Source organism: Dipodomys merriami, unplaced genomic scaffold (assembly GCF_024711535.1).
Source record: "Dipodomys merriami isolate MVZ:Mamm:240054 unplaced genomic scaffold, mDipMer1.0.p SCAF_266, whole genome shotgun sequence".
Classification (NCBI taxonomy): Eukaryota; Metazoa; Chordata; class Mammalia; order Rodentia; family Heteromyidae; genus Dipodomys; species Dipodomys merriami.
Genome location: NW_027204115.1, coordinates 846,598 through 918,686, shown reverse-complemented (window position 1 = coordinate 918,686; position 72,089 = coordinate 846,598). Strand labels below are relative to the sequence as shown.

Sequence of the window (72,089 nt, the reverse complement as noted above, 5' to 3'; positions counted from 1 at the left end):
CTATGAATGAGAAAAATAATTCTAAATCCTTTTTCTTAACCCGCGTTCCCCGTGTCTTGAAGGCCTCCCTGAGGTCTGACAGAAATAGATCATGTGACGACATTGCTTGTCCCATGGTGGGTCATTCACCTTGCGCCGTCCCCACTCTCCTCCTGGATCTGTCTCTCGGTGGGGTCTGTTGAGGCGATCTCTCGATCTCGGACTGTACTTGGCCAAGTTTTCCCGGAGGACGGCGTTCCTTCCTTAGTCAGAGGCTCAAGCCCCACGTTGGGCGCCAGTTGTCCTGACCCGCAGGACTTCAACCAGGGCAGTGAACCTAAGCGAGAAGGAAAGAAGGGACAAGAGACACGAAGAAGGACAGCAAGACAAGGATTCTGATCAAGCTGCCAAATTTTATTTTTCACACAGGGGTATTTATATGCTTAGAATAAGGAAGCTTTTTCATTGGGCATAGCAGCTGCAGGATGCTTGCTTAGGGCAATGTGAAAAGGTGGTCAATAGCAGCTACCTGGTCTTTGTTTGGGGCAGGATGCAAAGACCAGATTCTGTAAATAGCCTTGAGAGATGTTCCAGCGAGATAGTCAAGCTTATCATGCAGATAGACTCCCTGCAGGGCTCTCGACAGTATCTAAATACCTAAATATATATTTATCTGTATACCACTGTCTGCATAGAAAGGTATTGCTGTTTTGGCCAAACCTATGTCTCCATCCCAGGTCCTGGGACCCACTTGGCAGCTGAATGGTCTGGAGGCTGCTGTGCTGACCCTCACCCATTCATGAATTGAGCCTCGTTGGCCCTCAGTTCAGGTCCCAGCATTGCCAAAAATTTCATTTTGCAGTAAGATTCCAAGTGTGACACCTGTTTTCCTTTTCTGTGCAAATGCTGGGTGTCAGGTATGATGTATATAGTATGTCTGCAAAGCTACGTGCTACAGAATAGATTGGAATAAATGTAATAAATATTATAGGTGTACTCAGGATCAATAAAATAATTGGTAAATACGTAAATAAATACTAAAATATAATTAAACACTTCAACAAACACGATATGGACTGAACATATGGATGTTAGTATAAATCATATACTAAAAATTACTATAAATGTTATGTTCTCCAGGATTGGGGCTAGAATTCAGGCCTAGAGAACTGTCCTGAATTTCTTATCTTCTAGGAGGGTAAACTTCCCCTTTCCCCACAGTGCTCCAGATTAACTCAGACTCTGAGTTCAAATCTCAGGCCTAGCAGAAAAAAAAGGGGGGGGGGCACAAATTCCATGCCAGGGAGCTTCATTAGTCCTTTTACTATTTTTAGGTTTATTTATTTATTTATTCATTCACTCATTTATTTATTTATTTATTTATTTGCCAATCACAGGGCTTGAACTCAGGTCGTGGAAACTCTGCCTCAGCTAACATCACCCTAGGCTGGGATGGTGCAACCTCTGGACCCACAGCCCATCCTGGGATCCTAGGCCTCGGGGCCTGACAGGAAATCAAAATGAAAATGGCATTGAAAAAAAAAACTGTGAACTGCAGATGGTCAGTAGTTTCTCAGGTTTCCCTTCCTTTCATTGTGACCATTCCCGTGTCCAAGTGACACGGCTGCAACCTGTAGTTCACCTGGCATTGCTGAAGGCTGTCAGGCTGTCAGCGAAGCCATAGGCCAACCTGGACACCTAGGCCCTGAGTTTGAATCCCGGTTATGCCACTTACAAAGGGCTGGAGAGCCTACAAAATTATTGCCTGTCCCTAGGAACACCAGAGGAATGTGATCAATGTCATGGTTGGATGAGTAGTTCATGAATCAGTCTAGCATGAAATTAGACCCAATAATCACAGGACACAGATTGATTAAAATTCATAGTTTATTTTGCATTAAAAGACTACTATCGATTAAATAGGGTCCTCACTAAAGACCTGAGAATCCGTAGGAATGTAGTATATATCATTGAATATCAGATAGACATTTCTGACAGTATCTAAATATCTAAATTTATATTTATTTATATACCATCATCTGCATAGAGAGTTATTGCTATTTTGGCCAAACCTGGGGCTTAATCCCAGATACTGGGATCCACTTGGCAGTTGAACTGGCTAGCGGCTGCCATGATGACACTCACCCTTCGTCTAGGTCCCATCATTGCCAAAAGTTTCTTCCTGGTGTAATATTCCATGTGTGACACCTGTTTTCCTTTTCTGTGCAAGTACTGGGTGTCAGGTATGATGTACATAATATATCTGCAAAGCTACATGCTATGGAATAGATTGGAATAAATATAATAAATGTTATAGGTGCACTCACAGTCCATAAAATAAATGCTAAATCGATCTATCAATAATGAAATATAATGAATCACTCCAACAAACATGATATAGACTGAATATATAGATGTAAGTATAAATCATATATTTAAAATGTCTATAAATGTTACGTTTTTCGGGCTGGTGCTTGAATTTAGGTCTAGGGAGGAGATGAGAAGTCAATGCATAATTCTCATAGGAAATGATATGCAAGATCTTTGGCACAATGATTATTTTTAATTAAGACTTCATGAAGTGTGACAATAATACTTACATTCAGGAAATTGAGGCATTGGGAAAGATCCAAGAATTGGTACTCACATGGTAGATAAGATTCCAACACAGTTCGCCACATCTCCTACTCTGTACAAATAGGTATTTATTAGCACAGAAGTTTCAGCATATGAATGGATGAATATCGTGCACCAGCCCCACTCCGGGGCTCAAGCTCAAGTTCTGGAAACGGCCTAGCACCTTAGTGGCTCACAGGCTGATATGCTCACCTTGACCCATTCATCAATTTTGCCTGCTAGGCCCTGAGTTCAAATCCCAGTACTGCCAAAAGATTCATCCTGATGTGAGAAGTTTTCCTGTCCTGTGAAAGTCCTGCACCTAAGTGAGGATGGAGAATGCTATATAGCCATGGGAATAGGTTGTCATCCATGGCAGCACAGATATACCTGTCACAATACTCAATAAAATACACAATATATCCATGAATAGGACTCAAAAAAAAAAAAACTACACTGAATGGAAGATGCATACCACAACTGTATGTAAATAAAGATCTTATGTTTAAAAGAGATGAGCTTGTTATTTTGTCCAGTGCTGGGGCTTCAAATCAGGCCCTGGACAAGGCCTGACATTCTAGTCTTCAAGGATGGTGAGCTTCCCCTTCCCCCACAGTGCAATGGAGTTAACCAGACCTGAGTTCAAATGACAGCACTGACAAAACTTTCATCCTGATGTCAGAAGCCAGTCGTTGCACCTGTTTTCCTCTCATGTGGAAGTCCTGGGTCTCAGCTAGGATGGAGAATGTATGCATAGACAACCCTTTAACCATGGGAACAGGTCATCATCCATGTCAGCACAGTTATATCTGTCACCATACTCAGTAAAATACACAATACCTCCATGAATTAGACACAAAATAAGAAGGAGTGCACTGAATGCAAGATGCTGTCCACACATATATGTCAATACAGATCCTGTGTTTCAAGGATGAATCTATGCCTATCCTGGCCCTCTCTGGGGCTCGATGCCAGGTCCTGGGAATGGCCTACCTCCTCAGTTGCTCACAGGCCCATGTTCTCTCTTTGACCCTTTTGCCAATTGGTCTGCTGGGTTCTGAGTTCAAATCACAACAGTACAGAAACATGAATCATGATATGGGAAGCCCATCGATCCACCTGCTTTCCTGTCCTGTGAAAGTCCTAGGTCTCAGCTAGGATGGAGAAAGCATAAGCAACTCCATGGACATGGGAATCAGTTGCCATCCATGTCAGTATAGTTATATCTGTCATCATACTCAATAAAATACAAAATGCATCCTTGACCAAGACACACACTGAAAGCATGAGGCATTCCACACATGTATGTAAATAGAGATCCCATGTGTGAAATAGGTGGGCATATGATTTTTGCTAGTGTTGGGGCTTCAGTTCAGGCCCTGAGAGCAGGTCTGACCTTGTAGTATTCAAGGATGGTGATCTTCCCCTTCCCCCACAGTGCAACAGAGTTACCCAGACCTGAATTCAAATCCCAGCTCTGGCAGTAAAATGGCATGAATTCTGAGCGACAGTGCTTCATTCATAATTATTTATTTATTTATTTTTATTATTATTAATTTTTTTTGCCAAACCTGGGCCTTGAACTCAAGTCGAGGCAACACTGCCTTTGCTGCAATCATCCTAGGCTGCAGCCTCTGGACCCACAGCCCATCCTCGGATCCTAGGACCCCAGGGCTTGCAGGAAAGAAAAAATGGCCAGAAGGGGAAAAAAGTAGCCAGAATTTCCACCTCATGCTTTTAAATTTATTTTCCTTTGCATAGTGACCATGTTGGTCTGAACCCGGTGGCCTACAGAGTGAAGGTGACCTGGCATGGCTGAAGGCCTGCTGGCTATCGGGGAAGTCACAGCCAACCGTGCAACGGAGGCCACGGGTTGGAATCCCGGTCAAACCCCCTACATTGTGGGAATGGTGGAAGATCCTGAAATACTCGTTTCTGGACCTAGGAAGTGTGAAATGTGATCATCTCATCCTTGAATGAGTAGTTCCTGCAAGATGCGAGTAGGAAATGATAGGAGAGACTCATGAGGTATCCATTTTTTTTTATGAAGAGTAGATGAAGCGTGACCATAATCATCACAGTCATGAAATGGAGGCATTGGGGAAGATCTGAGAATTGGTAGTCACAGGGTAAATTGGATTCCATCACAGGTCGCCATCTCTCTACTCTATACAAATATGTGCTTATTTGCATACTACCTTCAGCTTATAAGTGGACGAAGATTGTGCCCCCCTCACTCCAGGCCTCGATCTCAGGTCCTGGGAATGGCCTAGCTCCTTAGTGGCTCACAGGCTGGTGTGCTCAGGTGGAACCATTTGCCTATTGGGCCTGCAAGGCACCAAGTTCAGATACCAGCAGTGCCAAAAGATTCATCCTGATGTCTGAAGCCAATCATTGCCCTGTTTTCCTTTCCTGTGTGAGTCCTGGGTCTCCTCTAAGATGGAGAATACATGGGCAACCCTGTGGCCATAGGAATAGGTTGTCATCCATGCCAGCCCAGTTATACCTGTCATCATATACTCAAGAACATACTAAATACATCCATGCATAGCACACAAAATAGAGAGGATAACTAACCTCAATGCAGGAGGCAGTCCACACACGGATGTGAATAGACATCCCATGTTTCAATGATGCATTGACGATTATTGTGGCCTCCTTAGGGCTAGATCTCAGTTCCTGGGAAAGGCCCAGCTCCTTAGTTGTTCACAGGCTGGTGTGCTCACATGGACCCATTGGGCAGTTGGGCCTCCTAGACCCCAAGTTCGAATCCCAGCACTGCCAAAAATTCACCCTGATGTGAGAAAACAGTCATTGCACCTGTTCTTCTGTGCTGTGCAAGTTCTGGGTCTCAGCTAGGATGGAGAATGCATAGGCAACTCTATACTCATGGGAATAGGTTGTCATCCAGGTCACCACAGTTGTATCTGTCATCCTATACTCAGTAAAATACAGAATACGTCGTGAATAAGACACCATGTAAAAACAATGACTACACCGAACCCAAGATGCTGCCCACCCATGTATGGAAATAGAGATCCTCTGTTTTAATTATGAATTGATGACTATTAAGGCCCCCACTGGGGCTCAATCTCAGGTCCCAGGAAGGGCATATCAACTTAGTGGCTCACAGGCTGGTGTGCTCATCTTGACCCATCCACCACTTGGGCCTGCTAGGCCTTGAGTTCAAATCCCAACCCTACCAAAAGATTCATCCTGATGTGAGAAGCCCATCGTTGCCTGTTTTCCTGTGCTGTGAAAGTCCTGGGTCTCAGCTAGGATGGAGAATGCTATATAGGCAACTCTCTACTCATGGGAATCAGTTGGCATCCAGGGCAGCACAGATATCCCTGTTACCAGACTCAATAAAATACACAATACATCCATGAATAAGACTCAAAATAAAAAAAAAATCTACAATGAATGCAAGATGCATACCACCCCAGTATGGAAGTAGAGATATGTTTGAAAGAGTTGGGCTTGTTATTTTGTCCAGTTCTGGGGCTTCAAATCAGGCCTTGGACCAGGTCTGACATTCTAGTCTTCAAGGATGGTGAGCTTCCCCTTCCCCCACATTGCAATGGGGTTACCCAGATTTGAGTTCAAATCCCAGCACTGACAAAAGTTTCATCCTGTTGTCAGAAGCCAGTCGTTGCATCTGTTTTCCTCTCGTGTGGAAGTCCTGGGTCTCAGCTAGGATGGAGAATGAATGTATAGGCCACTCTATAACCATGAGAACAGGTTGCCATCCATGTCAGCACATTATATCTGTCACCATACTCAGTAAAATACACAATACCTCCATGAATTTGACACAAGTTAAGGAGAAGTGCACCGAACGCAAGATGCTGTCTACACAAATATGTCAATACAGATCCTGTTTCAATTATGAATTTATGCCTATCCTGGCCCTCCCTAGGGCTCGATGTCAGGTCCTGGGAACGGCCTAGCTCCTCAATTGCTCACAGACCAGTGTCCTTCCCTTAACATTTTCACCAATTGGGCCTGCTAGGCTTTGAGTTCAAATCCCAACTCTGCCAAAACATGAATGCTTCTTTCAGAAGCCCATTGTTGCACCTGTTTTCCTGTGCTGTGAAGTCCTGGGTCTCAGGTAGGACACAGTATGCTATATAGGCAACTCTATACTCATTGGAATAGATTGCCATCCATGTCAGCACAGTTATATCTGTCATCATATGCAATAAAATACAAAATGCATCCCTGATTAAGACACAAAATAGAAAGAATAACTACACTGAATGCATGATGCATTCCACACATGTAAGTAAATAGAGATCATCTGTGTACATTATGAATTTATATCAATAATGGCCCCACCAGGGCTCGATCTCAGGTCCCAGGACAGAACTAACACTCTATTGGCTCACAGGCTGGTGTACTCACCATGACCCATTCACCACTTGGGTTTGTTAAGCCTTGAGTTCAAATCCCAGTACTGTTAAAAGATGAATACTGATGTGAGAAGCCAAGTGATCCTCCTCTTTTCCTGTGCTGTGAAAGTCCTGCTTCTCAGCTAGGAATGGAGCATGCTATATAGGCAACTCTATAACCATGGGAACAGGTTGTCATCCAAGACAGCACAGTTATACCTGTCACCATACTCAGTAAAATACACAATACCTCCATGAATTAGACACAAGTTAAGGAGAAGTGCACCAAATGCAAGATGCTGTCCACACATGTATATCAATAGAGGTCCTATGTTTAAATTATAAATTTATGCCTATACTGGCCCTCCCTGGTGCTCAATGTCAGGTTCTGGGAATAGTCTAGCTCCTCAGTTGCTCACAGGCCAGTGTCCTCACCTTGACCCTTTCGCCAATTGGGCCTGCTAGGTTCTGAGTTCAAATTACAACACTGCCAAAACATGAATCCTGATGTGAGCAGTATAACAGTTCACTTGCTTTCCTGTCCTGTGAAAGTCCTGGGTCTCATCTAGGATGGACAAGGCACAGGCAACTCTATAGACATGGGAATAGGTTGTCATGCATGTCAGCACCTTTATATCTGTCATCATACTCAATAAAATACAAAATGCATCTCTGACTAAGACACACAATAAAATAAATAACTACACTGAAAGCATGACACATTCCACACATGTATGTAAATAGAGATCCTATGTGTAAAATAGGTGGGCATATGATTTTTGCCAGAGTTGGGGCTTCAATTCAGGCACTGGGAGCAGGCCTGAACTTGTAGTCTTCAAGGATGGTGATCTTCCCCTTCCCCCACAGTGCAACAGAGTTACCCAGACTTGAGTTCAAACCCGAGCTCTGGCAGTAAAATGGGGCGAATTCGGAGCTAGGGTGCTTCCTTCATAATATTTTTTAACAGACTCAGAGCTTGAACTCAAGTCGTGGCAACTCTACTTCAGTTCCAATCATCCTAGGCTGCAGCCTCTGGATCTACAACCCATCATCAGATTCTAGGACCCCAGGGCTTGCAGGAAAAAAAAAAAAGCTGCTAGGGGAAAAAAAAAGTGGCAGGAAGTTCCACCTGGCCCTTTTATGTTCATTTTCCTTTGCATGGTGACCATGCTGGGTCCGAACTCAGCGGCCTGCAGAGTGAAGTTGACCTGGAGTGACTGAAGGTCTGCTGGCTCTCGGGGAAGCCTAAGGGCAACGGGGTATCGGAGACCTCAAGGTCGAATCCAGGTCATTCCCCCTCCATTGAGGGAATGGCGGAAGATCCTGATATACTCGTTTCTGGCACTTGGAAGGGTCGTTGAATTCTCATCTTTGAATGAGTACTTTCTGCAGGATGAACTTAGGAAATTGCCACGGACCAGCTCTGTCGGACAACTGAGGACACCAAGTGGAGATAACTGGAATAGGTGGGGAGATGGCAGACAACTCACACACAAGAGGAGTGAGTGCTGAGTGGGATTTATTGCAGAGGATAACAAGCTTTTATAGCAAAAGTCTCCATGAGAAAGGGCAAAAGGTTACACAATCTTGTTGTAAGGCTTCATTCTTGGGTGATCGGTCACCAGCTGGTCACCTGATCTTGTTTTTTGGATGACGAACTATGACGATAGGCACTTGTTTTTGGCTTTACCTCTATTTTTAAGAAATACAATTGGTTTCAATGTTTATCACCTATTAACCATTAACCAGAGCATATGGGCAAGGGCTGAACAGAAAGGCATGAACTCTAGTACTTCATAGTTACTTTTGTTTAGTTTTGTACTTTATATGATTCAAATCTTTTTTAAGCAATTTTGCTTCTTTGCCATTCTTTAGAGGGTCCCCAATTTGTGGCCCAAATCATGATATTTAGTATACTTAGTTAAATCTGGCCATATATCAAATTTAAGCTCACAGTGTCTTTTCTGTAACCCGTTCACATAATCGTTTACTCTTCTCCATAGAGGCCTTAACTGGCTCATAAGATCTTTCTTATTCCTTCTTTGATAGTAAGTACCAAAGAGGCCTAGATCTAGCAAGTCTCTGAGTAAATGGAAGAGAGTAATAGGAAGTTCTTTCTCCTAAGTAGTTCTCCCAATGATTGCCATCCTTATCATACACACCTGTAAAAGGCTATGGATCTGGGGGAAGTCTCTGGGGTCCTCTAGATAATGGAGGATCCCATCATTTTCCTTTGATAAGCCATTGCCACCTTCCATCTACCGACTTTTTAGGAATCTTATTTAGTTTTTGGTCCACATATCCCTCTACATCTTTCTTATCTACAGGATATCTATATGAGTCTATTGTATATGCTTCAGGATTAAAGGGACGTCTCCAATAGCCATACACTCTTTCTGCTCTAGCCGTGCCTACAGCTTCTTGTAAATTTCTTACAATTCCTTCTGCTGAAGTGACATCATGAAACCCCCAATACTTTTATATTTACTTATGACTTGTCTACTAGCCTCCATAAGAGGGGCTTTCAGGGTAGCACTTAACTCTGGTGAGTTAGTCATATCCTCAGGACACTCATCGGATGTTGGAGTCGTCAACAAAAGAGCCTTGAATAAGGGAACGTAGAACATGAGTAAGTAGAGCAAGCAGCAGGAACAGTAAAAGATTAATAGGCGCTCCTATACAGCGAGGAAAAGGAAAACAGGAACACATCTTTCCCAGGGGCTTGGCAGCCTTTCCAGGAGGTAGGCCTCTTTAAAGCCCCATTCTCAGATCTAAAAGCAGGTTTGCCATGCTAAGCAGACTCCACCGGAGTAGGCGTGGCAGGAAATGATAGGCAAGATTCATTGTGTATCGATTATTTTCAATGAAGAGTTGATAAAGCTTGACCATAATCATCACAGTCATGAAATGGAGGCATCTGGAAAGATCCAAGAATCGGTAGTCATGGAGTATATTGGATTCCATCACAGGTCACCATCTCTCCTACTGTATACAAATATGCTGACTACCTTCAGCTTATGAATGGATGAGTATTGTGCTTTCCCTCTCCCACTCCTGGGGCTCGATCTCAGGTCCTGGGAAGAGCTTAGTTCCTTATTAGCTCTCAGCATGGTGTCCTCACCTTGACCCTTTCTCCTATTGGGTTTGCTAAGCTCTAAGTTCCAACCCCAACACTTTCAAAAGAGGAATGCAGATGTGAGAATCCAATATGTCCACTTGTTTTCCTGCCCTGTGAAAATTCTGGGTCTCAGCTAGGATGGAGAAGGCTTAAGCAATGCTATAGACATGGGAATTAGTTCTCATCCCTGCCAGCACAGTTATAACTGTCATAATAATCAATAAAATACAAAATGCATCCCTTACTAAGACATAAATAAAAAGAATAACTACATTGAATGCATGATGCATTACACACATGTATGTAAATAGAGATCCTATGTTTGAATTAGGTGGGCATATGATTTTTGCCAGTGTGGGAGTTTCAATTCAGGCCCTGGAAGCAGACCTGACCTTGTAGTCTTCAAGGAGGGTGAGCTTCCCCTTCACCCACCGTGCTATAGTGTTATCCAGGTCTGAGTTGGAATCCCAGCTGTGGCAGAGAAAATGATGTGAATTCTGAGCTCGGATGTTTATTATTTTTTATTTTATTTTTTTGCCACCCAAGTGATTTGAACTCAGTTCATGGCAACTCTGCCTCAGCTTCGATCACTTTAGGCTGGTGGGCTGCCATGGGCGCATAGCCGACCCTGTGATCCTAGGCCCTGAAGCCTTGCAGGAGAAAATAAAAACACTCACTGAAAAATAGCCGCAGAATGGATTTTTTACATTTTATTCCTTTGCATGGTGACCAATCTGGGCCTGAATGACAAGGCTACAAGTTTACTTCACTTTGCATTGGCCAAGGCTAGTGGGCTATTGCGGAAGCCACAGGCCCATATGTTAGCGAAGGCCCTGATATTGAATCCTGGTCCTGACACCTACCAGTGGGGAGACTTCCCAAGAGACTTGTTCCTATGCACAGGAATAACGATGGAATATTTGGAAACTCATGATTGAATAAGTTTCTGCGGGCATCGTCTAATCTAAAATGGGACGCAATGATCCTAGGATGCTGATTGATCTTAATGAATGGGTAATTAAGCATGAAAACAATACTATTCCTTCAATGGCAGCATAATAAATACCTAAGAGTTGGTAGGAATGTAGTTGATGTCATTGAATCTTAAGTAGATGTCTCTGGAATTCTATACAAATATATATTTGTTGGTATACTGCCACCTGCCTATCCATGTATGGCTATTTTGTCCACCCCTGTGGCTCAATCTCAGGGTCTGGGAACTGCCTGGCAGCTTCCTTGGCTAGAGGATGCTGTGTTGAATTGGGTCTGCTAGGTCCTGAGTTCAGATCCCAGCACTGCAAACAACTGGATTGTGGAATAATAAGCCAAGTGTGACACCTGTTTTCCTTTTCTCTGAGAGTCCTGGGTGTCAGACATGATGGAGAACACATCTACAAATTGAGATACTATGTGATGGGATGTCATCAGTATAATAAATGGAATGCATATCTTCACAGTCAATAAACGGTAAATAGTTGAATAAAACAAAAATACAATCAATAACTACAACAAACAGGATATGGACTGAACATCTATAGGTAAATACAAATTCTATCTTTATAATGAATATAAATAGTATGTTTTCCAGGGCTGGGGCTTGAATTCAGGCCTAGGGACCAGGCCCGACTTTCTTGTCTTCAAGCATGGTGAACTTCCACAGTGCTACAGAGTTACTCAGACCCTGAGTTCAAATCCAAAGCCTGGTAGAAAAAAACAGCGTGAATTGCAAGCCAGGGAGCTATTTTTTATTTATTTATTTATTTTGAGAAACAAGGTCTTACACTCAGGTCATGGCAACTCTGCCTCAGCTTCCATCATCCTACGCTGGGGTGCAGCCACTGGAGCCACAGCAGATACTAGGATCCTAGATTTCCAAACCTTGCAAGTGGGAAAAATATGCACAGAGTAAAAGTGACAGAGGCGGGCGCCGGTGGTTCACAACTGTAATCCAAGCTACACAAGAGGCTGAGATCTGAGGATCGCAGTTCAAAGCCAGCCCTGGCGGGAAAGTCCGTGAGAATCTTATCTCCAGTAAACCACTAGAAACACGGAAGTAGTGCTATGACTCAAGCGGTAGAGTGCTCGCCTTGAGTTGAAGAGCACAGGGACAATACCCATGCCCAGAATTCAAACCCTATGACCGACCAAAAAAAAAAATGTTGCATGATTGCATTTTTACATTTTCTTCCTTTGCACCATGACCATCTGGGTCTGAATGACAGAGATCCAAAGGGTACTACATCTTGCTTTGCTGAAGGCTGGCGGGCTATTGGGGAAGCCATAGTCCTGCAAAGGAACATAGGTCTAGAGTTTGAATCCCAGTCATGCCACTTCCAGATAGTGGAAAATCCTAAGAGACTCATTCCCATCCATCGGAATAAGGATGGAATGTTATGAATGTACAGTTGAATGAGCTAATCGTGAATACTACTCGTATAAAATTAGACATCATAATTTCAGTAGACTGATTTTATTTAATATGAAACATTAAAAGAATACTATTTCTTACAGGGATACAATAATTTCAGGACCTTGATTTACTTAATAGTTTATTAAGGATTAAAACAATAACATTAATTACATGGAGGCATAATAAATACCCAAGAATTGGTAGAAATGTAGTCTATATAACTGAATAATGTATCAACATCTCTGGTACTCTGTAAAGATATATATTTATTAGCATAATACCATCTACATGTCAATCTGTTCTTATTTTGTCAACCCTTGGGGCTCAATCTCAGATGCTGGGAATTGCCTGTAAGCTCAATTTGTCCCGGATGGCGTGCTGACACTCACCCATTCATAAATTTGGCCTTGTAGGCTTTGAGTTCAGACACCAGCACTCCCAAACAATGAATCATGGAGTAAGAAGCTGATGGTGACATGTTTTCTTTTTCTGTGATAGTCCTGGGTGTCAGGTATGAAGTGGAATACATATGTAGACCTATATCCTATGTAATCAATGTAATCAATGTTCTATGTGCCATAATACTCAATAAAATAAATGGCCAATACATGAATAAAACAAAAAATAAAATGAATAACTACACTGAACGCAATAAAGAGTCAACATATGTATGTAAATATAAATAATGTATATAAAATATACATGAAAAAGATGTTTTCTAGTGCTGGGGATTGATTTCAGGCCTAAGGAACAGACTTGAATTTCTTGACTTCTCAGAGGTGAGCTTCTCCTTCCCACACAGTGCAACAGAGTTACCCAGACCATGAATTCCAATCCCAGTCCTGGCAGAAAAAATGGCACCTTCATTCTATGTGACACCCAATTCTTAGATATTTCATTATGCCTCCATTTAATGTATATGATTGTTTAAATGCTTCATGAAGTGTTACTTAAAATCGATCAGAGTCCTAGGATATAATTGTGTATAATTTTATCCTAGAATCGTTCAAGAACTGCCCATTCATTCATGACATATATCACATTCCATTGGTATTCATATGGATAGGAATGAGTTTCTTAGGATCTCCTGTCATTTGGAGGTGGCAGGAACAGGATTCAAACTGTGGGCTCCAGCTTCCACCATTCAATCTGCAGGATAGGGAACTCACAGGTCTGTCCAAGAACATCAGCAATGATTAGGCAGGCACCAATGGCTCTCAGCAGTCCTCCTTAATACTTACAAGTCTGTGATAGGAGGATGATGGTCAAAGTCACCCTAGGCAGGAAAGTCCTTGAGACCCCTGTCCAACATCAGTGCCAACAAAGCCAGAAGTAGAGCCGTGTGGCTCCAGAGGTTGAGGGCTAGCCTTGAGCAAAAGCAGCTCACAGACTGTGCCCAGATCCTGAGTTTAAGGTCCAGGACTGGCAACAAACAGACATACAGAACAATCTGTGCAGCCATCCAGCTAAAGCAGGTCACCTTCTTGTCCCCATCTGGATTAGACAGACTTTCCTGGGAAAGCGGTTGCTCTCATCTTGACTCCACCCATTTTGCCTGCATCACAGTATTCTGGTCACACCCCCATTCTTTTTTTTTTTATTTTTATCTTATTTTATTTTATTTTTTTGTGGACACACTGTACAGAGGGGTTACAATTACATGGGCAGGATAATGCATACATTTCTTATCAAGCATTGCAGCCTCCTCCTTTGTTTACCCTTCACATCCCTTCCCAGCCTCCCCCCAACCCCTCCACCTAATCACCCCGCCTTCCCCCCCATCCCACCCCACCCCCCGCACCAACGTTGTAAAGCTCGTTTTCGACATGACAACTTGTACTTCTCATTGTTGCAACAGGTCCACCTGTATCCTTAAACGACTTGCTTTTCCCCATCTCCTCTACAAGTTATACTGACATCAAATATAGTGAAAGCAGGGGTTATACTGTGGGGGAGGGACATACAAAGCAACAAAGAGATAATCTTATAAATGAGTTAGAAACAAATGCATGAAAGAAAAAAATTAAAATACATATCTAAGGGTTCATTTTCCTAACTTCACTTTATCTGACCTTTTCCGCTTGACTCATACATATACTAGATATTGCAAATATAAGGGAAACCATGGGACCTACGTTTCTTTGGGCCTGGCTTACTTCACTTAATATAATTTTTTCCAAGTCTTTCCATTTCCGAACAAATGGGGCAATGTCATTCTTTCTGATGGAGACATAGAATTCCATTGTGTATATATACCACATTTTCTTGATCCATTCATCTACTGAGGGGCATCTGGGCTGGTTCCATATCTTAGCTTTGGTAAATAATGCTGCAATAAACATAGTTGTGTTGGTAGCTTTAGTGTGTTCTTGTTTGTAAACATTTGACACCCCCATTCTTTCATGGTTCTTTCTGACCAATGGGATACAAGAATGGTGGCCACACCCACATTCCATGCTGCCCAGGATTCCCTCTGTTGGTTGACACCATTACTAGCAGTTGAGGAAGGTAGAGGTGGCTAAGTGGTGAGCAAGAGACTCCAGGCGACCTTGGAGTAGAGTACGAAATTGACATCCTAATCAGTGAGTGGGAGAATAGAGGATTTCCCAGAGCCTGGGAACATGTCCAGCCCATCTTTCCCATCCCAGCGCTCAGATGTCTGAAGCAGTAAAACTCCATGAGAAAGCTGTGGGCCTGAAACTGCCGCCAGAACACCGGTAGAAGAATCCTCCTGACAGACCTGCCACATTCAAGAAAACAAAGAACATGAAAAAGGGAAGGATCCACAAGACAAACACCACCAGGGAGAGTGATTCAATGGAGGGTCCGGCCAAAGGTGATGCCCACCACGGGCCTCCCGTGCATTTGGACACAGTCACAACCACGAGGTTCCAGAGTGTCAATGGTCCTGATACCACCAAGGATCTGTAGAGGTGCTACCGACACGTGGTGCCCACCCTGGACCCCCGCAAAAGAAGAAACCAGGCACTCTATGCCAAGATCCAACCACTGAAGCAGGAAAAGACTGACCTGCAGGATCAAGGGGAGAAAGAGAGGGAGAAGATAGCCTAGGTGCAGGTAGCACCTAAAATGGAGCTAGAGAGCCACAAGGCACCCATACAGAGGTTGGTTTCGGCAGAGAGCAATTTACAATGTGCACTCGCTTGCATGCAGCAGGCGGCTGATGACACAGAAAGGGAGCGTGAAGCTCTCACCAGCTGCCTGCAGGCCACAGAGCAGTGCGTGGCAGAGCTGGAGATGTCGGCTTCTGTGGTCACTGATCACAGAATGAGACTGAAATGTTCTTTGAACAGCTGCATGATGTGACCCTTCTGCTCAAGTAAAATGCCAGAAGCTTCGATGACCTGGAGCAAGTGAACTCAAAGTTACAGGAGAAGCTGGAAGTGCTCTGGACAACAGGAAGAAAGGAATCTGCAAGGTCCAACAAGCACTGGTGGGGCATGAGTTACTGAAGAGACTACTGGACAACGTGAGCTGACTGGTGAGCACATCCAATCTCGAGAAAGACACCTTCACAGAAGACCTGAGCATTGAGAGGTCCACGTGGAAGGAGGAGGCCCAGCAGCTGACCCAGCGGGTGAACCAACTGACTAAGGAGAGGGAGCGAGGGGCAAGGCAGGTGTTTGGCCTAGAGAACAGGCTGGAGGAACCATGGCCCAGCTCAGGCCGAGTGGCAATTGCAGGCCCAGGCCTACTGCACGCAGATGGAGTTGAAAAACCTGGAGGAATAACTTCACATCCCGGACCAGGAAAACCAGAGTCTCCATCTCCAGAATGTGGAGCAGCAGGAGCAATGGTGGAGACTGGAGGAGAAGGCCAAGGATTGGCAGAAGATCCCTGAGACACCATGATGTGCATATGTGTGTGATGGACAGCTGGAGGAACAGCTGGTCCTGCTGTGGGACACTCTCCAGAGGGTGAGCGGTGAGAAGGAGGAGCTCACCAGCATCCTGGACACAGAGCAGCAGGTGAAGAAACACTAGTGGGAACATCTGGTCCACACAGAGGAGAAGATAGAGGAATGGAAAGAAGTGGCTGAGAAAGAAAGAAAGCCAAGAATCTCAGGACCAGCAGGTGCAGTCCCTGGCCCAGCTGCAGGAGCTCAGAGCCACCTGTGAGTGTCACATCACCTCCAATTAGCGGCTGAGCACCGAGAAGGAGGCCCTGCAGCAGCACCTAGAGAGGCAGACCCAACTCTTGGAGCAGCTGAAGCAAGTGCATGGCCTGACCAACTGGGGAGACCAGGTGGTGTCCCCAAAGTGGCAGGACACTCTCAAGTGACTGAAAGCAATCAGACCACAGGAGGAGCGGCTGCAGGTCCAGCTGAGTTTCCTGGCTTTCCCTGGGGAAGGTGAAGTTGAAAATCCTGGAGAAGCACAAGGTGAGGAGTCAACTCCCCCACCCCCCACATGACCATTGCAGAGGATGGAGACATTCCCCAAACTGAGAGGGATGTGGATTTGTGAGCACTCTTAGTGGCTGAAATCCACAGGGGGAAACTCCTGCAGCAGGAGTGGCAGGCCCACTGTGGGCAACTGGTTCACCTGGCAGCTCAGTGCCAGAGAAAGCTTGAGCCACAGGCCTTTCATCCCGTGAGCTGGCACCACAGCCTGTGTGGGGATGGGAAGTGGGACACATGGGTGTCCGAGAAGAAAATCTACTTTGTCCATGACCTGCCTGATAAGATGGACTTCCATAGTCCAGCGGGTGATCTTCAACATAGATGCAGCCAGCTGTTGGCACACATCACACTGTTGAGGAGTCCCTCATGGCATGTAAAGAGCAGATGTTCATTCTGGCTGAACTGTGACAGAAGAAACGTGAGCGTGTGTACCAGCTGTCCTAGGAAAAGATGGAGAAGAGGAGAGAGCTGCGGGAGCCACTGTCACTCCTCACAGGGGAAGACATGGACAACGGGCTCCAGATGCCAGCACAGGCTGCGCCTTCTGTCACTGCCACCTCTTTGAATGCCTCCAGGCTCCAGGGTGGGCGAAATGAGAGAGGAGCAGAAAGGTTTTGAAGAATTGCCACTTCAACACAGTGTGGAAACTGCCAGAGGAGAGATCGAGGTTCACAACCCCATAGAGGACTCCCCCACAAAGCACATCCTGCTGCAGCTACCCCACATCCAGATCCACCCACAGCTCATGGGCTCAGGTGAGGAGTGCTCCCTCCCTTTCTTCTTTAGACTGATGCAAATGATGACTATGTGACATAATGACTCTCCAAAGCCTCAGCAGCAACCATAAGTAGGTGGCCAGTGGCCTTTCTCTCAGGCCTCCATCTTCTGGGTCTTGGGAAGGGTTAACTGTGGGTTGGGTAGGGCAAAGTCTGCTGAGAGGTGGTCCATATTCAAGGGACATCTAATGGCCTATTGGTGGCCAGGGAAGAGGCCCATGTTATGCTTATCACAAAGAAAAAATCGTTTTCAAAGGGAAAACAAGCCTCCAATAAAGATTTGTTCTTCCAGTTCTGGGGCTTCAACTCTTTTCCTGGTCACTGTCCCGGAGCTCTTTCTCTCACGGCTAGCACTCTACTACTTGAGCCACAGGGCCCCTTCTTGTTTTCTGATGGTTCATCGATGATAAGAGTCTCACACACTTTCCTGCCCAGGCTGGCTTTGAACCGTGATCCTCCAGATCTCAGCTTCCAGAGTAGCTAGGATGACAGGCATGAGCCATCAGTGCCCAGCATTTGATACCTTTTGAAGGCATCTTGGCGAGTCTGTAAAAGGAGATCCAAAGAGCCTGGATAGACCTTGACCCAATCAAGGAGCTGAGATGGGGGAAGGCTGACCTTCTAGCCATTCTGTTCCCCAAAATTAAAGATGCCAGGTGGTGTTGGATGCATCAAACACCTAGGCCAATAGCCACCAGACTCAGTGGGGAAAAAGTAGAGAATACCCAAAATTTGCAGTGTAGAAATCTTTGATTTTGCATGCATGTGGAGTGTGTGTAGGCTCTATCCCTGAGTTTTCTTGCTCAAAGCTAGTGCTCTGCCACTTGAGCCACAGCCCCACTTGCTTTTCGATGGTTAATTGTAGGTAAGTCTCAAGGACTTTCCTGTCCAGGGTGGCTTCAAAGCATGATGCGGTCCCCAGGGAAACAAGAGAAAACACAACTCGATAAAATCCCTATGGTGGACAACTCCTGCCTCCTGGTGGCCAGACGTGGAACATATGTCCCTGTGCCATCGTGGGGGACTATTGTCCTCTAGAGTTCAATTTGGGGAAGAGACAGGGGCCAACCTGACTTTTGCTCACCCTGAGTGCTGATTCCAGAGCCGATCTGTTCCACCCTAGGCCAAGAGAGCTCCAGGAGGCCTTGCTTCCACGGGCACAAGAAGTGAGAAGTCAGCTCCAGGCCCAGCTAAGAGCCTTTGCCCATGGACACACCAACTTGGCCTTCCTGATCACCATAAGGCCTGTCAAAGAACAACCCAAAAAAACAAACCAAAATTGGAGCTGTGAATCAAAGTGGTAGAGCTCTAGCATTGAACCAAAGAGCTCAAAGACAGGGGCCCAAGCTTTGAGTTCAAGACCCCCAGCTCACCTTCCCCCATAAAACACACATTAGCTAAATGTGAACTAGTAGGATTTGTGAAGTGTTTCTGAAGAATGATGATACTGAAGAAAGCACTCTAACTCTAATGACAGCTGAACTTGTGACATACAGGTATGTGCTGAGTGTTTCACAGGATGCTGTTTTCTGGTTTCTTCCCACATAGTGTGTTTTTTCTGAGTCTTCATAAACCATGCTGTTGTGCTGAGTCATCCCAAAGGGTGCTATGTTCTGAGTCCTTGAGAAGAGTGGGCTGTGCTGGGTTTTTCAAAGGGTGCTGTGTGCTGAGTCCATTACACAATGTACTTTATGCTGAGTCCTTCAAAAGTGCGGTGTGCTAATTCATCCCAAATGGTGCTATGTGATGATCCCTTGAGAAGGGAGGGACAGATGAGTTTTTCAATGGGTGCTGTGGGCCCAGACCTTTACACAGGTACTTTTCCTGAGTACTTCAAAGATGGCTATGTACTGAGTTATCCCAATGGGTGCAATGTGCTGCATCCTTGAGAAGAGAGGGATGAGGTGAGTGCTGTGTGCCAACTCCTGTAGACAGTGTGCTCTGTACTGTCTTTCAAATGGTGCTGTGCTGAGTTCTTCCACAAGGGGGTATGTGCTGAGTCCTTCAAAACTGTGCTATGTGCTGAGATTTTCAAAGGGTGCTGTGCACTGAGTGTTTTACCAAGGGTGGTATATACTCAGCCCTTCAAAGGATAGTGTGTATGGAGTCTTAACAGAGGGTGCTATGTGCTGAGTCCTGGAAAAGTGTGCTACGTGCTGAGTTTTTCAAAGTGTGCCATGCACTGAGTCCTATTCACTGCGTACTATGGACTCAATCCTTCAAAGGGTGCTGTGTGCTGAGTCATCCCAAAGGCTACTATATGCTAAGTCCTTCAAAGGGCACATTGTGCTGAGTCTTTTACTCAGGGTGCTTTGTGCTGTTTTTTGAAGTATGCTGTGTGCTGAGTCAGCCCAAAGGGTGCTATGTTCTGAGTCCTTGAGAGGTAGTTTTCCCCAACAATCTTTCTAAATCTCTCAGTCTCTCAGTCTCTCTCTCTCTCTCAGTCTCTCTCTCTCTCTCTCTCTCTCAGTCTCTCTCTCTCTCTCTCTCTCTCTCTCTCTCTCTCTCTCTCTCTCTCTCTCTCTCTCTCTCTCTCTCTCTCTCTCTCTCTCTCTCTCTCTCTCTCTCTCTCACTGGGTCACTGTGCACATCCTTGATATGTAGAGTGGAGAGGCTTGGAGGAGAGTCTCCTCTAGTGGTGGGGCTGAGGGGAGATTTGATCCCCTGAGCAAGTGCTACGATTGGCGGGGAGTGCTGAGCTGAGGTGAGGCTGTAATTCCCATGGCCTGGAAGCCTTAGGGCTCAGTTAGGGCTGCTCTTGTGGGCAAGGGTAGGGGTCGGAGCCAAGGGGAAAAGGGGACTGGGCTGAGGGGAGGAGGAGGCAGGGCTCAGGAGCCGCACTGTGGAGGCAGCAGTGGCCAGGGTCTCGCAGGGGCAGGTGTGCATGCGCAGAGGGTGTGAGGCGGCCTGCGAGAGGAGTGGAGATAGAGAGAGCAGAGAGGAGCGAGTTCAGGCACAAGGGTAAGTGGCTTCACATGCTCTGTTCGTGGATCAATAGAAAAATAGCCAAAACAAGAATAAAAGCAACAAATGTACAGCCAAGAAGAATATAGTTAGAATAAAGGTAGAGGCAATAAAGGTGCAGCCAAGTGTATAGGAAGCCTTGAACCAACACCCGCTTCCTGCAGGCATGCTTCCATGAGGCTTATGCTTTGTCTGGCATGATCTCTCACGCAGATTCAGCAGGAGGTGTCATGGCATTTCTTCCTATTTTTTTTTTTTAATTGAAGCTCATGAATGTCTCGGTGCACAGAAGAGACAAATCCAAAGATCATCCTGAAAATGACTCAAAATATAAGAATAAGAATTGAGAGAATTGATCTGACAATGGCAATTATAATTATTACATGAATCCAATCCAGAGGATTGAGGGCCTCCAAGTTATGCTTAAATAACTCTGCCAAAGATTGTAAATTTTTTACATCTAAATGAGCTTTACTAATTGATGTAATTTTGTCTTGTAAAGCCTCCATAACATGAGAGATATCTTTATCTCTCCAAACTCCTAACAAATGATTTTTGGTAGCATTCCAATTAAAAGAAAAGTTATATTTTAGAGCAGTAACACCGATATATTTAAAATTAGCATGACATTTAACAGAGTTGTGTTTTTAAATTTTGAACTTCCTGACCTATAGCCAGAACCACTTCCTCCAGAGCATTTATTTTCATTTCTAACTTTTTATCTATAATTTGTTGTTCTGCTAGGTCTAATGAAACATTTTTGCTTAAATCAGTAACAAAATGAGCATTGTTTACTTCATTTACTAAGGCTGCTGTAGAAATCGCTAAAGAGCTAATTATTGTTATTAAAGAACTTATTCCTAAAATCAAGGCCGTAACAAAGCGTTTTGGCTGCAACATAATATCCACAGTTTTCAGCATTCGTAAAGCAGAATTTTTAAACCAAGGGTCATTTTATAGATCTACATGTAACATTACATGTGAAGGTCTTTTTAAAATAAAAATTACAGAATATGTTTTATCCAGAGAAGAAGTAAGACAATTAGTAAAAATACAACCCTTACAGCTAATATAATAAGATTTTCCTTGATTAATAATGATTAAGTTATCTAGTTTTCCAGCTAAAATTTCCATAGGATAACTCACACATGCTCTTACCCCAATTGCAGTACTCTTAGTTTCTATGGGCTTTTTCAGTAAAATCATGTTTGTTGCTGCAAAAAGTCTGAACAAATCCAGCTGAATGCCAGTTTTATTGTGAAAGGGAGAGTGACTCACCAAAATGGAAGCCACCCACCCTGGAGTGAGCCATCTTTTCAGGGGTTCCCCGGGCGTATCAGGAGCATAGCCATTAAACTTTCATGAATTATGTTTTAAGTAGGCGGCATAATCATAATCGGGGTTAGCAATGGAAAAATCAAAAATACTATCTGGTGCCCCATCAGGTTGTAAAAAAGAGGCCTTTTGAAATCCATGGCAGCTTTCAGAAAAATTGAGGTAGCAATAAATAAGTCCTCCCATTCCATTTTGTTACATTAATGACTCATGAGCTATGGGACCCTTACATTAGCAACCCCTTGCCATCTGTGTAGGTGTATTTAGTATCAGGAAAGACTGTGATTTTTAGAAAGCAAAAGAGATCAGGTATGGAAAAACATCATAAGAGGAGATACATTTATCACACAGAGATTAAGAACTAGCCTAAGAGATTTAGAATGCTAAAGGCAATGAACAATAAGCCTGGTTGATAACTAGTTCTTCAATAACCAAAAATGGTTCCCTAGAATGATTTCTGGTATGCATTAGTTACAATCATTTGTTCCTTCCATTTAGAGTTATTCCTTCTCTTGTCCCAACTGATAATTTGCCTCTGCCTTTTTGGTGCCATGACTGACCAAAAAGATTTCCAAATCTCACTTAGACTATCCTTCTCATTGTGATTAGCAGTGACCACTCAAAAGCCTGGAATCTTTGAATTTCCAGAAATAATCTTCACCTGACATCTAAGCACATTCCTAGCATTAATTGTTGTGACCTAATGAACAAAACTTTTTTTTCAACACAGTATCCTAATATAGGTAAAGTACATGAATTAGGGAGTATTGTCAGGTATTAGTATGGAAGGAGCAACATATATTCCAAGTATGGATTATTTATTTTGCATTTACTAACTAAATTTTTTTAATGTTTTTTGGGTTTTTTTTTGCCAGTCCTATAGTCCTGGGGATTAAACTCAGGGCTAGGGAATTATTCCTGGGCTTTTTCTTTCTCTCATGGCTAGCACTCTACCACTTGAGGCACAGCACCACTTCCAGTGTTTCTTTTTCTGTTTATGTGGTACTGAGGAATTGAACTCAGGTTTTCATGCATGGTAGGCAATCACCGTACCATGAAGCCACATTCCCAGAGTTCTAAATGACTTTCTTAAGATGGTATTATATTTTCATTCCATAACTATGTATCATAATTTTGGCCAGTTGCTAGAAAAGGACATAGAAAACAATACTAAGTCCAATAAGGCTGGATGGACAATAAGGCTGGATGGTCTAGCCAGGGCACAGAGGGGCTTACCTCATGGGGCTGGTTCAACAGGCTGAGTGAGACAGTTCCTGACCCACAGCCCACCTCCAGAATGAGAGGGCCACCTTAGGTTCCAGCCACATGGGGACACTGGGCCACCTCTTCAGCACCCATTCAACCAGTTCCTGTGAAAGAAAGAGAGAGAGAAAAAGAAAGCCAGAATTACAATTAAGCCAGGTGCCAGTGGTTCAGGACTATAATCCTAACTAAGAGGCTGAGATATGATGAACATGGTTCATAGCTAGCCCAGGCGGGAACGTCCATAAGACTCTTATATCCAAAGAACCACCAGAAAACTGGAAGTGGCACTGTGGCTCAAGTGGTAGAGTGCTAGTCTTGAGCTGAGGAGCTCAAAGACAGCACCCAGGCCCAGAGTTCAAGCCCCATGACTGACAAGAAGTGGACTTCCCACCACAAGAAGTGTACTGAATACCACTCATTCTCCTAGGGACCATGGCAGAGAAGTCAGGCTGAACTTTCTGTCAACTGGAGGTCATGAGTTGGTCACCTATCTTCTCCGTGCCTCATTTTCCCCAGCTACAAAACTGAACACAGTGAAGGATCTCCTTCCTCATGGGAATAGGATAAAGATGAAAGAGAACCATGTTTTGTTTCATAATCCCGTACATGTCACACGACTAATAACAGGCCCCATCTGAGCCCTTTCCCAGTTATCTTCCTGTCATATGCTCCCAGAATTGCCAAGAACCATATCTGACAGCCGCTCCCTCTGTGCCAGGCCCTGCTCCAGAGATCCCCCTATATTGATCCCTTGTTTCCTCACAACTGTCCCAGGAGGAGACTGAGGTACAATGGTGGAGGCCCAACCCAGAGCTTTACGGCTGCTGTAAACTAAGTTTAGGACAATCATCTAAACGGATGACTGAGCATGGCGCTATATGTCTACCATCCCAACTAAGGAGGACCAGGCCTCGTGGCGCATGCCTGTCACAGATCGGAGGACCACGATCCAGCCCAGCCTGAGCACATATTGAGTGAGTCTCTATCTCGGAAATGCCCAAGACATAAAGGCTTGGCTACCGTGGTAGAAGACCTGACTGGCAAGCCTAAGGCCTTGAGTTCAACCCTAATACACCAAAAAGAATGAGAGTCCCGGTGCCAGAGGATCATGCATATAATCCTAGCTACTCAGGAGGCTGAGATATGAAGATCACAGCAAAAGATTTAAAATAGGTTTGGCCTCACCCATCAGAAGTCAAGATGAGAAAACCCGGAGTCTGACATATGCTGGTGCACTCCATACCAGCAGGGCTCACCTCCTTACTAAGTGCTGGCCATGCTCTCTGTCCCCCTTGGAAGCCAACCCCTGTGGGCCCCATACCCAGGTCCTCCCAAGCTCCAGCTGCCACCAACCAGGCCTAAAGGAGTAGAGAGCTCGAAGGCACACAGTTCCATTGGTCTTATAATTTAATGTTGCTGAGTCCCCTTCAAGCGTCTCACTCTAGGCCCCCAGACCTCAGCCACAAAGCCCATGCATCCCCCAAATGTATCAGGCACAAGTTACCAAAGGACCCAGCCACCTTATTACAACCCACTTCTACACACACACACACAAATCCAGACCAGTGACAGAAGACTCGTCCATGCAGCACCTGCAATTTTCCAAATGATCACTCACCTGATCACAGTCAGGTTATACAAGGAGGAAGATGATATCTCTCTCTCCCTCTCTCTCTCATGCACACACACAGACACAGACACACACAGACACACACACACACAGACACACACACACACACACACACATACACACACAAACAGACTCAGAGTAGTGCCTCTCCAGAGTTTGTTGGTTCCTCATCTGGGACAATGTACAAGCTAGTGCACGGGGCTTCCCTTGGAGGAATCAGGAGCTCCAACCCAAGGGGAGCACCACTCTAATGATGCAGCACCACCCTGCCTATCCCTTTCTCCAGGGCCAGACCCTTGACTCCCCATTCAACAAAACCCTAGTCCAGGACGCTGGGTGAAGGAGTCCCGAGACAAGCAGCTCCTCAGAGCCAGGAGAGGAAACAAGCAGGGGGTCATGGTGACCCCAGAGGGGTGTCTGACCCCAGGTGGGGGTGGTGTTGGGGAAATGGATGGGGCCCTAAAGGCTACATACATGGACTTACTCCCTACTTCCAGCCTACATGCTTCTGGGCCACATGGCAGATTCTTGGGAAGGACAAGGAGACCAGATAGACTGGGAGCACCAGCAGAAGCTGGCAGAGCTGGGAAATGTGATCACTCTGTGAGAACTGTTGACAGTTGGGGGGAAGGGACAGGCTGGGTGTATGTGTATGTGAGTTTGGGGGGGTGTTCCTCCCAGATATTCACATTCTGCTCTGACCCCCAGCACTGTCACTTCCCTACTGGGCTCTTCTGGGACCCTCTCTTCAGGTGAAAGGGTGACCGAGCACAGAGGACAAGAGCTCACACAGCAAGAGAGACCTATTTTCTGCATCCAACACCCCCAGCCCTCAGAAAAAAGGAAAAGACCCAAGAAGGCAGGTGTGGAGGTGCTGCTCCCCACCTCTGACTAAAGCCACCAGGTTCCCACCAGGAAGAGGAAGGGTGTAGATGCATGGCTGTGTGGTTCCCACTGCTCCAAGCCAGGGTCTCTGTGGTGCCCCCTCCTCACCCATCCCTGCATTTCCCTGTTTCCTGGGACACTGGCAGCTAGGGATGGGCGTGGGATCCCCTGGTCAACACCCACTCCCACCCCCACCCCTGGGGCACATTTGTTGCAGCGCCCTGGTCAGACTGTAGGGCATAGGGGAGCCGGAGGTCCAGTTGGGAAGGGGGGGGAATCGCATGGTGGGGGTCATAGGGTATGGGCCCAGGAGGAGGCCACTCACATGTGCTGCTGGGAGAAGCTGTTGGAGGCAGCTCCTGGTGGGTTCGAGCAGCGAAGGCAGTAGCATGGTAAATACTCAGGCCTGGAGCAGAGACAGGGGGGCCTTGACCAGGTCAGGGCCACAAGCCTGCCTGTGGTGTGCCATCACCTGAGGACTCCAAGAGGTACCATGGGTCCAAGCAAGCAGTGCTAGGTTTGAAATGCAGTGCTGCGGAATGCTGAAGGGGACCGGGGCATGGGCAGGTGCGTGGCAGGGCTGAGCAAGGCCTCTCCTCCTACAGCTTGAGTCTTGATGACCACTCAGCCACCTCTACCTTCCTCAACTGTTGGTAGTCGTGTCAACCAACAGAGTAATCCCAGTGCTATCAGGCAGCATGGAATGGGGTGTGACCACCATTCTTATATCCCATTGGTCAGAAAGAACCATGAAAGAATGGGAGTATGGCCGGAATCCAGTGATGCAGGCAGAATGGGCAGAGTGAAGATGACAGTGGCTCCCCAGCCCCTTTCCCAGGGAACTGTGTCTAATTCAGTTGGGGACAAGAGGGTGACCGGCTTTAGATCATTGTGTATGTCTGTTTGTTGCCAGTCCTGGACCTTAAACTCAGGATCTGGGCATAGTCTGTAAGCTGCTTTTGCTCGAGACTAGCCCTCAACCTCTGGAGCCACACAGCTCTACTTCTGACTTTGTTGGCATTGAAATTGGACAGGGGTCTCAAGGACTTTTCTGCCTACGGTGACTTTGACCATTGTCCTCCTATCACAGCCTTGTAAGTATGAAGGAGGACTGCTGAGAGCCACTGGTGCCTGCCTAATCATTGGTCTTGCTGATGTTCTGGCACAGACCTGTGAGTTCCCTATCCTGGGGTTGAAGTGGTGGGAGCTGGAGCTCACAGTTGGAATCCTGGTCCTGCCACCTCCAAATGGCAGGGGAACCTAAGAAACTCATTCTTATCCATAAGATTACCAATGGAATGTGATCAATGTCAAGATTGAATGAGTAGTTCTTGAATGATTCTAGGATCAAATTATACACAATTATATCCTAGGACACTGATCAATTTTAGTTAATACTTCATTAAACATTTAAATAATCACATTCATTAAATGGAGGCAGAACGAAATACCTAAGAATTGGACCTCACATAGGTGTAATTTTTTCTGCCAGGATTGGGATTTGAACTCATTGTCTGGATAACTCTGTTGCACTGTGTGGAAGGGGTAGCTTGCCTCCTTGAAGTCAGGAAATTCAAGTCTGTTCCTTAGGCCTGAAATTGATCCCCAGCACTAAAAACCATCCTATTAATGTACATTTTAAATATATGATTTATATTCATATACAAATGTTCACTCCATATTACACTCAGTATAGTTATTCATTTTTGTTTTTCTTGTATTGACCATTTATTTTATTGACTATTATGACACATAGAACATTGATTACATAGGATTATAGGTCTGCATATGTATTTCACTTTATACCTGACACCCAGGACTTTCACAGAAAAGGAAAAAAAATGTGTCACCATCAGCTTCTTACTCCACGATTAATTGTTTGGGAGTGCTGACATCTGAACTCATGGCCTACAAGACCAAATTCATGAATGAGTGAGTGTCAACAAGCCATCCTGGGGAAAATTGAGCTGACAGGCAGTTTCCAGGACCTGAGATCGAGCCCCAGGGGTTGACAAAATATGAACAGATTGTCATGCGGATGACAGTACACTAATAAATATATATGTTTATAGAGTGCCAGAGATGCCTATACATTATTCAGTTATATAGACTCATTCCTACAAATTCTGGGGTATTTATTATGCCTCCATGTAATTAATGTTATTGTTTTCATCCTTAATAAACTATTAATTAAATCAGTGTCCTGAAATTATTGCATTCCTGTAAATAATAGTATTCTTTTAATGTTTCATAAATATTAAATAAAATCAATCAGCTTCCTGAAATCATCTTGTCTAATTTTATAGAAGAATCATTCACGATCAACTCATTCAACCGTGACATTGATAACATTCCTATGGATGGGAATGAGACTCTTAGTATCTCCTGCCATTGGTAGGTGTCAGGACGGGGATTTGAAATCAGGGCCTATGTTGCCACGTAGTCCTATGGCTTCCCCGATAGTCCACCAGCCTTCAGCAATGGAAGGTAAAATACCCTTTGCAACAGTGTCATTTGGACCCAGGAAGGTCACCTCACAAAGGAAGAAAACATAAAAAGGCCATCTTGCCACATTTTTCCTGTGATTTTTTTCCCCTTCAAGGCCTAGGGATCCCAGGATCAGCTGTGGGTCCAGTGGCTGCACTTCAGCCTAGGGTGATCGAAGCTGAAGCAGAGTTGCCACGACCCGAGTTCAACCCCCACTCTGGGAAAAAATAAAATAAAATAAATTTAGCTCCCTGGCTTGCAATTCCCACCATTTATTCTGCCAGGTTTTGAATTTGAACTCAGGGTCTGGGTAAATCTGCAGTGGATTTGAAGATAAGAACTTCAGGCTTGTTGACTAGGCCTGAATTCAAGCCCCAGCCTTTGAAAACATACTATTTATATAAAGATAGGCTTTGTACTTACCTATAGATGTTCAGTCCATACAAGTTTGGTGTGGTTTTTCCTTGTATTTATTGTTGTATTCATTTATTTACCATTGATTTTACTGTCTATGATGACACCCATTAATTCTATCACATAGCATCTAGATTTGTAGACATGTTCTCCATCATACCTGACACCCAGGACTTTCAGAGAAAAGGAAAACAAGTTTTACACTCAGCTTCTTACTCCATGATCCAATTGTTGGTAGTGCTGGAATCTGAACTCAGACCCTAGCACGACTAATTGGCAAATAGGTCAATATGAACACACCATCCTGTGAGCAACTAAGGAGGAAGGCCATTCCCAGGATATGACATTGATTCCCAGGGTGGGCCACAATAGTTATAAATTCATTGTTTAAACATAGGATCTATATTTACATATATGTGTGGACAGCATCTCGCATTCGGTCTACTTCTTATCCATGGAGGTATTGTATATTTTACTGCGTATGGTTACAGATATAACAGTGTTTACATGGATGACAACATATTGCCATGTCTATAGGGTTTCTTATGCATTCTCCATCCTAGTTGAGACCCAGGACATTCGCAAGACAGGAAAATATGTGAATCGATTGGCTTCTCACATCAGGATTCATATTTTGGCTGTGTTGGGGTTTGAACTCAGAGCCTAGCAGGCCCAATTGAGGAAAGGGTCAATGTGAGGACACAGGTCTGTGAGCAATGAAGGAGATAGGCCATTCCCAGGACCTGACATCGAGTGCCAGAGAGGGCCAGATAGTCATAAATTCATAATTTAAACATAGGATCTATATTTACATACATGTGTGGGCAGCATCTTGCATTCAGTGCACTTCTCCTTATTTTGTTCCTAATTCATAGAGGTACTGCGTATTTTATTGCTTATAGGTATAACTGTGCTGACATGGATGACAAGCTGTTCCCATGGTTATAGGATTGCCTATGAATTCATTCTCCATCCTAGTTGAGACCCAGGACTTTCACAGGAGAGGAAAATATTTGCAATGACTGGATTCTGACATCAGGATGAAACTTTTGTCAGTGCTGGGATGTGAATTCAGGTCTGGGTAGCTCTGTTGAATTGTGGTGGAAAGGGAAGCTCACCATCCTTCAAGACTAGAATGTCAGGCCAGGTCCCAGGCCTGATTTGAAGCCCCAGCACTGGACAAAATAATAAGCCCACCTTTTTTAAACATAGGATCTCTCTTTACCTACAGGTGTGTTATGCAACTTGCATTCAGTGTAGTTATTCTTTTTATTTTGTGTCTTATTCATGATTATTGAGTATGATGACAGATATAACTGTGATGACATGGATGACAACCTATCCCCATGTCTATAGAGCTGACTATATAGTATTCTCCATCTGCGCTGAGACCCATGACTTTCACAGGACAGGAAAACAGATGGATCAATTGGCTTCTCACATCAGGGTGAAGCTTTTGGCAGTACTGGGATTTGAACTCAAGGCTTAGCAGGCCCAATTGGTGAATGGGACATGGTGAGCACACCAGCCTGTGAGCTACTAAGGAGCTTTGCCGTTCCCAGGACCTGAGATCAAGCCCCCCAGGGTAGGGGCCAATATAGTCATAAATTCCCAATTTAAACAGAGGACCTCTATTTCCATACATGGGTGGGTAGTACCTTGCGTTCTGTGTAGTCATTCTCATTATTTTACCTTATTCATTGATGTGGTGTGTATTTTCTTGAGTATAGAATGACAAATATAACTGTGTTGACCTGGATGACAACCTATTCACATAAGTAGAGAGTTGCCTATGCATTCTCCATCCTAGCTGAGACCTAGAACATGCACAGCACAGAAAAAAAAGGTGCAAAGACTGGCTTCTCACATCAAGGTGAATTTTTGGCAGTGCTGGGATTTGAACTTGGGGCCTAGGAGGCCCAACTGTCCAATGGGTCCACATGCGCACTCCAGCCTGTGATCCATGAAGGAACTAGGCAGTTCCCAGGAACTGAAATCGAGCCCCAGGGATGCCACAATAGACATCAATGCATCATTGAAACATGGGATGTACATTCACATCTGAGTGTGGACTGCATCGATCATTTAGTGTAGTTATTCTCTCTATTTTGTATGCTATTCATGGATGTAGTGTGTATTTTCTTGTGTATATGATGACAGGTATAACTGTGCTGACATGGATGACAACCAATTTCCATGGCCACAGGGTGACCCATGCATTCTCCATCCTAGCTGAGACCCAGAACTTGCACAGGAAAGGAAAACAGGTGCAACAATTGGCTTCTGACATCAGGATGAGTCTTTTGGCAGTGCTGGGGTCTGAACTCAGGGCCTAGCAGGCCCAAGAGGTGAATGGTCCATGTGAGCACACCAGCCTATGAGCCACTAAGGAGCTAGGCCGTTCTCAGGACCTGAGATTGAGCCCCCAGGTGGAGGGTAGGGGGAGGGTGCACAGCAGTCATCCATTTATAAGCTGAAGATAGTATGCAAATAAGTACATATTTGTATAGAGTAGGAGAGATGGCCACCTGTGATGGAATCGAATCTACTGTGTGACTACCGATTCTTGGATCTTTCCTGATGCCTCCATTTCACAACTGATGATTATTGTCATGCTTCATCAAATCTTCATTGCAAATAAGCAATACCCCATGATTCTTGCCTGTCATTTCCTACTCCCATCACGCATGAACTACTGGTTCACAGATGACATCAATCGCATTCCATGACTCTTCCTAGGTCCATAAACTAATATCTAGGGATCTCCCTCCATACCGTTTTAATATGGTGGCTGAATTCAAGCCTCAGGCCTGGAAAACATACTCCTTATATGCATTTTAAAGATAGCACTTATACTTCCATACAGATGTTCAGTCCATATCGTGTTTGGTGTGGTAGAATTTATACTTCCATATAGATGTTCAGTCCATACTGTGTTTTGTGTGATTATTCATTTTATTTTTTGTTTTATTCATTTATTTACCATTTATTTTATTGACTCTGATGACACCTATACCATTTATTATATTGTTTATATTCTATCACATAGTATCTAGATTTTTAGATGTGTTCTCCATCATGCCTGAAACGCAGGGCTCTCCCAGAAAAGGAAAACATGTGTCACACTCAGCTTCTTAATTCAAGATTAAATTTTCACAGTGCTAGGATATGAACTCAGGGCCTAGCAGGCTCAATTCATGAATGGGTGAGTGTGAGCCTGGCAGCCTCTAGCCAATAAAGCTGTCAGGTGGTTCCCAGGTGTTCATAATGAGCCCCAGGTTTGGCCAAAACAGTGATACATGGATAGGCAGATGGTGATATACAAATAAATATATATTGGTAAAAAGTGCCAGAGCCGACTATGTATTATTGAATGACATCTACTACTTTCCTACGAACTCTTAGGTATTTATTATACGTCCATTGAAGGAATATTATTCTTTTCATGCTTAATAAACTATTAATTAAGATCAATCAGAATCCTAGGATTCTTGCATCCAATTTTAGACTAAACCAATGCACGAACTACTTTTTCAATCAGTATTCCTATGCATAGGAACGAGTCTCTTGGGATCTCCGCCACTGGTAGGTAGGTGTCAGGACAGGGATTTGAACCTGGGGCCTATGTTGACAGGTGGGCCTATGGCTTACCTGATAGCCCGCCAGCCTTCAGCAATGGCAGGTCAGGTTCACTTTGCAGCTGTGTCATTCAGAACCAGTAGGGTCACCCTGCAAAGAAAAAAATTATAACCCCCCCAACCCTCTGCAGCTCACTACTTTTGGTGCTGTTCCACTTTTTTTTTTCTTCCTGCAAGCCCTCTTGGCTTGAGATCCCAGGATTGGCTTTGGGTCAAGAGGCTGCAGCCCAGCCTAGGGATATCAAAGCTCAGGCAGTGTTGCCATGATCTGAGTTCAAAATCCGTGGTTGGCAAAAAAAGAACAAACAAACAAACAAATTATTTATTTATTTATTTAACTAAATTTAAAAAATAAAGCTTCCTGATTTGGAATTTCTGCTAGTTTTATTTTCTATCCTGGGATTTGAACTCAGGGTCTTGGTAAATCCATACCAATGTGAGGCAAGGTGCAGAGTCACCACTACTTTAGTTCAAACCCTGTGCCAATCCAAAATTTAAAATTAAGTCACTGATCTTGGCAGGGGGAGGTAGTTGTGGAAATGGGAGGGAAGGGATAGTAGGGGGAAAACAAAGGAAGAGGCAACAATGCTCAATAGGAAATGTACTCATTACTTTTCTCATATAACTGTAACCCCCTGTACATCATTTTTACAATAAACATCATACAAAAAATAAACAATTTAGTGCTCAGAGAAGGACTTTGGGGGTAAGGGAAAGATGTCTGAATAGCTGTACAAAATTCTACACTGCTTTTTTTTGAAATGTTCAGTATGGAACTGAATAAACATAAGTGCTTTCATCAAAAAAAAAATTGTCACTGTCTTGGAAATGGGGCCAGTATTTCTGCCATTGCTGGGATTTGATCTCACATTCCAGGTAACTCTTTTGCACCATGGGTAAAGGCAAAGCTTACAGTCCTTGAGGAAAACAAATTCAGGCTATAGTTCCCAAGGCCTGCAGTAAGGCCCTGCAATGGAAAATATTTATGATATATACTTACATATGTATGTTTATTACATATTATTATTATTGTCATTGTTTTTTATTTTTATTTTATTCATTTATTCGTTGTTTAATGTATTTAGTATTATTACATACATACATAATATTTATTACATTTTGTACATCTATTATAAAATTATACACAATAATTTAGGACATTGAGTCATTTTTCATTAATACTTTATTAAGTGTTGAAATATGATACATAATTAAATGGAGGCATTTGTCACAGTCATCACATGTTTACAATGTGTCCCCAGTATGAGCTTTGTCTTATTCATTTTTGGACAACTTCCTATAGGGATTTCTTTAGATGATTTATACTCAGAGGCTTTTTCTTGAGGATAGGCAAGTTGAGGGATAAAATAGTAAGAGTGAAGCTGGGAATGTGGCTTATAGGTAGAGAGCTTGCTCAGCATGCATGAATACCAGGGTTTAAATCCTCAGTGCCACATACTCAGAAAAAGCCAGAAGCTGTGGAATGGCTCAAGTGGTAGAGTGTTATCCTTGAGAAAAAGAAGCTCAGAGACAGTACCCCGGGACCTATGTTCAAGCCTCAGCACTGGCAAAAACAATAGGCCAGATGCCGGTGGCTCACACCTACAACCTTAGCTAATCAGGAGGCTGAGACCTCAAGACCACAGTTCAAAGACAGCCTAGCCAAGGAAAGCCTGTTAGACACTTACCTCCAATGAACCACCAAAAGACCCCACATGGAGCTGTGACTCAAGTGGTAGAGTGTTCACCTTGAGCTGAAGGGCTTAGGGATAGTGCCCAGGCTTGAGTTCGAGACACATATCTGGGGAAAAAAGTGAGGGTTAATCAAAGTACTTTTCCTATTTGTTAATTATGAGAACATTTTCTGGAAAATGAATGCTGGTGTACATCAGAATTGGAGTCAGAGCTCAATGTTCAAGTATAGCAGATTCATATGCTCAGGCTCTCTGTCTTTAGCATTATAACCTTGCTTTCTACAGGGTTCTGAAAGATCCAATGTTGAAAAGGTTAATATGCTCCCCAGGCCCTTTATGATGAGCAGTTGACTTGTATTTTCAATGTCATTACAGTTCTGAACTTAGCAGAGCAACAGAAGCTCATGCTTGTCAACCTTGCTTAGCAGTCTGAGGTCTGAGGATCACAGGGTGAAGACAGCCAGGGCAGGAATGTCTATGAGGCTCTGACTTCCACTTCACCACAGACAAAGCAGAAAGGGACTCATGTGGCAGAGTGCTAGCCTTGAGCCAAAGGAGCCCAGGGACAGAGCCTAGATCCACAATTCAAGCCCAAAGACCTGCAAGACATTTAAAGCAAAGGACAGAAAAAGAAGGAAAAAGCCAGTAACTCCCTTTGGGTTTGATCAATCTATTTCTATCTTGGAAGCTCCTGAGGAGCTAGCAGGACAAGGACCAAAGAAGGACATGGACTAGGAGAGCAGGCTGAGTTCAAGGTTCAAGTGTAGCAGATCCATCTGCCCAGCCACTCACGTGAAGATTGTAATCATCTTGTGTCCTCCAGTGGGCTTCCGAAAGATCACATGTTCAAGAATTCCTGGGTTTCCCTTGGTGATGAGAAGTTACTTACATTCTAAATGTTCTTAGAGTTCTCAAGCTATAAAAGCAGGAAAGAAACATCATTGACCCATCCTGGGTATAAATGAAGTTCTCAGGATCCAAGACCTAGCCCTGCTAGCAGGAAGAACTCCAATGTAACTCTTTATTTGAAGGACAGGAAACAGTTTCAAAAAAACAGGCTAGGTGCAGAGACCTAGGCCTGCAGGATTAGAAGGCAGAATGTATACACTCAACAGGGAAGTGAGCTGCAAAACCACTTCATTCATTCCAGGCACAGCCAGCAATGGGGGGAAACCTGAAATATTTGTTAGAGTCACACCAGGGTCAGGCTTTTCTCAGCCTCTTCAAACAATGACTAATTATCCTTCCTCCCTCAGGTGAAGGGAGCCTCAGGCTATCTTTAGGTTACCAATAGAGAGCCAGTTTAGTAGGGGAGAGGGGAGGAACAGAGTAGAAAAATACTGCTTTTTGGTCTTAGGGAGTAGGTTCTTGACTCTCTATCTGTCAGATTTAAAGGCCCTTCTACCTCTGCCAGTCCATTCTCCTTCCTTCATTCTCCACATCATTAATGTACATCCCCAGTCCAAAGAGAGGCAGGGCCCTTTCTCTTCTGCCTCCAAGCATGTGAGTTAAAACTTGGTTCTGCCCTCTTGACTCTCGGGCCCTCCACTGCCTGAGAAGTGGGAGAGAGACAGTCTTCCTGCTCTGTGGTTATGTGAAGGCGATGCTGGTTTCCTGGCATACTGCAGAAGGCCTCATGGTAGGGAAGTGTTCCCTTCTTTCCTACTGACATCCAAGACCAGATTCACCTATCATCTGTCTATCTATCTGTCTGTCTGTCTGTCTGTCTGTCTGTCTGTCTGTCTGTCTGTCTGTCTGTCTGTCTCTCTCTGTCTCTCTGTCTGTCTGTCTGTCTGTCTATCTATCTATCTATCTATCTATCTATCTATCTATCTATCTATCTATCTATCTATCTATCTATCTATCTCTCTGTCTGTCTGTCTGTCTGTCTGTCTGTCTATGTGTCTGTCTGTCTGTCTACCTACCTATCTACCTACCTGGTATCTCTTTGGCGGTTCTTGGGCCGAACTCAAGGCCTGGGCACTGTCTCTAGCACTCTGTTACTTGAGTCACAGCACCAATTCTGGCTTTTTCTGTGTATGTGCTACTGAGGAATCAAACCCAGGGCTTCTTGCATGCTGGGCAAACACTCTCTCACTAATCCACATTCCCAGCCCCCTCATCTTTTTCTTAATGGTAGTTTTTACATAAGTATGCTACCATTTTTCGTCCCCAAGTTAATTTTTCTGAATGGCTGTAATAACTATGAACCCTGATCTTCTCTTCCCCTGCCTGATTTGTGACTGTTCCTGTGTTGGCCTCATAATAAAATGTAAATAAAGGCTGCTGAGAGCTTAAGTGTGCATCATATAAGGATGCAGGCATGGAGCCCCGGAAGAGAAAAGTGATGTGGGCTTGAAATGAAGAGAATGCTGCAGTATGCGCAATGAGCATATCTGAAAAATAAATCAGTAAGTAAAAGCAGAAGCATTTCATAGGGTCTGTTTGCACTCAGGGAAGTAATATACACACATAAGTTGGTAGGAGGACACTGATACATAACTTGGCCTTCTCTTTTTGAATTTTTTTGTGGGCATCCCAGGGCTTAAACACAGGGCCCAATGCATTCCTGAGCTGTTTTGCTCAAGGCTGAGGCTCTACCACCGCCACAGCTCCACTTCCAGCCATCTGGTTGATAATTGAACATAAGCGCATCCCAGGCTTTACTGCCTGCTCTGGACAGTATCTCCTGCTTGGCTTTATCTCTCAAAGCTGGAGCTCTACCCTCTGGGCCACTGCTCCACTTCTGGTTTTCTGGTGGTTTATTGGAGATAAGAGGCTCACAGACTTTCCTGCTTAGGCTGGCTTTGAATGGTGATCTCCTGAGGAGGATTAAGCGGCTTTCCTTAGGGATTCACTGAGAAGCCGCTCCACACAAACATTTAGTTTAAATCTCAAGAGGTTCTAGAGAAAAACAGAAACAGAAAGATGCTTCTAGTGTGTTCTAGATACTTAAGGGTGTAAACAAAAAAAAATTCATAATTTTATAGACAAAAGGAGCAATGCAGACAGTATGAAAATCGCTCAAGTTTTCAGTCCTCTCATCCTGAGACAGTAAATTCACTACAGCTCAATGCTAAGTGACTGAACTGGCATGGCCTGTGGACATTTGCTCCAAAATCCTGGGACACTCATTTCTCATTTTTGGCTTCAAACCTGTAGCCAGAGGGGAAGATAAGGAGAGAAAATGCTTCTCAGAGAAGGCAGCTATAAAGAACATTGGGTAGTTTACTTATAAATTCAAACCATTGGAATGACCCTGTTAAGAAGTCAGATGTCCAGAGTAAAAAATGAAGAAGAAAAGAAAGGCAGGTGCCAGTGGCTGCTGACTGTAATTCCAGCTCCTCAGGAGGCTAAGATGTAGAAAACCTTAGTTTGAATCCAGCCAGTGTAGGAAATTTGACACTATTATATCAATGAGATCAGAGAAAAACCCAGAAATGGGGCTGTGAATTTTAATGCACTACCTCTGAGCAAAAGGAGATCAGGGACAATGGCTAGGGTTACTGTCCAACCCCAGGACCTGCCCCCCACCAAAAAAGAAAAAGACAGTGTAGCTCTATGTATTTGTATATGGATGGATGTATCCCTATAGGTGAATCTCCAGAGTAGCTATGATGAATGGCACTGAACTAGGAAATTTGTTTTCAATACAATGATTTCATAGCACAGACAGGGCTTTCAAGACATTGCATGTTCCAGGGCTCCCCTCACTGTTCCCAGTGTAGCCTGAGGGTTTCTCTGCATCCCAGGCCTGTTGGAAGAAGTCTCTCATTGTCTGGACAGGCAGACAAAAAGCCTCACTCCTGTACAGCTGTGTAACAAACAACTCCATCTGGGCCAATTAGTGAGGATGAGTGTGGGTAGGCTCTGAAAGTCAGGAAAAAAAGGCCTCTTTGTACCACAAGCTATCTCGCTCACCCGTGCTCTGTTTTGACAGGAAGCCTTCATTTATGCCACCACCCTTGGCAGGCCAAGTTTCCTGCACTTATCTTGCCTTTGTGAGACTAAATTCTGGTGTTCAGATACATTGTTCAATATAATTCAGGAGTCCTTCTGGCGGACAACTAGGGCACTGAACCTATTGAAATGTTTAATTGCAGGCAATGATGGGCCTATGATGCCTCTCCTAAGTTTCTGGAACCTTGGGAAATCAAGCACATGTCGGATATCACAACGCTTCTTGTCATCTAGGGCTGGTGAAACTCATCAGGTTTTGAAATATTTGACCTCTCCTAGTTGGGCACTGGGTGGCTAGGTTTTGGGGTTGAACACAGGGACTGAGTGCTAAACATGAGCTCAGTGCAGAAGCCCAGTGCTCTACCATTTGGTGTCACAGCTTCACTTCTGGTCTGTGTGTGTGTGTGTGTGTGTGTGTGTGTGTGTGTGTGTGTGTGTGTGTGTGTGTGTGTGTGTCCATGTGCATTCGTGCATACACCAGTCCTGGAGATTGAACTTAGGACCTAAGCAGTGTACCTAGTTTCTCTTGTACAAGGATATCTCTCTCCCACTTGAGCCACAGAGACACTTCAGGCTTTTTTCTAGTGATGTGGTCCTGAGAAATCATGCCCAGGGTTTCATATATGCAAAGCACTCTACCCCTAAGGCCCGTTCCCAGCCCTCTGCTTCAGGTTGGTTAGTTTGTTTCTGTGTTTTTCTTGTTGTTGTTGTTGTCTGTTGTAGCAGTTAAAGTCTGGACCTGGGTGCTGTCCCTGAGCTCTTCAGCTCAAGTCTTGTGCTCTACCACTTGAGCCATAGCACCACTTCAGGTTTCCTTGTGGTTCGTTGGAGTTCAGTGTCTCAAGGACTTTCCTGCCCAGCCTAGCTTTGAACCATGATCCTCAGATCTCATCCTCCTGAGTAGCTAGGATGACAGGCATGAGCCACAAACACCAAACTTCACTTCAGGTTTCTTAGTGGTCAATGGAGATAATAGTCTCCTGGGACCTTTTGTGTCTGAGATAGTTTGGAACCCAGATCCTCAGATCTCAGCTTCCTGAGATGGCAGGATGACAGACCTCAGCTATAGACCCCTAGGCAGTGGCACTCTGATGCAAGGGGTTCCTTGGCTCCACGTGGTAGAGGGCTATCCTGAGCCCAGAGGTAAGGGTCAGTGCCTAGGCCCCAAGTTCAATGTACATGACTGAGTAAAAATAGAACAAAACAATTGTCTGCATGAGACAACTCACTAGCCTTCAGTTATACATAATTTTGTCCATGCCATGGGGACACATCTGAGCCACAATATTCTTTTTTTAATCAAACTCCTGTTTTTCTTTATTGTGAAAATACTGTACAGAGGGGTCACAATTACATTGGCAAAGTATTGAACACAATTTTTAGTAAGCATTGTTGCCTCCTCCTTTGTTTCCCCTTCCTATCCCTTCCCCCTCACTCCCCACCCCCCAAGTTGTAAAGTTCGTTTTTAGACATAATGAATTGTACATCTCATTGTGGCAATGGGTCCACCTGTATCCCTATTTAAACAATTTGATTTTTCCCTTCCCCTCCATTAATTATACCAACATCAAATACAGTGAAAACAGGGGGAGAGACCTACAAAGCAACAAATAAATCATCTTATTAATATGTTAGAAACAACCACATGAAAGAAAAAACATTTGAATCCTTATGGTGTGGTTCATTTCGCCTAAGAGCAACATATCTGACATTTTCTGCTTGTCTCAGGCATATACTAGTTATTGCAAATAAGGAAAACCATGGGACCTATGTTTCTTTGGGCCTGTCTTACTTCACTTAATATAATTTTTTCCAAATCTTTCCATTTCCTAACAAATGTGGCAATGTCATTTTTTCTTATGAAGGCATAGAATGTGATATATATATCACATTTTTTGTCTGCAAAATCATCTCAGTTGTGAAGATCTTACAAGTACCAGATGAATGAATGTGCCCTATGAAGGACACAGCACGTGACAATCTTTGCATGACTCAACACACAGCACCCAATGCAGGACTCAGCACACTGCAACCTGTAAAGGACTCAGCACATAGCACCCTGTGCAAGACTCAGCACAGAGCACCCTATGAAGGGCTCAGCACATAGCTCTATTCCACAAATTGTCATTAGGATTAGGGTGGTTTCATCAGTATTACCCCTCTTTGAGGAACATTTCACAAACCACACAAGATCACATCTAATGGTTTAGAGGGGTGTTTTTTTGTGGGGGGTTAACCATGGGGCTTGAACTCAAAGCATGTGGATACTGTTCTAATAACATTTGCTCAGGGCTAGAGCTCTGCCACTAGGAGCCACATTTTAGAGTCTAACAGACTTCCTACCAGGGCTGGGTTTTAAAGCTCCCAAACAGTTAGGATGATGGGGTTAAGCCAGCCATCAGTGTCTGGTTCCGTGCAGCTGGGTTGCAGCGGTTTACATATAGCTAAGTCAGGTTAGGTGGCAGCTGTCAGCACCAGACTCCTAGCTTGCTCTGTGCTGATGTATTTGAAGTCCTGTCCTTATATCATTGCAGGTAGAACATTCTACCTTTTTTTGGCGGCAGTCCTGGGTCTTGAGTAAGGGCTTAGAAAATGTCCCTAAGTGTTGGTGCTCCAGGCTAGCATTCAATTGATTGAAAAACAGCAGAACTTCTGGATTTTCTGTTTATGTGGCACTGAGAAATCCAACCCAGGGCTTCTTGCTTACTAGGCGAGCACTCAACCACCGAGCCCCAGGAGTGAACGAGGTATAAATAGGTAGAGCTTCCTGTATATAAGTATTATATACACAAAAAGATAGATGTCTGTATATTATTGAATTATAGATAATATTACTACCAATTATTAGGTTTTAAATTATGTCTCCATTTAATGATGTGTCCCAGTTGAACAATTAATAAAGCATTAATAATTACTCAATATCCTGTTATTATTTATCATAAATGTACATACATCCATACATATAATCACATATTTTATAAATGAGACAAATTAAATTATGCATCGTGTGTTACTACCCATTATTAGGTATTTAATTATGTCTCCATGTAATTTTTATTCTCTTAATGCTCAATAAAATATTAATTAAACTTAATCCAATCCTATAATAATTGCGTTGAATTTTATCCCAGAATGATTCACTACTAATTCAATCTGTTTTTCTTCCACCTATGTCATTTCTTACCTTTATGACATCCTATTGCATAGCATATAGATTTGCATACAATTTATACATCCTACCTGTCACCGAGCACTTTCAAAGAAGAGGAAAATGTGTCACACTCGGCTTCTCACTCCATGATTACATTTTTGGCAGTGCTGGTATCTAAACTCAGGGCCTAGAAGGCTCAGTTCATGAATGGGTGACTGCCAGCACAGCAGCCTCTAGCCAATTCAGCTGCCAGGCAGTTCCCAGGCCCTGAGATCGAGCCCTGTATGTTGACTCCATATTGCACTTAGTGTAGTTATTCATTTTATTTTTTGTTTTATTTTATTTATTTACCATTTATTTTTATTGACTGTTATTACACATGAAACATTTACTACATTTATTACATAAGATATAGATTTGCCTATGTATGAAACTTCACACCTGACACCCAGGACTTTCACAGAAAAGGAAAACATGTGTCACCATAGGCTTCTTACTCCACCATTCAATTTTTCTGAGGGCTGGCATCTGCACTCATAGCCTACATGGCCCAATTCATGAATGGGTGAGTGTCAGCACACCAGCCTGGGGCATATAGAGCTTACAAGAAGTTCCCAGCACCTGAGATCAAGCCCCAGGGATTGATAAAATAAGAACAGATTGACATGCAGATGGTACTACACAAATAAATATAGATCTTTAAAGAGTGCCAGAGATGTCTATACATTCTTCAGTTATATAAACTACATTCCTAGCAATTCTTGGGTATTTATTATGCCTCCATGTAATTAATATTTTCATTTCCATCCTTAATGAAATATTGATTAAATCAACTACTGTCCTGAATCTATTGTGTCCATGTAATTAATAGTATTCTTTTAATGTGTCAAAATATATCCATTAAAATCCATTGGCCTCTTAAAATCACTCTGTTTAATTTTATAGTATTATCATTAAGGAACAACTAATTCAACCTTGACATTCATAACCTTCTATCGGTATTCCTATGTATAGGAACCAGACTCTTAGGATCTCCCTGCATTGGTAGGGGTCAGGACCAGGCTTCGAACACAGGGCCTATGTGGCCGTGTTGGCCTATGGCTTCCTTGGTAGCCTGCCAGACTTCAGCAATGCCAGGTTAGAAACACTTTTCAGCCATGTCATTCAGACCCAGTATGGTCACCTTGCAAAGAAAACAAATGTAAAACCGGCAGCCATCTGCAAGTTGCTGATTTGTTTTTTTGTTTTTTGTTCTTGTTTTTGTTTTTGTTTTGTAAAAATACTGTACAAAGGGTTACAATTACATGGGCAAGATAATGAGTACATTTCTTATCAAACATTGTTGCCTCCTCCTATGTTTTCCTTCCCATCTCTTCCCATACCTTCCCTGACCCCTTACCAGATCCTCCCCCCCCAGCAATGTTGCAAAGTTCGTTTTTTGACATAATGACTTGTACATCTCATTGTTGCAATAGGTCCACCTGCATCCCTATTTAAACAAGACCCTCAGGTTATATTTTATTTTTCCATTTGGAGTGTGAATGCAGGCCCTGAGATCATAAGCAGCATCTTGAAGTGTATGGACAGCTGTATTGAGCTATAAGACTCACCTCAGAAAACAAGCAGAGGAAGTGGGATGCAAAATACACAATCTGAACCAATAGATCTATAGGTGACTGAGAGTCAATTTCCACATTAATGGCATGAATACAAGGGTGAGTCCATTTGAAGAGAGGTCTCCAACAATTTCATGGGACCCCATGGACAAGCCTGGCAGGAAGACACGTGTGTGTGTGTGTGTGTGTGTGTGTGTGTGTGTGTGTGTGTGTGTGTGTGTGTGTGCCTGAAGGCTGGGCAGGGGCTCAGGCTTCTCTACAGCTCCACTTCTGGCTTTTTTGGTAGTTGATTGGAGATGAGATTCTGATGGACTCTCCTACCAAGGCAGGCTTCGACTGTGATATTCAAATCCCAGCCTCATGAGTAGCTGGTATTAAAGAAGTGAGGCACTGGAACCTGTCAGGAATCCTCTTAAATACCAGAGCTATTCTTAGGGAGACAGGAAACACCTCAGTCCAAAAGATGGTGTTTTTTTTTCATGCTTTAAAGAAAAAATGCACTCAATACTAAAGTATGAAGTAATATTGAAGGAAAGAAGACAGCAAACTTTCATAAATCTGGCGTTGTGAAAGCCCATCAGACATGAGTCTTTCATATAGGAATCTATGTGGCAACATTGAGACTCACCCATGTGGTCATGTGAACTGGTTGAAGACCTATTCTCACACTGACATACCTTCAAAAGTCTGGGGTTCTGCTCTGTGGAAGATGTTTCCCAGTCACACTTGTAAGTCTCTTAGTTTTTCACACTTCTCATCCCTCATTCTTAGTATTCACCAAGTATCTTTTCCATTGCTGCTCCAGAAGGTGTTTTCAATGTCACTGTAAGGATTAATCTAATAAGAGAAACATGTTTAAAAAACTTTAATACTTATATTAATAATATCATTACTAATAAAGAGTATTATTCAAGAACTACTTTAAGATAAATAAAACATGATTTGGAGCAGTTATGTAGTTTGGATATTAAATATGATAACACACATATATTCTTAGGCCATTACAAATCTGTAGTTACTGCAATCTTACAATACATATATTCTTAAGAAAGAAAAAGTGTTGATAAGATAAGCAACCCAGTAGTTGTTGAATGAGATAAATATAGTGAAGACTTCTGTTGAGCTAGTACACACTGGTTCTTGCTCTGAAAGCATCACCTATCTGTTCTGAGAGCCAGTCAGGCTTAAGTAGGACACATGCTTCCAGATGACAGACCTGCCTGGCATTCACTGCCTAAGTCCATTCAGGCCCACAGCCCATAGAAAATATAGAACAACCTTCAGAACAGTCATCCTGACTTTAAAGCTCAACCCTAGCTCATCAGCAGACTGATGTCTGAGGATTGTGGTTCAAAGTCACCCTGGGCAGCAAAGTCTGGAAGACCCTTATCTCCAGTTAACCACAAAAAAGCCACAGTGGGAGGGATAAACTGAGAGCAAGGGAAGGGGTGTAATTATCCCCAAAAAATGTATTCATTACCTGACAACTGTTTAATTTAACTGACTTAACTGTTACCCCTCTGAACATCATATTCCTAATAATATTTTTTAAGAAAACGAAAATGAGGCTGGGAAGGTGGCTCAATGGTTGAGTGCTTGCCTTGCATTCATGAGGCCCTGAATTCAATTCCTCAGTACCATATAAGCAGAAAGAAAGCTGGAAGGGACGCTGTGGCTCAAGTGGTAGAACACTAGCCTTGATCTGAAGAGATGAGGGACAGTGCCCAAGCCCAGAATTCATGCCCGTAACTGACAAAAAAAATAAAGAAAAGGAAATAAAAAAGGAAGAGTATTGCTGCCAGGCTCAGTGGCCAAGCCTGTACTCCTAGCTATTCATGAGGCTGAGGATCAGTGATTGAAGCCAACTTGGGTAGGAAAGCCTATACGAATTTTATCTCAAATTATGTACAAAAAAAATCTAGAAGTAGAGTTGTGGCTCCAGTGGTAAAACAGTAGACTTGAGGGGAAAAACAAACTACAGGTATAGTATCCATTTCCTGATTGCAAGCCCCAGAAAGGCACAGAATAAAAGAAGGAAAGACACTATGAACTTGGTTTATCTGTACCTAAGATGACTTTGTTAGAGACGATTATGGACTGAAACTCTGAACAGGGCATACTAGGTCTGGCATTTTTTCTACACAAACTGTGTGCACAACCATCTTAAGTCCTTCGCTATTTTATAGTTCCAGGTTGCATTATCTTCTCACCATGGAAGAGGTCCAGTATTTACTTTCCCTAGGGTAGCTGCTTCCTTGTCTTCTTCTCTTTACTCATGGACAGCAGTATTTTAACTGAGAATGCAAGGAGGAGGATTGGCAATGCCTTGAAAAAGGGAATATTCTAGAAGTGGGTGAGATGGTGGTGATAATGCCCAGGACCAGGTGAGCATTTTGGTGATGATTGGGCATGGTGTGTCATTCTTTATCAATATGCTGAGGGGCCATGGACATGAAAAGGAGGCCTCAATGCCTCCTGGGGTCATTCAGACTACATAGATATAAGCCAGCTAATCTTCCTCTCACTTTCCCAGCATGGAGTTATGGGCCCTGGCTGGAAGGGGACTCATGCCCAAGTATGGACAGCTATCCATACAACATCCAGTTGTGTCCTCTACATTGTTACTACATTGAGAGCAGTGCAGCACAAATCACATGGAGCATGTCTAAATCATTAAAGGGATGGGAAAGTGGTTCTATGTTATATGGACCAAGACAGACAGAGAACACCATATAAATTCCCTTTCAGAGACCCCCCTTCTGTTCAATGGCCAAGAGAACATACAGGAAAACCTGCAGAAGGAGGAGCTATGTTCCTAACCTGGACCCTTCACTGCATGATTTCCCAAAGCTTATGGATACAATGAAACTAAATCTCTCCAAGATGAGGCACGAAGTCTCTCAGAGACCATTGCCCACATCTGTGAGGAGAGCATAGGAGGTAAAATGGACTGTCAGGGGAGGGGAATAGCCACAGAGTGTCTCCATGACATCTCTGGCATCCAGTATTCAGATAATTAGGGAAAGGTTATGAAAGCCTATTTGGTGTGGATAGTGAATCATTGCAGCAGGTGGCACAGAGGATGGGAAAGCGAGTTTAGGAGTACATGGGTCACATCAAGTCTCAAGATGTGCAGATCTACCATCAAGAGAGCTGGACATTATGTTGCATATGTTACATGATAGCCTTTGCTAATGCCATCTTAGACACATGTTATACTACAGTGACTCTGCTGTCTACTACCACAAATGCATGGAAGAGAGATAGAAACTTCATACAGTTGCTGACATCACCAAGATCATCCTAAGGAAGAACTTCATAGACATTATCATCTGATTGTGTGTGGGGTCTGGGGTGGGGGTGGTGTATGTGTGGACACTAGGGATTCAACTTTGGGCCTGGACAGTGCCCCTGAGCCTCTTTTGCTCAAGGCTTGTACTATAGCTCTTAAGCCACAGATCCACTTTCAGCTTTTTTGATATTTTATTGGAGTCTCATAAGTATTTACTTACAAGATAAACTTTAATTATGAGGTGATATGATTTTAAGGATGATATACTACTATGCAAATGCAATAAATAAAAATGGGAGGTAAAAAGACACTCTAAGGAGTATATAGGAAGTTTTATGAAATCCATGAAAGTATATCTTAAAAAAGTGTTATTAGTGACTTAAACAGCAGTGCTAAATTTTTTGTCCTGGATAAATGAATGCAGTCAGTTATTTCTGTTTAAATGTATAATGTTATTTTTATCTTAGTACTGTTTGTAATCTATACTATTAATATTAATAGGTGTAGGAGACTCGAGCTGAGCTGTTGAACCTGGAAAAGGTTTGAGAGGTTGGAACACCACCTCAATAGTACTCAGAAAGCTGAGAGCTGACCATGCAAAGGTTAAAACACAGCTCTGTGAAGTAAGCCAGGCCCAAAGTTATTTGAAATAACTAGTATATGTCTGAGACAAACAGAAACTGTCAGACAAGTTGATGTTAGGTGAAATGAACCCCAAGATAAGGATTCAAAGTTTTTTTCTTTCTTGAGATTGTTTCCAACATACTTATAAAATGATTTCTTTGTTGCTTTATATGTACCTCCCCCATGGTATTAGCCCTGCTTTCACTGTATTTGATGTTGGTATAATTTGTGGAAAGGAAGGGAAGAAAAACAAATTGTTTAAATAGGGATACTGGTGGACCCATTGCAACAATGAGATGTACAACACATTATGTCGAAAAGCGAACTTTACAACTTTGGGGGGGGTAGGAAGAGCGGGAGGGAGGGGTGTGGGGAGGGATGGGGGAGGGATGGGAGATGGAAAGGGATAGGAAGGGAAAACAAAGGAGGAGGCAACAATGCTTAATAAGAAATGTACTCATTATCTTGCCCATGCAATTGTAACTCCTCTGTATGGTATTTTCACAATAAAAAATCAATCAATCAATAAATATATAAATAGGGTTACAGGTGACCCCATTACAACAATGAAATGTATAAGATGTTATGTTGAAAAATGAACTTTACAACTTCGGTGGGGGGTGGAGGGAGAGAAGGGGGGTTGAGAGGGAAGGGATGGTAAGGGGAAACAAAGGAGGAGGTAAGAATGCTTGATAAGAAATGTACTCACTATCTTGCCAATGTAATTGTACTCCTCTGTATGGTATTTTCACAATTTTACAAAAAAGCACAGCTCTGGAGAGGGTTAAGCTATTGCCCCCTTCCATAGTGCTTTAAAGGCCTTGAAGCCTGGGAGGTAAAAGAATTGACAACTTAACCTAGGAAGCTAGATAAAATAGACCAAATGTCTGGATTTTCTCTGGGTTGCATTCTCCTTTCTCAAAACACAAAAGGAACCAGTGTTTCTCACTCACTGTGGTGGCTCTGATTGCAATATAGAAGCTTCATTTTTGCATGTATCCATGGTAACATTCCCAGCATGAATTCAAATAAATATGATTGCTTGTGTGACCTGGGGCCCAGGTGCCAGTAAGCCTTGGTACCCAAGGTCCTCATTGATTTTTTTTTTCTTTTTCTCTATACCTGTCTGGTATTTTCTAATTTTCTTCAGCTTGGTATCCTATTGCACTGCCTTGGGTTGCAATTAGCAACAAATATGAATATTCTTGAGTTGTAAAACATAAAAGACTTACAAACTTTCTTATCCCAGATGGCTTCAAACCACAATCCTCAGATCTAAGCCTTCTGAGTAGTATTACAGGCATAAGCCACTGGCAACCAGCATGCATCTGAAGAATTGATGTCAGTGAGATCTTTCTTGGGGAATGTCTGCACATCTCAGTCCTCCTCAGCTCTGTTCCTTCCTGTTGCCCAAACAGAATCAAACACTTTCACTCCTTTATGTTCAAAATCCTTGAAGTTAGTGAACTGACTTGCCTGCCATGTACCTCCTTTCTATAAATACAATAGTGGGTTTTACTTCTTACCATCGATTAACTAAATTAACTGGGATCCACACAGAGGTGACATGTCCTTTTCTGTATTGCACACCGTACACCTATGTTTTACTTTATCTAATAAAGTTAACATAACTTACCTTGTTTGAGGTTTCTTAGTTCCCATATTTCTTCCTTCTCATCCCTCTTTCCCTTGCACAGAAGGAAGAACAATTTGGAATTGTGAAGAGTGAGTTTTTAGTCATTTTCTGAAAAGCTTTGCCAATGGATCCTGATTTCCAAGTCCTGAGTAACTGGCCTGTAAAGCCTTGTTCTTTAATCTCTCCTCAGCTGACACAAATGACCATATATATCTTAAAAAGGCTTTGGGAAATGAGTTCAGGTTATCAGTTAGGAATCCTAATTACCTGGTCACTGCGCATAAGTTGTTTTTGTTTTTTGTTTTGTTTTGTTTTGTTTGAATAGTGTACAATTAGTACCAGAATTAGACTTCCAAGTATTTTTTTTAAATTCAAAGCTAGCAGGCTTTCTTATTTGAACCACAGATCAACTTCTGCCCCACTCTCTTTATCTTTTGGTGGTAAATAGGACAGGAGTGTCCCACAGGAATTCAAGGGCACTACACAGTATCCTCAAATCTGAGGACTGTGGTTCACAGCCAGCCTGGGTAGGAAAGTCAATGAGCCTCCTATTCCCAACTAATCAGCAAAAAGAAGTGGAACTGTGGCTGAAGTGGTAGAGCAGCAACCTTGAGCCTAAAAAAAGCTAAGATAAAGCTAAGAAAAAAAAGTTTTAAAAAAAGGTAAGTGAAAAACAGATCTAGCACTAAGACAACCACAAAATAAATTTTTAAAAAAGTACAAGAGAGCACAAAGAGTCTTAGAAATGATAAAAATTAACAAGAAACTGGTGGCTCACACTTGAAATTCTAGCTACTCAAAACACTGAAATCGAGCATTACTATTCCAAGCCAGCCAGGACAGGAAAGCCCATTGTGTGTGTGTGTGTGTGTGTGTGTGTGTGTGCGTGTGTGTGTGTGTGTGTATGTGTGTGTAAAAAGCCCATTGTGTGTGTGTGTGTGTGTGTGTGTGTGTGTGTGTATGAGTGTGTGTGTGTTCCTTTCTGGGATATGATCTACAAGTTTTTGCTTGACCATTTCCAATCTTTTGGAGGTTAATTTGAGATAAGAATTTCATGAACTTTCCTTGTCCTCTGACAATGAACAGCAATCAGTATAATTCAGGACCTTGTGGGAGTGTCTATACTTCCCTCCTACTAACCACCAAAACCAAAAAATGAACCAAATTGCAACTGTTACTAAACTTTTAGAGCATTCTATCCTTCAGCAAGATTGGTGAGGCCCTAAAAACAAGAGAGAGAACCAACAAATAAATAAATGTATGTGAAGAAGAAAAGAGCCAATTAGTTTTTTATAATATAGACTCATATCTTTAATCCAAGCTGAAATGTAAAGATTACAGTTCGAATCCAGCCTGGGCAGGAAAGTCCAACTAACTTCTTTTTGAGTGTGCTAGACATGGGCTTGAACTTGAGGGTTTTTACTCAAGTTTAAAAATACTACTTCCTGTCTCATCTGGTTAATTGGAGATGAGTCTGATGGACTTTCTAGCCCAGGCTGGCTTTAAACTGTAATCCTTAGATTTTAGGATACTGTGTAGTGCCTTGGTTCCCATGGGACTCTTATCTACTATTAACCACTAAAAGAAAAATAGAGGCGGAAGTTGAGCTGAGGCTCAAGTAGTAGAGCCTGCTAGCTTTGAAATGAAAAACAAAATACCCAAAATAAAACAAAACAACCCTCATAGTCACTAGGCCTTGAATTCAAGCCTCCCCTCCCCCCCAAAAGAACCCTCAGGAGTTGAGTTTTTGTTCCTGCTAGCTTTGAGCAAAAAACAAAAGGCCAAAAATCTCATGGACAGTGAAGTAGTGTGGCCTAAATGTAGAGCCTGCTAGTTTTGATCTAAAAAAACAAGCCAGGTGCCTCTGGCTCATGCCTGTAATCCTTGCTAATCAGGAAGCTTAGATCTGAGAATCACATTTGGAAGCCAGCCTCGGCTAAAAAGTCCCCTGGTGACTGTTTTTTTTCCAACTAAGTAGAAGTGGCACTGTGTCTGAAAATAGTAGTGTACCTGCTGTGTCCCTGACAGACAGTTCCTAGGCATTGAGTTCAAGCCCCCAACTGACAATATCAATAAATTAATTAATTAAATACTGAGCATAAATGAGTAGGCCCTAATAATAAAGGACATAAACTTTGAAAAAGGGGGAAGGGACAATCAAATAAATGAAAAGGTGGAAAAGGAGCTATTAAGGCTTTCTAAATCAAAACTGTAAGTCTACCTGCTCAGATTACTGAAAACTGAGGACTGTGGTTCAAAGCCAGCCCAGGCAGGAAAGTACAGGAGACATATTTTACTGTGTTCAGTATGGGGGCTTGAACTTGCTATGTTTTGCTCATGGCTACAGGTCTACTTCTTCTAACCTCTTGGTGGTTATTAAAGATAATTGTCTCATTGACTTTCTTGCCCAAGACTGGCATTGAACCATGATTCTCAGATTTCAGTCCTTTCTGTAATGCTCTTGACTTTCTATTGATATTCTAATCTCCTATTAACCACAAAAAATGCAAAAGTTGAGCTGTGGCTCAAGTAGTGAAACCAGCTACTATTAAGGTAAAAATAAATAAACCTCAAGGAAAGTCATCTTGACTTAATTTCAAGACCTAAGAACCACCACTCAATTAAAAAAAATAGAACCTCAGTCACTGTGACCTGAGTTTAAGCCCTAGAAAAAGAGCTGCAAAAAAGAAAAACAGCCTGTAGTTTACCTGTGGTCAAAGTTGTAGGGCATGGTAGTTTCAAGGGAAACAAAAAAACAGCATAAGAGCTAGCGCCTAATAACAAATGTCAAAAGGAAAGAAAGAAAGAATAAATAACTGAAAAGGTGAAAGAAGAGGTAATTAAAGATTTGTAAATGTTGACTCACACTTATAATTCTGAATGCTAAGGAAACGGAAATCTGTAGGTCATGGTTCAAAGCCATACTGGACAGGAAAGTCCATGAAACTTGCTTCAGTGTGTTCAGTTGAGGGACTTAAAATTGAAGTGTTTTGCTCAAGGCTACAGCTCTACTATCTTCCACCTATTAGGTTGACTGGAGATAAGAGTCTCATTGACTTTTCTGCCCAGGCTGACTTTAAACTCTGATCATCAGATTTCAAGCCTTTCTGTACTGCCCTGGACTACCCATGGAATTCTTGCCTCATATTAATCACTTAAAGAAGGCAGAAGTTTAGCTGTGGCTCAAGTAGTAGAGCCACCTACCCTTCAGTTAACTAAGTAAATCAATAAAACCTCAGAAAGAGAGGAGAGGAATGAGAGTGAAAGACAGAACGTCTTACAATAAGCAAAAGGAAAGAAATGTATATATCACCTGGAAGAAATAATTGTATTGTCAAAGCTTATAGAATTGTATTGTCAAAGCTTATAGAATTCACAAACTTTAACAACCATAATAATGACAATTTGCATTGTGAAGGTTAAAATATGTTTGTGACTTCAACTAAATATCACTATTCCACAATATTCTGAAATAAGAGAAATTTAGGTAATCACCTAATCTCAATAATAGTAAAAATCTCAAAAAGAGTCACCAGGCCTTAATTTCAAGCCCTAACACCAACGTGCCTAACTCCGGCCACACACACACACACACACACACACACACACACACACACACACACACACACACACACACACACACACACACACACACACACACACACACACACACACACACACACACACACACACACACACACACACACACACACACACACACACACACACACACACACCACACACACACACAGAGCAGGAGCTGAGTTCTCATGCTTGGAGCAAAAGTCAAATGAAACAAAAAGTAGACTGTAGTAGACCTATGGCTTAAGTAATAAAGCAAGCTGCTTTTAAGAGAAAAGAAAAGAAAACCTGAGTATGAAGGCAAGGCCCTAAGCCCCTGACTCTTCCCAGAATGGAAATCAGTCATGGAATCCAACAGTTTGTGCTTGTTCTTGGGATCACAGCTGAACGTGCCCCTTCAGTTCTAGGCCCTCCTATCAAAAATAGAAGGTAGGCTTGTTCTTGGCTTCTGGCACAAGTACCTTGTGTAAAGGAAGCCCCTCCTCTTGCTTCCTGGATCCCAGGGTTCAGCCTCTCTTGTGAGTCAGGGTGGGACGTGGATGGCAGTGTGACAAGAGGTTCAAAATAGAGTGGCAGCTGTGCTAATTGACTTGAGGCTGACAGCTGGATGCCAGGGCTAAGTGATAACAGGTAGCTATCTCTGATTACCCAGCAGTAGGGAGAATGAGCTGGAGCACCTACTGGCTCTGCCTATCAAGTCCACCCCATCTCCTCTGCCCCTGTAACAACCAGAGGTTTAAATGGGGATCTGAGTTGGCTGTGTCAGATTCCTGCTCCCCAGCCCTACCTGTTTGCCTCTGTGTACACCACTGCTGAGGACACGCATCCAACTGCTCTGCAGCCCTACACCGTGAGGGAGATCATGTACATACAGGCAAGCCACTGTGGCAACCAGATTGGCGCAAGGGGGAGCATGACACTGGCCTAGGATCCTAGTCTCAAATTTAGGGGGATGAGGAGGAAGAGGATGGGGTTGGAGGGTGCAGGTGGTGGTGGTCATGTCTAGGCTGAGGTAGGTGGGGCTCCATAGTAGTCCCTAACCTCCTGGAAATCAAGTCCCCCAGATAGTTTCCCCAATTTCCCTAATTTGTGTGGCCCAGGTGGGTGTGGTTTTTTAAGCAAGGCTTGCATGTCTTTGTCTTACCTGAGACTCAAGTCATTGTACTTAGTTTCCTGGGAATAGACTAATGCATTTTTGGTCTGATTTGAATGAAAGGAGTGCAGTGTCTTTGAGCTGACAGATACAGAGGATTCCCTTTTTGTCAACTGATGAGTATCAGATAATTGAGAACAGTTCGTCCACCTTAATGCAAATTTCTCTGAGTTTTCATGCCCTAACTCAGTTCCCTTAAGTTGGGTGTTTTCTAAATCAGTGGTTGTCTAAATCAGTGTATGCTCTGAGGACCCTTGGGGTTCTGGAGACCCTTCTAGCTGAGTCTTCAAGTTACTGCTTTGGCAACTTAATGTCCATATAAGACCAGGTTCTGGTCATAGAATCCAAACAGAATATGGTATCCCATAAGATAGAATACTCATAGGAGAACCCAGATGTCTTCTATTCAGCAAGATAGCAAAGAGATTAACAAAACTAAAATACTATCAATTTTTGTGCTTTTTTAATTTAAAAAATCTAATTTTTTTACAAAAATAGTTGTGTCAACAGGACTTGGGTTTCTTATAGTTATTTTAAAATCCATTGTTTGGACAGTTAACATTCTAGGCCATAATACACTTCTATTTCCATCTCAGTTTTGGGAAATGCTGAGCAATGAGCACAACATTGACTGCACTGGAAACTACTATGTAGACAGCAGCTTACAGCTGCAGAGAATCGAGGTGTATTACAATGAGGCAGCTAGTGAGTGTCTCCCAACTGGCTTCCAATACCGTGGCAGAATAGGTCCCTAGGAATACTAATGACAAGGAAGGAGTTCCTGCCTTTCTTAGGGTGGTATTGTAGTTCGAATTTGGAGCCTCCATCTTGTAAGTCAAGTGCTGTATCCACCTGAGCCACTCCACCATATATTTTGTTTTAATTTTTGAGTATACACTTGTGAATTCCTCAGGAAAGCCTTTTACTGAATTCCTCCTACCTGTACTTGCTGACTAGCCACACCTGGATTTTTTTTTCTTGTCATGGGGTTTCAACTCTGGGCATAGGCATTGTCCTTCATCTCTTCAATCTTTCTTTTCCTTTTATTATCAGGGGTTCCTTTTTTTAGAACTCTCTGGGCTTCTGGGATAACTCCTTCTAGCTTAGTTTAATTCATTAATTCTGCTTGTTGTAACATATTTGGAAATTTTAAGTTTTTATGTTTACTATGCGTGAGCTGCAAAACCGCTTGTGAAGTTGTAGGAGTTTTTGGAGGCAGCGTCACATCAGATGATAGATTGATTGGGGGCATCTCCCACATTTAATCTTTGGTCCTAGTCTTTATTATTTAGAGAAGTCATCTCCATTGGACTGGAAAGAAACAACATGCTCTGTTCACGGATCAATAGAAAAATAGCCAAAACGAGAATAAAAGCAACGAATGTACAGCCAAGAAGAATATAGTAAGAATAAAGGTAGAGGCTATAAAGGTGCAGCCAAGTGTATGGGATGCCTTGAACCAACACCCTCTTCCTGCAGGAATGCTTCCTTAAAGCTCTTTGTCTAACACGATCTCATGCAGAGGTGGCATAGGAGGTGGCATGGCACCAACTATTTCAGGTAGTTTCTTGGAGATAAGAGTCTCCCAGAATTTCCTGCCCCAGCTGGCTTCAATCTGCGATCCTAAGATCTCAGACTTTTGAGTAGCTAGAATTTCACCCTTCAGCAACCAGAGCCCAGTTGCATTGCCCTCTTTAAAATACAGATTAAATTTCTAAAAAGAAAATTTTTGAAATTGAAAATTTTAAAATTTTAAAGAGGGGTGTTCAGTCACTAATATATATGTGAATAGTCCAAATCACAAAGCATAAATAAAGTGTCTCACCCTGAAATCTATAACACTTCTGGACTTCAGCATTTTGAATATGAATACTTAGCCAACAATAAATTCTTTTTAAGGTTTTTAAAGTAAAAAACATTGTTGTGATGTAGAAAAACCCAATAATAATGTGTAAACACTGCTTTTAAATGATTCATATTGTCTTTCCTAATACAAACAACCTTACTGAAGTCTACAGAGTAGATTTTCAGTTTTTGTAAATGTCAATGTGAAATTCATTTAATTTTATATAAAGAGTTTCCATTCTACATTATTGTATACAAACAGAATCGTAGATAATTGGTTTTCCTGTGTAATAAACCAATGAAAAAGTGCAAACAAAAGGACAGAGCTATTTAATGTATTTGAGTTTTATGGATCTACATTTGGGGATGTCCTCACCTTGGTATTTTGTGTTGATATTGCTTAAGTAAGATATAAGACTTTAATCTTGTGGTTCCTTGGTTGAGAGTTGTGTGGGATTGTGTCACTCCTATGAGCAGTATTTTATGTTGTGTCTTTATTAGATCCTGCATATCAGGCAGGATGGCCAGTTTTCTTCATGTGATTGTTTAGGAAGGGGGCAATCTCAAACTCATGTTTATATCATTTTAACTGATATCCCTTTTGAAAAATCAGGTTAAATGGCAAATTGCAAGTAATTGCCCAAGGTTGCTCTGAGTATTTGAATACAGGGAAATGTGCTATTTGATAACAATTATTGAAACATTATAACACAAGAAATATGTATTTTATGTATTTTCCCCAGGAAAGTATTATACTTGAATTCCTCTACATATACTTGCTGAAGAGCCACACCTGGCTCTTTTGTTTTGTTTGTTTTTTTGTCAGCAGTGGCGCTTAAACTCTGGGCCTATGCACTGTGCCCCAACTCTTCTGTTCAAGACAAGCAGCCATACCACTTAAACCACAGTGCCATTTCTGGTTTTCTATTAGTTTATTGGAGATAAGAGTCTCACAGACTTTCCTGCCGAGGCTGGCTTTGAACAGCGATCCTTTGATCTCCAAATCCACAGTTGCTAAGATTATAGGCATGAGCCAATTGTGCTCTGCACCTAGCTACTTTTAATTGGGGAAGGAAAGGGAGAACAACAAAGGAGTGGGTAACAATGTTCAACAATAAATGTTCTCATTTCCTTACTCATGTAACTGTAACTCCTCTATACAGCACCTTTACAATAAAAATAAAATTAACAAAAAAAGAGAAAGGTTCTTGCTGATAGGCAATGATGACTCACACCAGTAATCCTAGCTACTCAGGAGGCTGAGAAATGAGAATCATGGTTCAAATTCAGCCTGGGCAGGAAAGCCCCTGAGACCCTTATCTACAATAAACAACTCAGAAAACTGAAAGTGGGACTGTGGCTCAAGTGATAGAGTGCTAGCCTTGAGCTGAAGAGCTGAGGGACTCAGCCCAGGCTCAGAGTTCAAGCCCCACCATGAACAACAACAACAAGAAAAGGTGTTGTCATCTTTCTTTTGCCCCATTAGACTCAAAGCCTGATGCTCATCTTTGCCTCCTGAGTAGCTGAGATTTCAGCCACCATGCCCAAAGCAAAGGAATGAAATGCATGGAAATAGACAACTGCAAACGTCCTTAAAGTTGCTGAAGCCTCTTGCATGGTGATTCATTCTCAAGATATCTTTTCTGTTTCCATGTCTGAAATGCTGTAATTTCTGTAATGAATGCTGAGAGCCACTTAGAATCATAAGCTCTGCCCCTAAGTTCCTTGTCAAGTATAGGCCTAAGTCAACTCTTGTTCCCACAGGCAACAAATATGTTCCTCGGGCCATCATGGTGGACGTAGAGCCTGGCACCTTAGACTCAGTAAGATTGGAACCATAGAGTTTCAGACCAGACACTTCATATTTAGTAGGTCAGCATGGTCCATGGAAGATGGCTAATAGGCACCCCTCCTTCCTAACATCCAGGCACTCCAGTTCCCAGAGCTGAGCTGAGCCTTTATCCATCTAGATATCATCCTCACCTAACCTACCTATTTCAGTCCATGGGAGTCATGTCCCTGGCCACTCAATCAGCACAGATAAATGCCAGTCTGCAAACAGCCTCTGAAGGGAATGAACAGCGAGCAGGGAATGCCTCCAACAAGGTTTCAGCGCTGCTGGACATTTCAAATACCTGGCAATAACAGGGAACCACTTCAGGACACCAGAAATCAAAGCACAGCTATGTATGAACAAGGTGCAGACAAGTGCCTGCAGCTTAGCTTCCCTCTTACCATTCTGTTCTCCTGTTCCTCCTGTGAAAGTAAGTACTTTTCCAGTATTGAGGCAGGCTCTGTTCATTTTTTTTTTGGTCGGTCGTGGGGCTTGAACTCTGGGCCTGAGCACTGTACCTCAGCTCTTCAGCTCAAGGCAAGCACTCTACCGCTTGAACCACAGCATCTCTTCTGGCTTTTTCTGTTTATGTGGTGTTGAGGAATCGATCCCACGGCATTGTGCATGTGAGGCAAGCACTCTACCACTGAGACCCCTTCCCATCCCCAGGCTCTGCTCATTTTTAGAAGTACGCACGTGGTTTGGGTTAAAATGTATCTTCCTCCACATTGTCTTTACTTTCTTTAGAACCTGGGTGATTTGTAGGGTCCCAGACACATTGAAAACATTTCCTGAGGGCTAGGAAGGTGGCTCAGCAGTACAGTGCTTGCCTTGCATGCATAAGGCCCTGGGTTCGATTCCTCAGCACCATATAAGCAGGAAAAAAAAGCCAGAAGTGGTGCTGTGGCTTAAGTGGTAGAGCACTAGCCTTGAGCTGAAGAGCTGAGGGACAACGCCCAGGCCCAGAGTTCAGGCCCATGACTGGACCCAAAAAAAGAAAACATTTCCTTTATTTCACCAAAGTGTATCTAAAATAATAGCCAAAGTTGCTCAGAGGAGCCTATAGTCTTCACAATGCATATAGCACAGTCATTATTCCTGGAGTATGTGTCTCATCATGTCTTTGTGTCTGATAGGCCAGAACAGGGCAGGCAATAACTGGGCCAAGGGCCACTACACAGAGGGAGCCGCGCTGGTGGAGTCAGTGTTGGAAGTGGTGAGCAGAAAGGTGTGGCTGTCTCCAGGGTTTCTAGCTGCACTACTCCCTGGGAGGTGGCACCAGGTCAGGCATGGGCACCCTGATTCTCAATAAGATCCGAGAGGAGTTCCCAGACAGCATCATGAACACCTTCAGTGTCATGCCCTTGCCCAAGATGTTGGACACTGGCACCTTAGACTCAGTGAGATCGGAACCATTTGGCCAGAGTTTCAGACCAGACAACTTCATATTTGATATGTCATCATAGTCCATAGGAGATGGCTAACAGGCACCCCTCCTCCCTAACATCCAGACACTAGTTCCCAGTGCTGGGCTGAGCCTTTATCCACCTAACCCTATCATCCTCACCTAACCCTACAACACCATCTTGTCTGTCCACCAGTTGGTGGAAAATGCAGATGAAACATTCTACATTGACAACGAGGCCCTGTATGACATCTGCTTTTGCACCCTGAAGCTGCCCATGCCCACCTATGAAGACCTGAACCACCTGGTGTTGGCTACCATGAGCAAGGTCACCATCTGCCTGTGCTTCCCTGCCCAGCTGAATGCAGACCTGCGCAAGCTGGCTGTGAACATGGTGTCCTTCCCCTGCCTGAACTTCTTCATGCCTGGCCTTGCACCCTGTCCAGCCATGCCAGCCAGCAGTACAATGCTCTTTCAGGGCCCAAGCTCACCCAGCAGATGTTTGACACCAAGAACACGATGGTAACCTGTGATCCCCACCATGGCTGCTACCTGATAGCGGCTGCCATCTTCCGAGGCCGCATGTCCATGAAGGAGGTGGATGAGCAGATGCTCAACTTGCAGAACAAATAAGCAGCTACTTTGCAGAATGGATCCCCAACAACGTGAAGACACTTGTGTGTGACATCCCCCCACATGGCCTCACGATGTTGGCCACATTCATTGGTAACAACACGGCCATCCAGGAACCCTTCAAGCACACCTCAGAGCAGTTCAGTGCCATGTTGCAGCACAAGGCATTCTTGCACTGGTATACAGGCAAGGGTATGGATGAGACGGAGTTCACTGAGGCTGAGAGCAACATCAACAACCCGGTGTCCAAGTACCAGCAATGCAAAGATGCCACTGCTGATAAACAGGGGGAATTTGAAGAAGTCTTGTGAAAGAAGAGGTTTAAGACTTCCCATTGCTAGCAGTGCAACAGGAATGCCAGAGCCCGCCTACAGCTTCTCAAATAAATGGTGCTTTCCTGAGCTACTGTTGTCCTGCAGTGGGACCTTGCTATGTATCATCATGCTCAGCCTTCTCTGTCAGGAACTCACTGACGGTGAATGTAAAAATGCAGATTTCTTTTAAATATGATTGTTTTAAAACCCTATTTGTATAAATAAAGAAGTATACATTTTATACCCTGAGCCCTTATTCTTCTTTAGAATCCTTTTTATTCTTTCAGTGTATTTGAAATATAAATTTGGCCAGAAGGATTTAATCTTAACAATATAGGACTGGTACTCAAGAGGAGTATTAAATTCATGGTTTTTCTGCTATTTTGAAGAGGAGGATGACAAGTGCCAATGTTGTTGTTTTTCCCCCTGGCCCAGTTTTATAGTTTTCAATCTCTCAAAAGCATGCAAGTAGCAAAAAAGCAGTTTGAAGAGAAAGAAAACTAGATCCAGATGCTACTTCTCCTTCAGACAACCACAGGTTCTTGTCTCATGTCCCATCAGAGGGATTTCAGTCACATTCCCCAGAAACAGTATCAGGAACACTGATCCCTGTGTTTAGAGTTCAATTGGCAATGAAGCAGCACTCACAGGATGAGTGCAAGTTCCTGGTTTCCAGGGTAGTTTCTCAAGGTGTCTGGAGCTTTAAGTACAGAAGTGACTCTAGCTGTTTGAGGGAGTGAGACGCTGAGAAGCTGACCAGTCCCATAGTGTATCAAGAACTGCTTGACACAGTACTTCCAAGTCAAGGAGAGGAGGGGAGACATGGCCTGTCCCAATGACCCATTCTCACGTTCATTTTTCCAGCAGTCAAAGCTGTCTGAGGCCCACAGGGTGTTGTAAGGATATAAGGGATGGATGGATCTAGCCTGTTGGGTATGTTTACTTTACGTGAGTGAAACAGAAATCTCAATTGCTTAGAACCTACAATAGCCAGGAAAAAGGTAAACACTTCTGTTTTCACTGGAGGCCAAATCAGTCACTGGTTCTTTTTGCCAGAATCTTTCACTCTTCTTTCAGTGAGGCTCCAGGCAGGTTGTCTGTGCCAAGCATTCCTCCATGGCCACCAATAACCTGTAAGAGCACCTTTTTCTTCAGAAACAGGGCTATGGGAATATGGCAAATTATAGAAAGCTCTAAGGAAAAGGTACTTCTGGGTGAGGTGCAAGTCCCTTGTTGCTAGTAAAGTTGGGAGATGGTAAGTTCCGTAAGTTTTCCTCTACCAGGCCTGAGGTTGGGGTAGGGTAGGGAGGGGTGGGATAGAGGTCTTTAAGCCAAGCTGGTCTCACTCATTAGAAAGTAAAACTGTCCCAGAGAGTGATCTATGACTAGAAGCAGGTTTTGTGTCCTTGCCCCAGGGAGATCAAAGTGCAAATAGCTTCCATTGTGGGAGTCCTAAGGAGTAAGTGTTGACTCCCCTAGGACTCTAGTCCTAGAACTGACCAGGTTGGATGACCCCAAATCTTCTAAGGTTGCTGGGTCAGAACTGAAGGCAGGCCTGGCCAAGGCACTCTCATTCCTCAGTGGGTTAAGGATTGAGGCCAAGCTGTGATGGAGGCACCACCCATCCTATCTACCAGTGTTTGACTAAGAACATTTTTGTTTTCTCTTAAGTACTCATTTATGAGTCTTTTCTGGTGGCTTTGGTTTATTTCTTTACACTTTTGAAGAAGTAGTTCTTGGTTCATAATTAATGACTCATGCCTCACTCCTTAGAAAACTCCTGTTGATAATTTTACCAGTAGACCACCATGTATTTTTCAGGCATGACTTTTGTTTTCTCCTAGCCAGAGCTCTGCATTCATTGCCACACAAGCTAATGTGGAGGTGATTCCTATAGATAGGTGATTTTTTGTCCAATTGCTAAGTGTAGCATCTCCCTTATTCTCATGTACCTTAGTAATTGTATCAAATACTTAATAGAGTTATTGACAAGTATGATAAACAAAGTTCAGAGGTGAAGATGCAGCTCAGTGGTAGAGTACATCCCTGGCAAACACATGACTCTCAGTTCAGTCCCCAGCACCAAAAGGAGGAAAGGCAACAAATGTTAGGCTCAGGAGAGGATACATTAGGACTCATAGAAAAGCAGCACCCAGATTGGCAATGAGGAGTTGTGAAATGAGGGAACATTGGTAGAATATTTGTAGGGGGGAAGAAGAAAGCCCCTTGATGTGTGTACCCTTTTAGAAAGCAGAGGTAGAAACAGGGAATTAACCTCTGGTAGTCAGCCTAGGCCGTGGAAGGAAGAAGCCATGACATTTATCTTACTCTAATGGGACCAGAGTGTATAGTGGCACCACCATACCAGGCCATGGCCTGACAAGAACAGACATTCTTGCATTGGAGAGATGTCTTTTGACCACTTTGGCCATGTTAATGATATTTCCTTATGCTGTTTCCTTTTTCCTTCCAACTTGTCATACCTATAGCAGATCCTGTCCAGGAGACCCATTCTCTCTAATCTTATTCTCTAAAAGTCTCCTAGTTTATAGCTGCACATATCCTAGACCAAAAAAGTAGGGGGTAGATACTCTGTCAGACATAGATTGAAACTGAAAGGTATCTTTAAAGTAGACTTTGACAAGGTTCTGGTATTGACAGTCTTGTGTTGATATGTGCTGTGATTGCAACCAGCTTCTGGTCTAATTCTGAGATGACAGTGGGAGAGAAATGGTGATAGGACATCATGGACCACTATGGTTTCAAACCCTTCACAGGTACATCTCCATTCATGGATGTGCTATCAGCCAACATACAGATGTCTGTTAAAGGGGTGATGGCTGGGAAAAGGAAATTTATTGGCCACAGATGAGACCAGCCTTTGGACAAGTGGTTGCATTTCAGTGTGAGGCAAAGAGTGCCTACCTATACAGAGATATTTTTCAGGAAGCAAGATGATTCACTCACATCTTCTTATCCACAAAATAATCTGAGAATAACTCTGGAATCCCAGAGGTGAGAGTCATGTGCTTTGCGTTTCTACACGACTGCTTTGCTTCATGGCTCTTTATGCTCTTCTGAAACCTCCTTCTGAGCTGGCCCACAATGTGCCCAGGAGGCAGGAATCAAAGGGGACTTGGAAGCTTGGCTGCTAATCACTCTGGCCACACTGACTTGGGGCTGTAGGCATGTGCTGGGCATCTGCTCTATTCTAATGGTATGGGCTCCAGTGGGAGCTTTGGTTCTTACCAGGAGAAGGTAACAGTGCTTCTGTTTTTGAGCCATCTCCCAGGTCAGGATGTCTTTATCTGCAAAGGCTTGAGATTTGCCATATCTCTCATCATGACAGGTTTCTTTCTTTCTTTCTTTTTCTTTCTTTCTTTCTTTCTTTCTTTCTTTCTTTCTTTCTTTCTTTCTTTCTTTCTTTCTTTCTTTCTTTTTCTTTCTTTCTTTCTTTCTTTCTTTCTTTCTTTCTTTCTTTCTTTCTTTCTTTCTTTCTTTCTTTTTTCCTTCCTTCTTTCTTTTTCTTTATTTTGTTGGTCATGGGACTTGAACTCTAGGCCTAGGGGCTGTCTCTCTGTTCTTCAGCTCAAGTATAGCTCTCTATCACTTGAGCCACAGTGCCACTTCCAGTTTTCTGGTGGTTTCTTGGAGATAAGTGTCTCAAGGCCTATCCTTCCCAAGCTGGTTTTTTACTGGCATACTCAGATCTCTGCCTCCTGAGTAGCTAGGTTTATAGTCAAGGGCCACTGGCGCCCAGTTTGATAGGTTAATTATTTGCTAAACATAACAATGGCTGCATTCTGTCCTGGGAAAAGTTTCCCTATCATCCTACAACACTGATGGTCTTAGTGTTGTGGCAGAGCACACAGCAAGGGGGCTTTCTATGTATGCATATTGACTAATACCTGAAAAGGCAGCTTGCAAAGGCCAAGGAGATTGTTGTTGAAGAGATTGTTGTTCAAAAGCCCCTAGTGCTAGGAAGGCTCTGGAAATGCATACATCTCAACTTGCACTGGGCATTTCCAAATTTTAAGTTCTAGTGTTGTTTCTTTTCCTTTGTACACAGCTTGAGTAGGTTGTTCCAGACAAGGAAAGCTACCTACAGAAGGTCTGTGTGCTAGCTACACTCATACAGAACAAGCAGTTCAGGGCTTGATTTTTGGTACATTTTTAGACTGCAATCTCTTCACTGGTGAGGTTTTTTTAATGTTTCCAAGATCATTTTAAATGATTTTTTGCCCTCTCACCATATCACTTAGGTTTCTATCCTAAGCTAAATCAGCAACAACAATAACAAAAACAACAGACTGGACTCACTTGTAAAGTAGTTAAAAGTGCCACCTGCTGTTCAAACTGCAGAAATACCCATTTCTTGTAACCTTCATAGAAACAAAGGCTTTCTTTTTATTATTATGATTATTATTGTGAAAATACCATACAGAGGGGTCTTTAAAATGCTTATAGTAGTCTGTACCCAAAGTGGTCCTTATCATTGGAACTTATGGTGACTTCCCGGTGATAAAAGAAGTCCTGAGTGCCCTGAAAACAGCCACTGCCAATGACAGCAGGTCTATCTCAGTGCACCCGGCAGCATCTTCTATTGTGGCCTGGACTTAATTTACTTCATAGACCATCTCACAGATGATAGAAAGAGAAAAGGCACCAAGATGGCAGATGCAATCAGGTTTGCAGAGCCAATGTGTTTGCATCGGGGTTGGGGTTAGTTTTCCAAGTACTAGAACTGAAGATCACAGCCCTGCATAGGCTTCAATGTCAGTCATTTAAGTCAGTTGACTCAATTAACTCATCTGCTCTTTCTATGAGTCTGACATTAATGACTGCTTATCAGAGGCCAACAACTGAAACCCAGCAAGTGCTCGGCATGTTGGCTAAGAGTGCTGTATAGATAATGTACAGCTGCATGGCACTTGTGCTGTACACTTCTCCTATGCTTCCCCGAATTCTAAATATTCCTAGTAGAGAGGAAAAAAGCTGAATCAGCTAATGAACACATCTTACATCTGTTGGGTTGTTTTAATAGTATTATGGTTTGATTGGACTCAAAGCCTCATACATGCTAGGCATGCATTCTACCACACCTCCTGCCCCCATCTTGCTTTAAGTATTTTAAGTAATTTTTGGGCTTTGCTCTTCCCTCACATACACCTCCCACAGAGCTGGGATTTCAGGAATGAACCACCTAGCCAGAATAATTTGTTGAGATAAGGTCTGCTTGCTAAAACTTTGCCTAGACTAGCCTTGGATCTCAGTCCCCCCCATCTCTGTTATTCCCCAAAATAACATACCTATGGTTTGAAATATTATAATCCCATTATTATTCTGAGTTCTCAGATGTGGTGCTAGAAGGCATTGCCTTCTTACTTGACTTGAAATTATAAACCTTCATCAGTGGACATAATTCTGCTCTAGACTATCAGAACCTCATATCAAAGTGTAGACACTGCTCATTGTTAAATCATAGTTCAGGATATGTTGCATGTCTTTAAGCCTCACTTTTTACACACACACACACACACACACACACATATGCACACACATACACACAAACACACACACATACCATTGTCTTCAGTGGTGACTTTGTACATCTTCTGTGAGACCACCTGAGTCCTCTCTTATGTATCTTAGAGCTTTTCTTACCAATCTTGCTGCTCTCCAGTCTTCTCCCTCCTCAGGTGTCCAGTCTCTGCCCTTGACAGTGGCTGAGGCTTGTAGTACTGGGATTAGAGAAAGAGAAAAGATAGATACAGATATTTAAGTAGAAACCTCATCTCATGCACTTTTAGGTGATTTTAGATGATTGTTTTCATCAGATCCTCACTCCTATTACTTCTCCCAGCCTCCCTATGCCATGTCCTTCTCCTAGATCCCACAGAAGGCTCAGCTGATATTATAGGAAACTGAAACATTGTGCTTCTGTGAAACCTGCATTGCTGCTGCTTTGAGTAAACGTATTTTTATCAGCGATAATTTTGCTTAATGGAATATGGGAGAATCAGAAAAAACTACTTATTTAAAGCAGTTTCACTTAACCTTTCTCTTACTCAGTTTATTTAAATTAACTTTATATGCCTATGAGGGACATTACACAAAACAATCTTTCTATGTATTGTATTTTTGCTTGTTTCTGTGGTATCATGACTCAAATTCCTTAAACTTTTTGAGGCAAAGATCTTCATTGTAGCAAATATTCAGAATGGAAGGAAAGGGAAGTGATAATGGAGATCAATTAACATCTTACATCATCCACTGTCCAGGGCTGCTATTTCCACTATTGGAATTGATGATACCCAGTTTGCAGATTCATTGTCATGAAATGGCCCTTACATCATTGATAAAACTGAGTATCTTGGGTTCCCTTTATAGCATTGGACTTTTGATGTCTGCATACTATGTGTCTGAAGGACCCAAGAGCAAGCTTATCTCCACAGAAGTGAGGTCTCCTCTCATGATAGAGTGAGATAATGTGCGGACTTTCCAAAGGAAGAGGCTATTACTCAGCACTCCTATATTACAGGATTTGGAGAGAGAACAAAACAAACCCGTAAACTGGCCCTAGAACTTGACCTCTTCCTACTCATTCCTTTCTTCTTCAGATAATAAAGCTGAGTAAGCTGAGGAAGGAAGCACACTACCTCCTAATTCAAATTTTGTTGCCTGGTTTCCCCAGACAATTCCTACACCCTTCCATGAAGGTTTGACCTAATATCTGATCTTGTCAAGTGTCTTCTCAGAAGGAATTCTATTGAATAATAATGTCTTCAAAAACTAACTTTGTGGAAAATCTTTCCTTCCCTTCCATATCTAAGACAGCCTTTAACTCAGTTCACAGATAATCCAGTGGGAACAAATACAAATTGAGTATGCTGCATTGTACACCTATTAATGTTTATGGGCTTTAATATTAAGTTTTAAAAGATAAGTATAAAAACCAGGAGCCTGCTGGTTCATGCCTGTAATCCTAGCTACTCAGGGGGCTGAAATCTGAGGATTGCAGTTTGAAGCCAGCTGAGACAAGAAAGTCCATGAGACTCTTATCTCCAATAAACTACTAAGAAAAAGCGGGAAGTGGTGTTGGGATTTAGTTGGTAGAACACTAGCCTTGAGCACAAAGAGGCTCAGAGACAGTGCACAGGCCCTATGTCAAGCCCAATGGCTAGCAAACACAACTGCATGTATACTTAACAAAACTGTACACATTTCCTCTTTAGGTCCATCATGATCTCCTACCACTAGCCACACTGCCGCTGGATTTTTGTAGTTCATGATCATACAGCTTTGTGGACTGGAGAGGTCTCTCCTGACAGGTCATTTCTACAAAGATTTGGTGGGTGGCTGTGTTTTAACAAACTGAGTTTCTGTTCAACTCATGTTTACAAATGAGTTTACACATCATCATTGCACCCTTCCTCTGAGCAGGGCTGCTGATGAATTTAGCATGGACCTCTGAAATAGAGACATAATTTCATTTGACATTATTATCATTCCAGGCAAAAATTGAAATTCCAGTTATAAAACAATGTATCAATCCTATTGAAATCCTGGTATTGATTTTCCTCAAAGACTTTGAAACCAGAATTTTTTTTAATCTTGAAAATGTAGTACAGAGGGGTTACAATTACACGAGCAAGGTAATGAGTACATTTCTTTTTTTGGGGGGTGGGGAGTCCGGTCATGGGCCTGAACTCTGGGCCTGGTCGCTGTCCCTCAGCTCTTCACCTCAAGGCTAGCGCTCAACCACTTGAGCCACAGCACCACTTCCAGCTTTTTATTTCTGCTTCTGTGGTGCTGAGGAATCAAACCCAGGGCCTCATGCATGCAAGGCAATCTCTGTACCACTGAGCCACCTTCCCAGCCCAAATGAGTACATTTCTTATCAAGCATTGTTCCCTCCTCCTTTGTTTCCCCTTACCATCCCTTCCCATCTCCCTCCCCATACCATGCCAGAGTTGAAAATTCATTTTTGACATAACGTCTTGTACATCTCATTGTTGCAATGGGTCCACCTGTATCCCTGTTTAAACAATTTGTTTTTTCCCTTCCCCTCCACAAATTATAGCAACATCAAATACAGTGAAAACAGGGATTATACTGAGGAGGAGGGACATAAAAAAACCACAAAACAATCATCTTATAAATATGTTTAAAACAATAGCAAGAAAGAAAAAATATGAGTCCTTATCTTGGGATTCATTTCACCTAACATCAACTCCTCTGAACATTTCTGCTTGTCTCAGACATATACTAGTCATTGCAAATAAAGGAAACCATGGGACCTGTGTTTCTTTGGGCTTGAGATGAGAATTTTTTATGTATGTACAAATATATCATGGGAGAAGCATGGAATCATGGACAGTTTTTTTATTCTTATGTTTTCATGTACCACAGCTTTATTGTTAAACTCCATTGTGAGCTTTCGAATAATGCCTTGGGCCATCTCATTTAGAAACCTTAGATATTAGTGTGGCTTATTCTTTTAAAGGATCAATTCTTGCATAATGCAAAACATTACTTACCTTGGGGGCAATTGGCAAGGCTGAGATGAGGTTGGCCTCACCTAATGGACTACACCTCACACCAGTTGCTGGAATCTGCATCTGCAAGCCCTGTTCTCCTGTGTTCCTTACAAACCTCCCAACCTCCCTCCTTACAATATAATCTAGCTGGAAGCAGTGACTCACATCTGTAATTCTAGCTACTCAAAAGTCTGAGATACATCCAGAGGATTTGTGTTAATACCAGATCAATTAGAAAAGTCTGTTAAAATTGAGCCTCCAATGATTAGTACAAACAGGACTGAAAGTGTGATTCAAGTATTCAAGTGGCAGCCAACTAAGCAGAAGACCCTGAATTCAACTGCAGGACTTGCACAGGGGTGGGGGGGGAAGGGAGGGGGAGGGGAGATGCAGCACTATATTCCATCTTGATAGTATTCAGAGGATGAGGAACTAGTAGGAAGTGCCTCAATAGCTGTTGTCAGTCAAGCTCTGGCTTAGAACTCTGTATATGAAAAGTTTTAGTTATTCTTCAAAGGTCAGGCTCAAACTACCTAAAAAGAGTCACTTTATATGTATGTAGGTATAAGTTTATGCTTTGATCTACTCTGTGAAATCAGAACAAGAGACTACCTCTGAAAACAGAATCAGCTGTATGGTGGGGAGGAAGAAGCAGATTCCCTATATAGTATAGCATCAACCTCCCTGGAACTACAAAGCCTATAAAACAAACTCCAGCACAGCATTGGTTGTGTTTTATGGCAAGTTCTTGTTCCCTGCAAAGGCCTCCCTCTCCCATGTCTGCTTTGCTCTCCAATTTCCTGTGGCAGTAGCATCCAACAACACATAATGGGATACAGGCATTGAGATGCTTGCTGATCTTTATTTCCAACCTTACGTCTTAAATTAGCTTATCTCCATGTCCATAAGTTAATTTAGTCCAGTTTATAAGACCTTAGAAAATACGTGTTTCCAATTCAATGTGTAAAGTCTCCTTGCAGGGGCAGGTTATATCGCTTAGTCAATAACCCTTCAGTCAGTACCAGACAATCTTAGTGCCAAGTTCACTCTGAATTTTCCCTTTTCTTGGATACAAGAACTCCCTAAAGTCAGTATGATCCTTGGGTCTTCAAAGAGAGAAAGTTGGAAATGCTATATGCAATAGTCAGAGTGGCCAAGAGCCACTGTAAATATGAAAGCCCTTCTGGCTATGTCACCTACAACTGGTGGTAGCAGCGACACCTGTGTAATATCCAGGCTGTAGGTAAGCTTTTACAACCTGAAGCAGGTAGATCCACAATCTACCTTTTCTGGGAGGAGGCTTTTTAAGAAATCTTAATTTTTATGATTTGCATAGTTTCTGCTTGGCAACTTCCAATCTAGAATAGATTTTTGTCATCTGCTCACATATGCAATGTTTTTACTTGTTCCCTGTGTACTTTTTTAACTTTAGAAACTTAGTGAATACTTTCATCCAGTTTAAGAAGCCTAATTTTGTAGCAGTAAAAGGCCCAGCCATTGGACTAGGAGCATCCACATGGCCTCTTTGTGATGTGGTTTGAACCAAGGAAAAGGCTTGGTTCCAAACACCTTGTACCCCCGTAGGACAGAATCCAGATGGCTGCTCTACTGATATCTTTCCCAAGGATATGAGAGGCACATCTGTGAGCACCTTGGTTAAAAACTTATTTTAGACAATGTCCTAAGAACCTGTGCTTTGGGTGTTGTTTCACTCAGGGTATCTTGTGTGTTCTCTGGGGACATTTCATCAAACCCACTTGGTTCATGTAGTGCTGTAATACTTCCCAGGAGAAGGCCTTTCCTCCCATGAGGAGCCTCCAGATTTACCTAAATCACACTGATACCCAGTTTTCAATCAAGAATTTTCTTTTACTTCACTTTAAAAGCTGCCCTTTTAAAGTGGCAGTGGGAGGCCATGCACTAGTGGCTCACACACTAGCCTTTTGGGAGGCTGATACCAGAATTGCAGTTTGAAGCCATTGTAGGCAGAGAAACCCAAGAGATTTTTATTTCAATTAGCCTGGAAAAAGCCACTAGGGATCAGTGGCTGGAATGGTAGAGTGCCAGCTTTGAACAAAAAAGAGCTAGGTTAAGAGCCAAAGGCCCTGAGTTCAAGTCCTATTATACACAATATCCCCCGCACCCGTACCCACACACCTTCCCCAACAAACACACAAAAGCAATTAGGGAGCAAACTTGCACAAATACAAGAAGCAGGGAGAGGGGTTCAGTATAATTTTGTGGTTCATTTTTTCACTATTTAAATTGGTCCATTCATGATGAGAGATTGTGTTTGTGTTTTCTCAATTACATATACCTTGTTCCTTAGTTCTAGAGACAGACTGAGAGTGTTGGCAGAGAGGAGAATCCACAAAGATTGAATTCTGTTGAAGAGAGGGACTGGATGTCAGATTGGATAGGGGACAAGTGCAACTCCTCCAGCTCCACCACTGAGTGTCCCATAGTTTGACCTGGCCAATTGGCATGATGCTGTCTTTGTACCCATCAGTGTGGGGAGTGCAGGAAGACAATTGTGTCATGGAAAATGACTGTAGCTGAGGGAGTTGCGGAAGGAACTGACAGCCCACAGCTGAAGTAACAGGATCTCCCTTTGGGGTTCACAGCCAAGTTTACCTCCTCATGTAGAAATATCCAGTATCCAAGGGTATCACTTCCTTGGGGAGCCTACAATGAGGGGAGATAGTACAATTTCAGGCAATCTTGGGAGCAATTAGAGTACAATGAAGAAGAAAATGTGTGTCTCCTCTCTGAAATTCCAGAGGGTAAGAGTAACTGAGGAGAGGAAGCTGTCAGTCACTGCTGAGTTGGTAGGGTTGAGAAGGAAGGCACATTGGAGCTGGGAGTCACATGTGTAATCCTAACTATTTAAGATGCTGAGATTTGGATGATCATTATTCAGGGCCAGCCCAAGCCAAAAACTGGGTGACATCTCCTCTTAAGCTATCAATTAATATCAACTTCACTACAACAGGAAGCTTAAAATAGGTGAGTCCAGGCCCAGGCATGTACCTGGATAGGAAGCAAGACCATAACTAAAAAATGACCAGCACAAAATAGGAATATAGCTCACCTACCTAGCAAGTACAATACTCTGAGTTCTAACACGAGTACCATGAACAAGGTTAAGCATGGTGACCTCGGTGCCCCAGTGTGATTCACTGAGATGGCTGCAGCATCTGTTGCTCTGTAGGCTCCTGCCAAAGAGGAACAGTCCATCGACATCCCTCAATCTATGCTTACCAAGACAGCAAATGCTGAGCAGAACCCCTCACAATGGCCAAGGATGGAGGTTTAGTTGGAACTTTGGCCCCTCAAAGGAGAGGAGAGCAACGATCTGCAGGACCAGATGGACTCCTGAGTGAGAGAAGGGCAGAAGGAGGCAATGTTGAGGTTGGTACGGGGTTTGTGTTTAATGACTACTATGGCTTCAGTGGAAATGTTCTGACTTTGATTAACATGTTTTATGACATGTGAATCAAGGGAGAGCTAGGGCAGTGAGGGAAACACACTTGTGTAAATTTTCCATAGGTTGAAACTTACTCTAAAGTCTAAGTTGTTTTTGAAAACTGAAATGTGGAGAAGTTGATAAAAGAGCACAGCTGCCCAGTACTGGCACTGTTCTCTGTAGATTTACCTTCCCTATCCATCCCTCTACTGGTGGGTACTTGTCCCCAGGGTGCCTCATACCCCATCCCAGTGTGCTGCTCAATCCAGAACAGCTGCTGTTGGGCAGGGAGGATCAGGAAGCCCTGATGCACTCATGTGCCAACAGTGCCTCCTTCCCTTGGAGGCACAACACAATCCAGAGCTCTGCAGCACCCTATCATTGCTATGAATTGGAGTCTCCAACATTTGGGCTTTGCCTGCATTATTCCCCCACACCTCCAGACCAGCCTTTTGGGGACTTCTGAGACCTGAAGGATAAGAAAGGGAGGCCTGGAGGCAGCATCTCTTCCCATTGGAGCACTGAGTTTGCCACAAGGACCTAACAGGCTGAGAATCTTGGGAATGAACAATGCAGGGTGGCTAAACTTTGATACTCTCTGCTAACATGTCAGGCATTTACTGACATTTATATTCTAGCCCTCTGTGTCCACCAAACCATGGCCATTTGGGGTGTGTGTGTATGTCTGATAAGTCAGAAAGTGATTGCTAGCAAACAAGAATGACCAGTGCTAATGGGTTCATATGGTTGACTGTACTGGCCCTTTATGAGAGATCTCTGGTAGATCTGAATGTGATGTTGCAGTTGACAATTCTTTCCATCAACCCATCCCTCTATTTATCATTCAATTCACATCCTACTCCCTACTTTTCCAGCTCTCTGACCAGCAGTCCAGGTTAACACTCAGTACTGTTCAGCCCCAATACTTTGACATCAAGTAGATGACCAGTGCAGTCCCATTTGGGGTTATTTTCCTCTTCTTGTCACTATAGGATGATACTGTAAGGAAGTG

General features: G+C 43.0%; 1 pseudogene; it reads left to right on the top strand.

Annotated features, from left to right (window-relative positions):
- The first annotated feature begins 15,682 nt into the window (after positions 1-15,682).
- LOC138837206 (tubulin beta-2A chain-like) lies at positions 15,683-59,068 on the top strand (annotated as a pseudogene).
- Positions 59,069-72,089: the final 13,021 nt, after the last annotated feature.